We start from the raw sequence: 72,089 nt of genomic DNA, 5'->3' as shown, positions 1-72,089 counted from the left end.
GACAGAGAAATAGTATTGTTATTATGTTGTTATATTTCATTCTGTGGCAATATAGGTCCCGGTCTCCATGGGAACGTGGGAACCTGTGTTTCAATGAGTCAGAGGGAGTACTTCGGGTGTCCATGGCAACCTGTGGTGATTGAATTTAAAGGAGGTGGGTGGGTTGGACATGGAAGCAAACTTTTGATGCAAGGTCAGGCAGTAGAAAAAGGAAGTTTCGATGGTCCACTGTGGGAAACGTATTCCTCACGTTGAACACAAGACCATTAAAGAAGTAACTCCAACCTCCGTCATACTGCTGACTTCATTATTAATCTACTGCAAGATCATATAGAGAAGCTGGCTAGTTATTGGATAGAGCCCTCATCGCCTCCTCAGAGGCTAATGGTGAACATAGTACACAGTCCAGGATATTCAAAAGGGGCTTCTAGGGTCATCAGAACATTATGCACAGAATTCAAAGATCACACAATATTATATACAGTGGGGAGAACAAGTATTTGATATAAACCTGCAAAATCAGCAGTGTAAGTATTTGATACATCAGAAAAGCAGAACTTAATATTTGGTACAGAAACCTTTGATGCAATTACAGAGATCATATGTTTCCTGTAGTTCTTGACCAGGTTTGCACACACTGCAGCAGGGATTTTGGCCCACTCCTCCATACAGACCTTCTCCAGATCCTTCAGGTTTCGGGGCTGTCGCTGGGCAATACGGACTTTCAGCTCCCTCCAAAGATTTTCTATTGGGTTCAGGTCTGGAGACTGGCTAGGCCACTCCAGGACCTTGAGTAGCTTCTTACGGAGCCACTCCTTAGTTGCCCTGGCTGTGTGTTTCGTGTCGTTGTCATGCTGGAAGACCCAGCCACGACCCATCTTCAATGCTCTTACTGAGGGAAGGAGGTTGTTGGTCAAGATCTCACGATACATGGCCACATCCATCCTCCCCTCAATACGGTGCAGTCGTCCTGTCCCCTTTGCAGAAAACATCCCCAAAGAATGATGTTTCCACCTCCATGCTTCTCGGTTGGGATGGTGTTCTTGGGGTTGTACTCATCCTTCTTCTTCCTCCAAACACAGCGAGTGGAGTTTAGACCAAAAAGCTCTATTTTTGTCTCATCAGACCACATGACCTCCTCCCATTCCTCCTCTGGATCATCCAGATGGTCATTGGCAAACTTCAGATGGGCCTGGACATGTGCTGGCTTGAGCAGGAGGACCTTGCGTGCGCTGCAGGAATTTAATCCATGACTGCGTAGTGTGTTACTAATGGTTTTCTTTGAGACTGTGGTCCCAGCTCTCTTCAGGTTCTCTTCAATTTTATCCCTGATGTCCTTACACAGCTCTCTGGTCTTGGCCATTGTGGAGAGGTTGGAGTCTGTTTGATTGAGTGTGTGGACAGGTGTCTTTTATACAGGTAATGAGTTCAAACAGGTGCAGTTAATACTGGTAATGAGTGGAGAACAGGAGGGCTTCTTAAAGAAAAACTAACAGGTCTGTGAGAGCTGGAATTCTTACTGGTTGGTAGGTGATCAAATACTTATGTCATACAATAAAATGCAAATGAATTACTTAATTTACCTAATTTGTGATTTTCTGGATTTTTGTTTTAGATTCCGTCTCTCACAGTTGAAGTGTACCTATGATAAAAATTACAGACATGCTTTGTAAGTGGAAAACCTGCAAAATCGGCAGTGTATCAAATACTTGTTCTCCCCACTGTACATTCAGATATAGCTGGCACTAACCACGTTTCCATCCATTTTTTTGTGTGAGTAAAGTCATTCAGTATAAAGAAAAATCAAGACAGCTGTGATGGTAACAGGAAGTTCCAGTACAATTTTATAAATGCCGACAGATCATTTGTTTATTCAACATGGTGGGATCTTTTTGCATCTGTCAAATGAATTATGCGAGAAAAGGCGTTGGAAACCCCTTTATGTGTAAATATTGATATAATAACCATCATATCGAAGCAACTTGGGGTCAGGTAATATGGTGTGTGGTCCTCCCATTACGACTCGGAAAACCATGCAGTTTATTTGGTTAAAGGTTAAGTAAGTTATGCACAGTGATGAGCTTGATGCTCCTTTCCAATAAATATTGAGGGTCTTATTCTGGGGACATGATGGTCGATGCTTGACTGCCATTTGACCCCCCCAAAAACCCATAATAATCTCATCATGTCGACTAGCCTACCCACATGGTATCTGCCAGATTTTGACTGGAGAGCACGTGACAAGACCAGAGTAAGCACATTTGTTACTTAACGCAAAAGTTTTTGTCACGAAACTATCAGTAGAGTTGAAAACGCAATGGAAACACAATGAACTTTAGATTTTTATTCGGTGCAAGAAAACTTAAGCACTACATTATCACTCACTGATTTTTATCCGCAACAGGTCGGGCACTGGAAGTTTAAATAGACCATTGATGAACCAAAATAAGCAACAGGTGAAAACAATCAAGACAAAACCAACAGAAAAGAAAAAGGGATCGGTGGCAGCTTGTAGACCGGTGACGACGACCGCCGCCCGAACAGGGAGAAGAGCGACCTTCGGTGGAAGTCGTGACAAGGTGGGAAAATGTGTATATTTTCATAATACAGATTTTTTTATATTTGCATGAAATCTGTCGCCAAATGAATGAAAACCTAGCTAATGATAACTCATTATATGATACTGTGATTTCACTGCAAAGACTGCTAGGCTACATCCAATCTAGTTGAAAAGGGGATTATGTCACAATCTCTAAATGTAAAGACATGAGATACCTCGTCATTTTTGTAGACATATGAGAGTGTAGGAGCAATTGCTTACTACCTGTAGCCTAAACGGTTTTAGCTAGCTATCCATCTTGGCTGACTGTGGAGCGAAATGTAACAGGTGTGACTCATTTGCATGCTAACTAAACAAAGCATTTCTATTGGTATATTGACAGATCATGTGATCCAAACTCTGTATTTATAGTCCCCGGCACCCCAGAAGAAGTGAATGCATTCCGGAGGCATCCCGGATCCTTTTGGGCAAAGCATTTAAAAGCTGCATTTGTTGAAAGCACATGGTTAATGGAGTTTGTGAGAACTGTGGAAGTAGTATGGGCATCTGCCTGCTGGACTGCACTGTATTCCTGTGCCCCTTTTTGTTTGGTTCATGTTGGTTTGTTCATTGTGATTTTATATAGAATAGTTTTTTAAATTAAAATAAATAGAATGGAAAGAAACTCATACTAAGAACTGGAATGATGTTGTGCATTGATTTTAGTTCAAATATTGAGAACCGCTCGTGGACAATGCCATGTCTTACAAAATGCATTTTTTTTACTTTCCCTTTGTTGTCTGCCTCTGCTTCACTCATCTTACTCAACCCAGACCTAGATCCTGTCAATTTTCCACCTTGTGACAGAAATGTATTTACAGTTGACTATAGTTACAGTAAAGCTCTTTGCTTGCAAGCGTAAAGTGGTCTCCAAAACTGAAAATGTGTCTTTTCTGTTTTTTTGGGGGGAGGGATTTTGTGACGTCTCCACTTCGAAACGTATTCAAGTTACTCTCATATTGTTTCACACCGTTGAACCTTTAAGGGGGGATTAAAAAACAAACATTATGTAATCCCCCCTTGGCCTGTTGCAGGTCAACAAGATTGAAAAATACAAGCTATTATGGCTAGATCATTGTCTTCCATCATTTCATAACAGTCAGACAATTTCAGGTCAAGTATTTCAAAGACTACAAAACGACAATGGCGATGTCCCAAATGGCACCCTATTCCCTACATAGTGCACTACTTTTGACCAGAGCCCCATGGGGTGCCATTTGGGATGCAGGCCCTGATATTCCCTATGGAAAACTTGGCTAACTGGTGTATAAACAGGGACGATGTTTGTTTCACTGTCAGTTCTCAAGTCATTGGTTCTCCAGCTGATTCGGGTGACTCAGAGACGTATCATGAATTATCATCTGTGTTATCGCTGCATGTGTTTTCGTCATTAGCTTCTGTTTAGCCAGACTGGATTAGTTTTTTTGTCCTCACAGGACAGTGACAGTGTTTAACGTCACACATTAAGGAACCACTAAATGTATCTGTTTTTATGGATAGTGTTGATATGGAAAGAACATCTGCATCATAGAATTGACAAATCATGGTTTATAAATGGAATGTACCGCTATGGTTCCGGAAACAGGGAATTTTACGTCTAATCCTTTTTATATCCCTGACCGTTTGCAAACTCACAAAATAAGGCCCTAACGTTGAGCAAATAACTTATCTACAATCTTATGTCACAAGACATCCCTCACTTAAACCACTACTGAGGGTCTATTCCAACGAACGACTGTGTGTAAGGCCTGACACACATTTCTAGTGTAGTAGACTAAACGAAACAAGGACCGACTGTATTCAGTCAAACAAAATAAGGGTCATTGATTTTCCAGCGAAACATCAAATAAAATGTTATTTGTCACATACACATGGTTAGCAGATGTTAGTGCGAGCGTAGCGAAATGCTTGTGCTTCTAGTTCCGACAATGCAGTAATAACCAACAAGTAATCTAGCTAACAATTCCAAAACTACTACCTTATAGACACAAGTGTAAGGGGATAAAGAATATGTACATAAAGATATATGAATGAGTGATGGTACAGAGCGGCATAGGCAAGATACAGTAGATGGTATTGAGTGCAGTATATACAGTATATCCCAAAAGGAATGGTGAACCCAGTGCGGAGAAATAAACAACTCCATTATGACTGAATGTGTGGGCCTCGCACCAAGCCGAAAGTCACGAAGTAGTGAGGGTGTGGGCACCCAGGCGTCAGATCATTACAGGTTTTTGATACTAACACCACGACCTACCTATCACGACAATCTACAGGTAATCTTAGCACAAAGACTCAGTGTTCACCAAGGGCTTAATTTGTCGCTCTCATTCACATTTGGAATATATGAAATTACCAGAGCGCTTCGTGCAAAGGGGACTGGTAAAACTGCAGGGAGAGATGTACTGAACTGGACACTTGGTTCAGGTTACTTTGACCATATACGTTTTAATTAAAGTGGTCAGTTTTCAGATATTAATTTTTTTTATCACAAACCAAACACCCACCAAAATGCCTGGATAAAATCATTGTGAGCATGTATTTATGTTGACATTTGAACCCTAATTGTTTTTTATTTTGGGAATTAATTCTCTTGTGCCTGACAGTTTGCTGTGTCAACATCAAAATGTGAATTTGCATTGGGGAGAAAGTGTTGGAGGAGAGAACAAAGCAGCCAGCTGAGAACCAGGAGGAACGAGGTTATGCTGCTAAGCTGTCTCCAACTGTTCAACTTTCTCTCAGTCAAAACAATCACTCTCATTGGTATGTGTGTGAGAGAGAGACTGAGAGGGCCTGGTCAACTCTGCACAATTAAACCATTTCCAATTATCCGCTCGAGGCACCCCATCCTCTGCTCGAGGTCCCCTCATAATATTGAACTTTTCTACCTTGACAGAGTTCCCATGCATTGTTTCATGCGATATGATTGCAAACATGACTTTCATTTAAAGTCGGTTCAGTCAAAGTGGAGGGAAGGAGGACTTCCAGAGGCACTCACTCGAATTGCCATGATGACCCAGGACCATTTCACCTGGTGAAATTGGGCATCAACTGAGACCTGGGTTGCACAGTAAGTCCACAGGTCATACATTTTTTTTTTTTTTTGTTTATAAACATACAGTGGGGCAAAAAAGTATTTAGTCAGCCACCGATTGTGCAAGTTCTCCCACTTAAAAAGATTAGAGAGGCCTGTAATTTTCATCATAGGTACACTTCAGCTATGACAGACAAAATGAGAAAAAAAATCCAGAAAATCACATTTTTAATGAATTTATTTGCAAATTATGGTGGAAAATAAGTTCAGTTCAGTTCAAAACTAAGATTAAAAAAATATTGTGACAACATGCCACCCATGAATCCATTACCCTTTAGCCTGTGCAGGTGGCCCTCACACTACCTGCATAGAATTCAGCTACTCCACTGACCTGCTGCCTCTGCCCACTGACTGGGTTGAGTACTCATTCATCCCACCTCCTCCTGTCTTTGAGTTACTGTCTCGTTAGTCATAAAGATGCAGGTGCAAGGTGCAGCGTGGTATGCGTACATTATTATTTATTGAAAGAATGAACCGGAATGTGACGCTATACAAACAAGTGCTGACAGGCAACTACACATAGACAAGATCCCACAAACACCAAAGGGAAAATGGCTACCTAAATATGATCCCCAATCAGAGACAACGGTAAACAGCTGTCTCTGATTGAGAACCATCTCAGGCCAACATAGAAATACTACAAAAAACTAGTCCTACAACAACCCTAGACATACAAAAACTAGCGTACCCACCCTAGTCACACCCTAACCTAACCATAATATAAAGAAAACAGAGATATCTAAGGTCAGGGAGTGACAGTCTCCCTCCTCCACTACCCCTCTCTTCTCAACCCTTAGGACCAATTCAACTCAACATTTAGAATAAAGTAACTATTATAAAACAAAATGACGAGGGAAAATTGTAATGAATTAATGCATTCAAGCCATTTATTATAGTTTTTTTCTTGACTCGTGACTCGACTTGACTTGATCTTAGAATGCACAACTTGGACTTGACTCAAGTCTCAACCTGAGACTTGGACCTTGTGACTTGAGACTCGCTTGTGACTCGATTAATAGTGACTTGGTCCCACCTCTGTCAGGAATACAAAACACAATCATAGACAACAAACACATTATTCTGTAAATAGGTCCTCAATCAGCAGTCTGAATTACCCTAGAGCAGGGATATTCAACTAGATTGGGCCGCAGGAGATTTTTTTCAGGGGGTCAGGGGGACCGGAACATAGTTACAAATAATTTGTAGACTGCAAATTGTCAACAAGAAGCTCAAACAGATATAATATTTGACTAAAACATCATCATTTTAAACATTGCTTGCATTCGTATACAATCACATACATTAGGAACACCTGCTCTTTCCATGACATAGACTTACCAGCTGAATCTAGGTAAAAACTATGATGCCTTATTGATGTCACCTGTTAAATCCACTTCAATCAGTGTTGATGAAAGGGAGGAGATAGGTTAAAGAAGGACTCTTAAACCATGAGATAATTGAGACATTGATTGTGTATATGTGCCATTCAGAGAGTGAATGGGCAAGACAAAAGATGCCTTTGAATGGGGTATGGTAGTAGATGCCAGACGCACCAGTTTGAGTGTGTCAAGAACTGCAATGCTGCTGGGGTTTTTCATGCTCAACAGCTTCCCGTGTGTATCAAGAATGGTCCACCACCCAAAGAACATCCAGCCAACTTAACACAACTGTGGGAAACAGAATCAAATGGTCCAGCATCCCTGTGGAATGGTTTCGACACCTTCTAGTCCATGCCTTGACGAATTGAGGCTGATCTGATGGCAAAAGGGGGTGCAACTCAATTTTAGGAAAGTGTTCGTACAGTCCATATTATGCGTGGGAAAGCTTTGGAACATGTTTCCAAAAATGTAAATCACCTGGAGCTGATTTGCTGGTGTTTTTACAGTCTTTAATGTCCAACAATTCAAAAAAGAAATACAAACTTGGGGGGCCAAATACTAGCCAGTTGAGGAACCCTGCCTTAGAGGTACCAAAACATCAAATGTTTGAGAATCTGGGAGATTATTGCTCAACATTGGTTTACCTTACGCGAGACCAAAGGAGTTTCCAGTGTTAGCTATCCCTGTGACCATGTACGGTAACTCGTATGTCTAAAGGTTATACATGATGTTAGGTACAGCGGGAAATGTTGTAAAAGAGATGTATATACTGAACAAAAATATAAATGCAACATGAAAGAATTTCAAAGTTTTTGCTGAGTTTACAGTTCATGTAAGGAAATCAGTCAACTCACATAAATTCATTAGGCCCTATAATCTATAGATTTCACATGACTGGGTAGCGGTGCAGCCATGGGTGGGCAAGCCCACCCACTTGGGAGCCAGGCTGAGCCAATCAGAATGAGTTTTTGTCCCACAAAAGGGCTTTGTTAAAGACAGAAATACTCCTCAGTTTCATCAGCTGTCCAGGTGGCTGATCTCAGATGTGAGATCAGTGCCTTATTGCAAATAGGATGCATATTTTGGAAAATTTTCTCCTATCACAGCCATTAAACTCTGTAACTATTTTAAATTCACCATTGGCTTCATGTTGAAATCCCTGAGCGGTTTCCTTCCTCTCCGGCAACTGAGTTAGGACGGATGCCTGTGTCTTTGTAGTGACTGGGTTTAATGATACAAAGTGTAATCAATAACTTCACAAGGGACATTCAATGTCTGCTTCTGTGCCCTTCTTTGTGAGGCATTGGAAGACCTCCCTGGACTTTTGAGTAAATCTGTGTTTGAAATTCACTGCTTGACTGAGGGACATTACAAATAATTGTATGTGTGGGCCACAGAGATGAAGTAGTCATTCAAAAATCATGTTAAACACTTTTATTGCAGTACAATTCCACTTTGACATTATGGGGTATTGTGTGTAGGCCAGTGAAACAAAATCTCAATTTAATCCATTTTAAATTCAGGCTGTAACACATTTTGAAAAAGTCAAGGGGTGTGATGAATACTTTCTGAAGGCATTGTTCTGGATGAGACTGACTTTATTACAAAAATGATCCTATTTACACTTTGCAGTCAATTTTGACACTAGAATAAATACTTCTGACTAATATCGATGCCACATAGGCTGTTTTCTATCAGAGAAGTTGTTTGTTGCCTTCAGTTGCCCTTTAAAAGAGTTTATCGTCTATCCAGATGCCCCAGATATTTATAAGCAGGGAAACGATCAATGTGGAAATCATCCAAGGTACAGTACATATGCTTAAATCGTTAGTCATTTTTGTACAATCTAAAAAACAAAATATAATTTACCCAGATTTAAGGTCGATAAGGTTTTTCTGTAAAACAATGAAAGCAGACTATAGTTTAGATAAAGCCTGGTCAACCGTGGGGCAAATAGCATACACAACCGTGTCATCGGCATACAGCTACAGATATTTTTTTTACAGTCAGACAAATATCGTTAATGTATACACTAAAAAGAGCTGGACACAGAATCGATCCCTGTATGACAATGAGGGATGAGTGATCAACAGTATCGAAGGCCTTTGATAGATCTACAAAGAGTGCAGCACAATGTTGCTTTGTATTCATACAGTTAACCACATCATCAGTCATCAGGGATGGAGCAGAGATTCTTTTATTTATTTTTATTTTTTTCACCAGGCAAGTCAGTTAAGAACAAATTCTTATTTACGATGACAGCCTACCCCAGCCAAACACTAACCCGGACGACGCAGGGCTAAATTGTGCACTGCCCTATGGGACTCCCAATCACGGCCGGTTGTGATACAGCCTGGAATCAACCCAGGGTCTGTAGTGATGCCTCTGGCACTGAGAAGCAGTGACTTAGACCGCTTGTGCCACTCGGGAGCCTATGACCTGGTGTATAACCAGACTGATGAACATACAGAATACATTTCAACCGAGAATGTTGTTTCACTCCAGAATCTTGTGCAGAACAGGGCCTTAGGTTTCAACGTATTCAATGAACGCCCTCTCAAAGTGTCATCCACAGACATGTAATTTCCTGATGCCTTCGTATATACATTTACATTTTAGTCATTTAGTAGACGCTCTTATCCACAGCGACTTGCAGTTAGTGCATTCATCTTAAGATAACTAGGTGGGACAACCACATATCACAAGGCATTGAAAGTAATTTTTACTCAAAGTTGAGTCAGAGCTGGTTCAGGTTTATTTTAATTATTTTTTTGTGTGTGGGGGGGGGGTTGAGGTGAGGTGGAGGATTATTTAAGATAATGTTTTAAGAGGTAGGATTTTAGATGTATCCCTGTTCCACACCTCCATGTATGATGATGGTCTTCCAATAATAGAATCACAAGCCTCATACAGTAGTAGGTGGCTCCTTGTGACGTTGTGTCCATGATGACTCCTCATTGTGCTGTGCATTTAGAATCATTAAACATGAGGCTTAGAGGAGTGGGGGATCTGTCTGTTACAGGCCAACTGAAAGGCGCTCCCATGATTCTTTGCCAATGGCATTGAAGGACGAAGCCTTGTGGTGCCCGGTGTCTGACAGTGTCTTGCCTGGTTCCCTGGCTGCTTGGACAGTCTCTATGCAGCCTGCCAGTCGGATGCCACAGAGAGAAGTGTAAAGTGATGGGTGTGATGCGTCACAGCAGTGGGCTGAGATGATCAGGGGCCTTCGTGGTAAGGGGCCTGGGCCCAGTGGCGTGGGTGTGAGAGAGCGAGGGAGCGCTAAATTAATCAGTGACTCCCCGTTGTGTCATTTCATCATCACCGATGGTTTCGCAGTGTTCTCTCCTTCGTCACAGAACGTCTGGGCACCGGGACAACTCACCGCCAGAGACTTTCACACACAGTCTCACAGCAGGGATGTTGTTATTTTCAACTCAATTTAGGACATTTCCATTTAGCAGACAGCAAAAAAAATAAAAAAATTAATCCACGCTAAGACATGAATGGTGGAGTTGGAGGGAGAAAATTAGGAATGTGTTTTCCTGTTTATTTATTTGATTTATCTAAGGAAAGGGCTGCTAATATTGGGGGGGCCACACTGCATGGGGTGTGAACAACAATTTTTCATAATTTCGTAAATTACACTTAAAGCTTATAACAGTCAAAACCTTGATTGACCTGTATTTTATATACTGTAAATTTCCAAACTATGAGGTTAATAATTGTGAATTTGTGAAAATTGTGATAATGCCTTTTTAGTTGAAGAGCTGTTTGAAAAGACTGTCTGAAATTGCAACATGTTTTGGTGGGATGGAGTTTTAAACTGTCTGGTGACATCACCAGGCGGTGAATTGGTTATCAGGGCAGCTTGTTTTCAGTTTTCCACTCAGACCACTCACAGACAGTCCTAGCTAAATTCTTGCAAAATTATTGCTTGAGAAATTCCTGGAAGCTGAAAATGTCCCAGTACTTCCATGGCTTGCATGCTCACCAGACATGTCGCCCTGGATTGACGCGTACGACAGAGTCTTCCAGTTCCCAGCAATATCCATCAACTTCGTACAGCCATTGAAGAGGAGTGGGACAACATTCCACAGGCCACAATCAACAGCCTGATAAACTCCATGTGAAGGAGATGTGTCATGCTGCATGAGTCAAACGGTGGTCACACCAGATACGGACTGGTTTTCTGATCCATGCCCCTACCTTTTTTAAGGTATCTGTGACCAACAGATGTGTATCTGTATTCCCAGTCATGTGAAATCCATAGATTAGGACCTAATGAATTTATTTCAATTGACTAATTACCTTATATACACTGTACTCAGTTCGTTTAAATTTTTGCTGAGTATATTTAATTTGGTATCTGACTTATTTTCAACTTTTTATTGGGGAATATTTAAAATTAATAAAGTTGTTATTAATTTTAGAGTAATTAACACTATATGCTTTCCATTCTGTAATGCACTTGATTTCCAGTGTTCTGGTTCTGTGGGTTTATGGTCACTAGACTCGATGCTGTAGGTTAAACTCATATCTGTTGATAGGGATCGACGCCAGAGTTGTTTGTTTTCTTCTGTGAAACACTGTGTGATTCTGTAGCAGCTGACAAAGTTGTTTTGACTTCCTGGTGCTGTATAATATAAGGGTCTTCTCAGCAAAGTGGTGGAGGTGTCTCCCTGATGCAACTTGTAATTAAACTAGATTGATTTATGATTGACTATATCCACGACTGCTCTCCTCTTTTTTTTACCTGAAGATTCCCATTATAGTTTGGCGACGAGGATGGGGTGCTAAGGTGTTCAGCTGTGCTTGTTGAGCGGAGCTTCAGAAACAGCTCCCTGGAGGGGAAACAAATGTGTGTACTCCTCTTTTGTGGAGGATTCTGTGGTTTGCCTCACTGAGAGGTTGTCTTCCCTTAGTATCTAAACTGGGTTTCGGTGACAGAGCCTTGTGTATTGTCAAGTAATTCTCTCTGTGTCATTGCGGTTGACTTGTTTGAAAAGTGATTCCGGCATCAGACACTTCTGCAGTCGTATGACAGCGTTCTGAAGCCATATGACAGCGTAGTGTGTTGCTACGGTGTCTATAGAGTGGAAGCACTTGTTCGAGTGGGGAACTTGCGTGGTCTGTGTGTTGGAGGCTTAAACTATACATTTGAGCGAATGGTGCCTGGTGTGACCCAAGTTGGGGGTTGAGCAAGTGAGTGCTCTGCAATTAACACCATATTAAATTAAAACTCAAGTTGCATCTGCTTTGGCGGTGTCGGCCTGGTGGAAAAGTAACCTATCGGTATTAGTTACCACACGATTGTGATAGCTCTTATTGCTTCTTTAATCAGAACAACAGTTTTCAGCTGTGCTAACATAATTGCAAAAGTGTTATCTAATGATCAATTAGCCTTTTAAAATTATAAACTTGGATTAGCACAAAGTCATTGGAACACAGGAGTGATGGTCACTGATAATGGGCCTCTGTACGCCTATGTAGATATTCCATTTTTTTTTTAAATGAGCTGTTTCCAGCTACAATAGTCATTTATAACATTAACAATGCCTACACTGTATTTCTGATCAATTTGATGTTATTTTAATGGACAAAATATTTGCTTTTCTTTCAAAAACAAGAACATTTCTAAGGGACCCCAAACTTTTGAACGTTAGTGTGTATATATATATATACATATATATATATATATATATATATATATATATATATATATATATACTGTATAAACAGTGGGGAGAACAAGTATTTGATACACTGCCGATTTTGCAGGTTTTCCCACTTACAAGGCATGTAGAGGTCTGTAAATTTTTATCATAGGTACACTTCAACTGTGATAGACGGAATCTAAAACAAAAATCCAGAAAATCACATTGTATGATTTTTAAGTAATTAATTTGCATTTTATTGCATGGCAACTTTGGAGGCGGCTTATGAATGATCATGAAGAATTATCCGTAGAGGTACTAGACAGGATTGTGCCAAGGCCCAGATCTGGGGAAGGGTACCAAAACATTTCTGCAGCGTTGAAGGTCCCCAAAAACACAGTGGGCTTCATCATTCTTAAATGGTAGCCGATCAAACATCTCAAGGCAACGCATGAATGACTTCGGAGACATCTAGACCCCAGACTTGAACCCGATCAAACATCTCTGGAGAGATCTGAAAATAGCTGTGCATCAATTCTCCCCATCCAACCTGACAGAGCTTGAGAGGGTCTGCAGAGAAGAATGGGAGAAACTACAGGTGTGCCAAGCTTGTAACGTCATTCCCAAGAAGACTCAAGGCAGTATTCGCTGCCAAAGGTGCTTCAACAAAGTTCTGAGTAAAGGTGTCTGAATATTAATGTAAATGTGATATTTCATTTTTTGGGGGGCAAACATTTCTAAAACACTATACATTTCTAAAACACTATATACAGTAAAACTGAAGACTAAAATGCATCAACTATGCCATCCAATAAGGTGGAAGTAAAGGGGGAGGGTGGCCTCCCTTAAAAGTCCAATTGAGTTTTTATCGCAATATCAAATAATTTCTGGATAACAATTCAAAAAGGAACAAAAATAGCTTCTTAGAAAAATGGTATATCTCAAGCAAGAATTTTGCTAGGATTGTCTAGGAGTGCTCTGAGGAGATGGGCCTATTTGGGGGAGCCTAATGGGAGGAGCCTCTGTACGTAAGCCTGTGATACTCCGTTTAGTATGATTTGTTACGTTATGTTAGGTTGCATTATGAATGGAATAGTGGTCATACAATATCATACGAACTAGATTATGAATGGAATAGTGGTCGTGCAATATCATAAGAACTAGATTATGAATGGGATAGTGGTCGTGCAATATCATAAGAACTAGATTATGAATGGAATAGCGGTAATACAATATCATACGAACTAGATTATGAATGGGATAGCGGTAATACAATATCATACGAACTAGATTATGAATGGAATAGTGGTCGTGCAATATCATAAGAACTAGATTATGAATGGAATAGTGGTCGTGCAATATCATAAGAACTAGATTATGAATGGAATAGTGGTCGTACAATATCATAAGAACTAGATTATGAATGGAATAGTGGTCGTACAATATCATAAGAACTAGATTATGAATGGAATAGTGGTCGTACAATATCATAAGAACTAGATTATGAATGGAATAGTGGTCATACAATATCATACGAACTAGATTATGAATGGAATAGTGGTCGTGCAATATCATAAGAACTAGATTATGAATGGAATAGTGGTCGTGCAATATCATAAGAACTAGATTATGAATGGAATAGTGGTCGTGTAATATCATACGAACTAGATCATGAATGGAATAGTGGTCGTGCAATATCATAAGAACTAGATTATGAATGGAATAGTGGTCGTGCAATATCATAAGAACTAGATTATGAATGGAATAGTGGTCGTGCAATATCATAAGAACTAGATTATGAATGGAATAGTGGTCGTGCAATATCATAAGAACTAGATTATGAATGGAATAGTGCTCGTACAATATCATGCAAATTAGAGAACATACACTGGGTATACAAAACATTAGGAACACCTGCTCTTTCCATGACACAGCTATCCTGGTCAGTCTATGATCCCTTATTGATGTCACCTTTTAAATCCACTTCAATCAGTGTAAATGAAGAGGAGGAGAAAAGTTAAAGAAGTATTTTTCAAGCCTTGAGACAGTTGAGTCATGGATTGTGTATGTGTGCCATTCAGAGGGTGAATGGGAAAGAGAAAATATTTAAGTGCCTTTGAAAGGGGTACGGTAGGAGGTGCAGGCGCACCGGTTTTAGTGTGTCAAGAACTGCAATGCTTCTGGGTTTTCCCGTGTGTATCAAGAATCACCCAAAGGACATCCAGCCAATTTGACACAACTGTGGGAAGCATTGGAATCAACATGGGCAAGCATCCCTGTGGAATGCTTTTGACACCTTCTAGTCCATGCCCCGACTAATTGAGGCTGTTTTGAGGGCTAAAGGTGTTCCTAATGTTTTGTACACTTACTGTATAGTATCATAAGTTTTACCTGGTCATACAATAGCATACAAATTGGATGAAGTTAGTTATTATTCATCTTGAAGGATGTATAGTATTATATTTTATATCTTTCTCTGAGACCAGGTTGCTTGTTGAGTTGTAACAACAAAGGAGAATTAAGGGAAGAATTTATGTTGGTAGTTAGATGAACTAATGACAAAGGTTAAAACTTCTTAAGGCAAAGGTGGGACGCTAGCGTCCCATCTCGACAACATCCGGTGGAATTGCAGAGCGTAAAATTCAACATACAAAAATCGTAATATTAAACATTCATGAAAATACAAGTGTCGTACATCATTTAAAAGCTTAACTTCTTGTTAATCCAGCCGCTTTTTCAGATTTCAAAAAGGCTTTACTGCGAAAGCATACCATGCGACTATCTGAAGACAGCGCCCCGCATACAACAGCATTAAAACATTTTCCAAACCAGCAGAGGCGTCACAAAAGTCAGAAATAGTGATAAAATAAATTACCTTTGAAGATCTACCTCTGTTTCCAATCCCAAGGGTCCCAGCTGCACAACAAATGGTAATTTTGTTCGATAAAGTCCTTCTTTATATCCCCAAAAAGTAATTTTAGTTGGTGCGTTTGATTCAGTAATCCACACGTACCACTAGTTCAACATGCATTCAAAGGAATCCCAAAAGTTAACAATAAAACTTCATCCAAACAAGTCAAACAACGTTTCTAATCAATCCTCACGTACCCTAATATGTAAATAAATTATACAATTTAAGACGGAATGTTGTATGTTCAATACCGGAGATAAATAACGAGGTGCGCGCTCTCATCCACGAGCGCCACAAAACTACAGTCAAAATGAGAGCCACCTTGAAAAACTACAACTACTAATTCATTTTTCAAAAACAAGCCTGAAACCCTTTCTAAAGACTGTTGACATCTAGTGGAATCCATAGGAACTGCAATCTGGGAGGATTTCCTTTGAATTTCCCATAGACAAGCATTTCAATGGGTGGTGACCTCAAAAAAACAGGTGTGTCTGACAATAGCTGATAATCAGCTGAGGGGACGAGCTGTACCAAAATGAACAAATGGTGGGAATCAACGCAATTGTGGGTTGGATGAAGCATTCTCAGTAGGATGAGCCTAGTGTGCTGATATTTGTTGCTTACTGCATTCGTTTTTACTAAACAGTACGTTCTAAATAGTATTTAGTACGATTAGAACACAGTACGCAATTTAAGTAGTAAACAAGACTTTTCGGACACGGCCAATGACTTCTCAGCTATTGAGTCTATTGAGCTGTTGAAGTATCAGTCCATGTTACTGCTTATTGTTATCCTCTTCCTTGTTATACAACCTAACGATTTTGAGCATGGACTAGTAATAGCTTAATCATACAGGGGGCAATTATTTACAGTGCTTTGTGTAACAACAACGTCCCTGAGCTACAGAACACTCTGGACATGCTCTAAAAATGGTACAAACTTGTCGGTTTGCTTGTTAATGTGAAGGTTATCAACAGCATCTCTTGACTAATTTGTCAATGTACAGTATTAAACTCTTGTGCCAGAGGTACGTACACACGGCAAGGGGCCATTTCAGTGTTCCCAAAAATGGCATCCATTCATCATGCAGTTCAATTGAATTGATGACACCCTGTTGGTGCCTGTCGTAGTCACTGTTATCAAGGTGTACTGCCATGTAGATGTCCTCACCGATGTCCTCACTGTTGGTGTTTTTCTAGACATGCTGTTCCTCCTATCTTTCATTTGAAAACACAATCTCTAACGTCAGAAAATATTTGTTTACAAAAATATATTTGTATTTATTATGGATCCCATTAGCAAAATGAAGGCAGTTTATTCCATTTTTAAACATTACAATGCATTCACAGATTTCACAACACACTGTGTGCCCTCAGGCCCCTACTCCCCCACTACCACATATCTACATTACTAAATCCTTGTATATGTATTGTGTGTGCGTGTGCGTGTGTGCCAATGTTTGTGTTGCTTCACAATACCCACTGTTCTAAAAGTTGTTGTTTTTTAAATCTAATTGTACTGCTTGCGTCAGTTACTTGATGTGGAATAGAGTTCCATGTAGTCATGGCTCTATTTAGTACTGTGTGCCTCCCATAGTCTGTTCTGGACTTGGGGACTTTGAAGAGACCTCTTGTGGCATGTCTTGTGGGGTATTCATGGGTGTCCGAGGTGTGTGCCAGTAGTTTAGACAGACAGGTCGGTGCATTAAGAAGGCAGAGCATTGCTTTATTATAGACAGACTTCTCCCCATCTTAGCTACTACTGCATCAATATGTTTTGACCATGACAGTTTACAATCTAGTGTTACTCCAAGCAGTTTAGTCATCTCAACTTGCTCAATTTCCACATGATTTATTACAAGATTTAGTTGAGGTTTAGGGTTTAGTAAGTGTTTTGTTCCAAATACAATGCTTTTAGTTTTAGAAATATTCAGGGCTAACATTCCTTGTCACCCACTATGAAACTAACTGCAGCTCTTTGTTGAGTTGCTCCCAGCCATTCAGAAAATAAGTGTACAGTTTTGATTAACTTGTCACCACTTTGTGCCATTGGAGATGGAGTTTGTTTTGTTTCTCAGAGTAGCCTGCCTAAGCAAAATAGGGAATATTAAGGGTAGTAGCCTCCAGTACGTGACATCGGGCAAGATTGTAATTGTCTCTGTATTAGATTGTCTGCCATTGTCATTGTTCACTGTCATTGTTTCTGTCATAGATTCAAAAGCAAATACAACAAATGCATTACATTCCCAAAGCATCTCAACTGATAGAGTTGGATTTAATGTGTCTATAGTCTGTACTCACTACAGATGTATAGTTGTTGGGAAACATTACAAACTGTACAGATACAGGGAGGGATAGGGCCTAAACAAAGATCATCTGCGATTTAATCAGTGCTTGTAAGAATTGTTGTACTGACAGTGCTTGTAAGAATTGTTGTACTGACAGTGCTTGTAAGAATTGTTGTACTGACAGTGCTTGTAAGAATTGTTGTACTGACAGTGCTTGTAAGAATTGTTGTACTGACAGTGCTTGTAAGAATTGTTGTACTGACAGTGCTTGCTTCCCTGGCCGTTCCTTGATATTTCTTGACCCATTCTGTTCAATTTGCCACTGTAAAGGATGGATTCAGGAGGAAAAAAGACCACACACTTGCATAGCATGTTTTCAAACATTTGTATTTCTCCAGCATCATCCTTTCTTCACCTTTGTTGACACAGTAAAACCATGTATTTCTCTGCCATCCGTTCTTCATCCTGTTTGTCATAGAGGAGCTTTTTAAGCCACGGTCACCACTCAGCGCACACCGTTACATTCTTCTGATGCCTCCTCGGACTCTGCACTGCTCTGGTGGAGGTCCTTCTACTCAGTGGACTCTTCTCCTCCTTGCACCACTTCACATGATGCACACATCAAACAGAGCGTGGCCTCACATCGCCCCGTCTTCACAACAGAAGGCCTGCGTTGATGACACACGCAATTTGAGCATATATATATTACCATCATCAGCACAGTGGTGGAAGAGGATGGACATACGTCACCAAGGGACTATGTGTTAGTGTCTACCCTGCTCACAGTAGACGTTAAACACACTTGATAGACCAAATGCACAACCGGATGACATGTATTGTAGTGTACGTTAGATTTCCTCTTGGTGTGTGATGTCAGCACTTGACCTAATTTCCATTCACCTTGGTTTGGTTAGTCCTCCAGTTCATTTTGATGAGCCCCTTAAGGGAATTATTGATGTGAGGGTTTTATTTTAAAGGCCCAGTGCAGTAAAGAAAAAACAGATGTTCATTTGTTTATATATATTTCCATACTATGAGGTTGGAATAATACTGTGAAATGGTGAAAATTATGATAATGCCCTTTTAGTGTGGGAGCTGTTTTTTTTTTAAACACTTAAAACTTCAGCCTGTTGTGAAGGGATGGAGTTTTGACCTGCCTGAGGACATCACCAGGTGGTAAATTAGTTAATAGTCCAATAAGAAAGAGAGTTCCAAACCTCTCTGCCAATAACAGAGAGTTTTCAGTTTTAGCCTCCACACTCAGTCCAGACGGTCCTAGCAAAATTCTTGCTTGAAAAGAAACTATTTGTTTCTTTTTGACCGTTTTAATTGAAAACATTTACAGTAAGGTACTTCATTTTTACCCAGAAATGATTTGATATTGAGATTTTAAAAAATGGCTGCATTGGACCTATTGGAAGTATATTTGCTGAATATTGCCATCAATATTGCCATCATATGAACACTTACTGTACATATTACGTAAACTAACATAATTATCAACAGGTCACTATGACAGCAACTATCAACATAGCCAAAAAATGCTAACTTAATCGATCCCGTCGAGGGAGGAGCAGATAAAAGCATTCTTATGATTACTAGAAAATGTGTTGGCACCTTCAATTCTTGCACATTTTTTCATAAAATGTATATTTCTACACTGTCTGCTCAGGCAAATTTGCCAAACTGCTCAACTTGGAAACAATCAGAACTCCCGTCCCTCCCCCTCGTGATGAAGGCAGACAACGGCTTGCTTCTAGCTGCTGTCTGATGAAGAGGACCAGATATAGCTACTTCCCAAAGACTGAAATTAGATAAATATCTGTTTTTGAGTGCACTTGAAATATGCAGCATGCAATACGAATTGACTTAAGCGTATGAAGAAGTAACTCTGTTGACCATTTAGCCACTTTCTTGAACGCTAGCCAATGTTACAGTTTGACTAGCCTAGCCAGCTCCCTGTAAATGTACATTTGTATTTCATTAGCAACAGTATATTTCTGAGTGAATTACATTTTTCAATCATATTTTGGCAAGATTATATGTCTCATTTCAAGTAGCTAGCTGCAGGCTAAATAAACATTCAATCACATACCTTTCATAGAAAGCCACATGATTTTTAAACCAGACGAGTTCTCAAATAGCAGCTGCCCAATACCATGGTGGGCATAGATAATGATGCGTTGGAATATGAGGTATGAAGAATGATAAAAGACTGTGGGATTATAGAAAAAGTCGTTGGGAAATGAATGTTTGAGTTTCAGATACTAAATGTTCAGTGAATGTGAGTATATTTAGATGGTTTACATGATTAACTTTCCTACTTACCTTCTAAAAGCTGACGGTACCAACATTTTGCCACATTCATTATTCTACTAACTGTGACTGAGTGTGAGACATGTTTTCCATAATGTAAGTTTCATGCATATACATTCGAACAAAGAACACCATGACAAATAGTGATTCACCATTTATTTATTTAGTACAGAAACAAATAGTAAAGGTGTCTCAGGCAGTATTTAAAGTATCTAAATATAGTGTAACCTACCAGTCAACGTATATCTAATGCCATGGAGGGCACAATCTTACAATGTTGCTGTCCGGAAATGAGAGCTTTACCATCTATGCCAAAAGCCTGGGCCTCTGATGGATACTGTAGAACTGTCATCAACACATGCTTCAGTGTTCCCCCTTCTCTCTAGGAGCATTTGTGTGCCCAGGCCCCTTTGGCGTATCGAAAGGATTCCACACAATGTAGCTGACCGATGTAGAGAGGGACAAGTGCCTTAGCAGAATGCAATCTAAAGCTTGTGTGGTCCAGCGATGAGAGCTCTACTATCTATGGCAAAGCATGGGCTCCTGACGGGGACAATAGAAGTCTCCCCACTGCATGTTACAATAGTAAAATAATCTGTTTGTCACCTGTTAAACCGATTAATCACCGAATTTAGTCTTCAAGATGCTCAAATAAGCACGTGTATCTGTAGTTGGTGTTCTTCAACTCTAAAATGGGGAGGCAGGGTAGCCAAGTGATTAGAGTGTTGGACTAGGAACCGAAAGGTTGCAAGTTCAAATCCCCGAGCTGACAAGGTACAAATCTGTTGTTCTGCCCCTGAACAAGGCCCACTGTTCCTAGGCCGTCATTGAAAATAAGAATTTGTTCTTAACTGACTTGCCTAGTTAAATAAAGGGGTAAAAAAATGCACTAGACAGTGTAAGACAGTACCCACAAAGAAAAGACAACAGGCAAATGCATATGTGGTCTACAGGGCCTTCAAAAAGTATTCATACTGCTTGACTTATTCCACATGTTGTTATGTTACAGCCTGAATTCAAAATTGATTAAATAGATTTTTTTTCTCCCACATAATGACAAAGTGAAAACGTGTTTTTAGAATTTTTTGCTAATTTATTGAAAGTTAAATGCAAAAATATCTCATTTAGATAAGTATTCACATCCCTGAGTCAATACCTTGTACAAACACCATTGGCAGCCATTACAGCTGTGAGTCTTTCTAGGTAAGTGTCTAAGAACTTTCCACTCTTGGATTGTGCAACATTTGCCCATTTTTCTTTTCAAAGTTCAAGTTCTGTCAAATTTCTAGACAACAACCAATTTTCAGGTCATGCCATAGGTTTTCAAGTAGATTTAAGTCAAAACTGTAACTTGGCCCCTCAGGAACATTCACTGTCTTCTTGGTAAGCAACTCAGTGTAGATTTTGCCTTGTGGTTTAGGTTATTGTCCGGCTGTAATATTAATTAATCTCCCAGTGTCTGGTGGAAAGCAGATTGAACCAGGTTTTCATCTAGGATTTTGCCTGCTTAGCTCATTCCATTTATTTTTTATCCTGGAAAACTCCCCAGCCCTTAACGATAACAAGCATTCACCTAACATGATGCAGCCATCACTATGCTTAAAAATGGGGAGAGTAGTACTCAGTAATGTATTGGATTTGCCCCAAACATAACTTTTTATTCAGGACAAAGAGTCAAGGGGTGTGATGAATGCTTTCTGAAGGCACTGTACATAGTGATGGCAGGGCTAGTTCAAACTGCAGGGCTTGGTGAATATATCATGGGAGACAAAAGTAATGGACAATAATGAATAAAGATGCTCAAACAAGCACATGTATCTGTAGTGGGTGTTCTTCAACTCTGAAATGCACTAGACTGTAACACAAAACCCACAAAAAAAAGACAACAGGCAAATGCATATGTGGTCCCAATGTCTGAATAGTGACGGCAGAGTGAGTTCAAACTGCAGAAGGATGGTTCTCCTCACAGGTGAGTGAAACAGACAATACTTGGTGAATAGACCTTTGTGATCTCTGGGAGCAGGACACAGGGGAGCTGAAAATATTGTGTGAGACAGAAGTGAGAGACAAGAATGAATCAAATAAATCATCACAGCAAAGGAATGTAGTTTGTCAGCTCAAAAAATAACATCCTGACAGTCTGAGACTGGGTGATCACCAATCATTCTACTCCAACTATTGACAGGGATAATGTGGCATTCCTTATTTGTCAGTATGAATGAAGTTAGTGGGCCGGTCCTTGACCAAGAATGACATGCAAGCTAGTGATAAAGCTATCTGCTTCTGCTAGCTAGCAACAGATCTGCTTGTTGCAACTACCTAGCTCACTCTTCTAAATTGGGAGTCATTTTACAGCTTACACCACTGATTGTATGACGTTTCTATAACAAAATAGTTAGATTACAAATAAATGAACAAGACTTTACCTGATCTCTCGAGATGTCACCAACTGTCTACTACCTGGACAGTGGTGCAAAGTACTTAAGTAAAAATACTTAAGTCGTTTTTTGGGGTATCTGTACTTTACTTTATTATTTCTATTTTTGACAACTTTTACTTTACTACATTCCTAAAAAATATATATACTTTTTAATTCATGCAGGAATTTTTTGTTATTTATACTTTAACTTTTGATTCTTAAGTATATTTTTGCAATTACATTTACATTTGATACTCAAGTAAATTTAAAACCAAATACTTTTACACTTTTACTTCAGTAGTATTTTACTGGGTGACTTTCACTTTTACTCCAGTAGTATTTTACTGGGTGACTTTCACTTTTACTTGGCCTTCCGGGTGGCGCAGTGGTCTAAGGCACTGCATCACAGTGCTAGCTGTGCCACCAGAGATTCTGGGTTTGAGCCCAATTGGCCCAGCGTCGTCCGGGTTAGGGAGGGTTTGGCCAGCAGGGATATCCTTGTCTCATCGCGCACTAGCGACCCGTGTTGGGCTGGGCACAGTGCACGCTGACCAGGTCGCCAGGTGTACGGTGTTTCCTCCGACACATTGGTGCAGCTGGCTTCCGGGTTGGATGTGCATTGTGTCAAGAAGCAGTGCGCCTTGATTGGATTGTGTTTCGGAGGACGCATGGCTCTCGACCTTCGCCTCTCGAGTCCGTACGGGAGTTGCAGCGACAAGACTAACTACTACCAATTGGGGAGAAAAAGGGGTAAAATAAAAAAATACTTTTACTTGAGTCATTTTCTATTAAGGCATCTTTACTTTTACTCAAGTATGACATTTGGGTACTTATTCCACCACTGTGCCTTAGACACAGATAACGTGATTGGCAGACGTGATCAGCAGAGATAGTAGAATGGATAGTACACAAGTTTTGATTGATTTACAGTTTAGTACTCAGCGAGGTTTGCCTGTCCAGCTAGCAAACATTAAAGTAAGTATTTTGACAATCTAAAACTGACATTTCCAACAAACGGAAATGTGCTCAGAATAAATAAATATACACAATATGTAAAAACCAGCTCGTCCATCGACAGTGATTGATCATCTCCAAAACTAAAGCAGATAGTCCAACACCTAACACTATCATTTGAATTCATTGGTCAAGAGTTTGTTTACTATTTTCCCTCTACATTATGGTGTCAATCATTAGGGTCCAACTGTGTCAGAATGCTATGCCAATTATGATTATTAAGAGGTAGGCAGCACAAGGTCATTGCACTACTACCGTAATAATAATAATATCATTTTCTAATTATTAAGAATGAATAATTAATTAATTAAAAACGGTTTAATAATAATATTCTTAACTTAATAAGAAGTCCTCTTATCTTAATAACAACTTATTAACTTTTTATACATTTGGTAGTTTGGGAGGCAATGTTGTTTTGCTCCTATTTCTGTTTTCCAATTGTATTACCTGACCTTTCCAGACCCATAGAAATACATATTCTGGAGTTATTTTCATTCACAGATTGAGTCACTTCAATACATGAGGGAAATGTGTTGCTTTTATAGAATCCTACAGTTTTTTGCCATCTTCCTCAATGTGCCGTTTCTCACAGATCCACAATTTTGGCAAACACGTTGAAACTTTTCTTTCACAGTGTTACTTTCCTCACTTATTTTGGTGTACACCTGTTACATAATTTATTTTGCCACAGTTCCTGCTTTCACTTCAATGACCAATGGAGAAATTGCCATGTGGTTGGATTACCTACCTATAACTTTAACGCCTGTGTTACTGTTTTCCTCCTCTTCTGACGAGGAGTATGAAGGATCGGACCAATGCGCAGCGTGGTAAGTGTTCATGTTATATTTACTAAACTGAACACAAACATAACAAAGGCGAAAACACGACAAAACAAAAACAGTCCTATTAGGTCACAAAACAGGAAACAACTACCCACAACCCATAGTGGGAAAACAGGCTGCCTAAGTATGGTTCTCAATCAGAGACAACGATAAACAGCTGCCTCTGATTGAGAACCATACCAGGCCAAACACAGAAATACAAAAACATAGAACAACACATAGAATGCCCATCCCAACTCACACCCTGACCAAACTAAAATAGAGACATAAAAAAGGAACTAAGGTCAGGACGTGACAGCCTGTCATGCCATCACCATAGAGAGCCTTTGTTTTTCTATGGTATAGTAGGTCAGGGCGTGACTGGGGGGTTTCTAGTTATTATTTTCTATGTGGGGCTCTAGTTTAGTTTTTCTATGTTGGTGTTTAGTATGATTCCCAATTAGAGGCAGCTGGCTATCGTTGTCTCTAATTGGGGATCATATTTAAGTAGCATTTTTTCCTGCCTGTGTTTTATGGGATATTGTTTTGAGATAGTGCATGTAAGCACTTCTTTAGTCACGGGTCATTGTTCTATTGTTTATCGTTTGTTTTCCTAAGTTTTCACTTTATAATAAATTATGTGGAAACCATATCGCGCTGCGCCTTGGTCCGTCTCTACAAACAAACATGACAACGCCTCTGTAGCATAATTAATCAAGTCACATTCTTGAAAGATATGATGACATGGTGTATTTGGAATACATTATCAGTTGATGGAACACATTAGTACTTCAGGCTGCCTTGAAAGATGTATCTATATCAAATTGGGATATCACTCAGATGACTGAAAAAAAATGCGAGTGTCACTTGTCAATGTTGTTTATGAATGGAAAAGTAGTGCTTGCTTGCCAAGTCTAATGTATTCAACTACCATTACTGTCAATCCACTGTTCTTCTTCTAATTCATTACTTCCTACATTTAAAAAGTAAATGTCGGCATCGGAAATGGCTCCCATTTCACTATATAGAGCCCCATGGGCCCTGGTCAAAAGTAGTGCACTATATTGGAAATAGGGTACCATTTGGGAGGCAACCTATGTCAGATTGGTTCATGTTGCTGTAGCCACCCTGACAGAGTGTATAATAGTGTTATATCCTTTCAGAGCCAGTCACAGCCAGTCAAAAAGCAGTTTGAATTCGACTCTGACTCCTTCATTTAACATAACATTTAACATTTAAGTCATTTAGCAGACGCTCTTATCCAGAGCGACTTACAAATTGGTGCGTTCACCTTAAGACATCCAGTGGAACAGCCACTTTACAAAAGTGCATCTAAATCTTTCAAGGGGGGTGAGAAGGATTACTTTATCCTATCCTAGGTATTCCTGAAAGAGGTGGGGTTTCAGGTGTCTCCGGAAGGTGGTGATTGACTCCGCTGTCCTGGCGTCGTGAGGGAGTTTGTTCCACCATTGGGGGGCCAGAGCAGCGAACAGTTTTGACTGGGCTGCGCGGGAACTGTACTTCCTCAGTGGTAGGGAGGCGAGCAGGCCAGAGGTGGATGAACGCAGTGCCCTTGTTTGGGTGTAGGGCCTGATCAGAGCCTGGAGGTACTGAGGTGCCGTTCCCCTCACAGCTCCGTAGGCAAGCACCATGGTCTTGTAGCGGATGCGAGCTTCAACTGGAAGCCAGTGGAGAGAGCGGAGGAGCGGGGTGACGTGAGAGAACTTGGGAAGGTTGAACACCAGACGGGCTGCGGCGTTCTGGATGAGTTGTAGGGGTTTAATGGCACAGGCAGGGAGCCCAGCCAACAGCGAGTTGCAGTAATCCAGACGGGAGATGACAAGTGCCTGGATTAGGACCTGCGCCGCTTCCTGTGTGAGGCAGGGTCGTACTCTGCGGATGTTGTAGAGCATGAACCTACAAGAACGGGCCACCGCCTTGATGTTAGTTGAGAACGACAGGGTGTTGTCCAGGATCACGCCAAGGTTCTTAGCGCTCTGGGAGGAGGACACAATGGAGTTGTCAACCGTGATGGCGAGATCATGGAACGGGCAGTCCTTCCCCGGGAGGAAGAGCAGCTCCGTCTTGCCGAGGTTCAGCTTGAGGTGGTGATCCGTCATCCACACTGATATGTCTGCCAGACATGCAGAGATGCGATTCGCCACCTGGTCATCAGAAGGGGGAAAGGAGAAGATTAATTGTGTGTCGTCTGCATAGCAATGATAGGAGAGACCATGTGAGGTTATGACAGAGCCAAGTGACTTGGTGTATAGCGAGAATAGGAGAGGGCCTAGAACAGAGCCCTGGGGGACGCCAGTGGTGAGAGCGCGTGGTGAGGAGACAGATTCTCGCCACGCCACCTGGTAGGAGCGACCTGTCAGGTAGGACGCAACCAAGCGTGGGCCGCGCCGGAGATGCCCAACTCGGAGAGGGTGGAGAGGAGGATCTGATGGTTCACAGTATCAAAGGCAGCCGATAGGTCTAGAAGGATGAGAGCAGAGGAGAGAGAGTTAGCTTTAGCAGTGCGGAGGGCCTCCGTGATACAGAGAAGAGCAGTCTCAGTTGAATGACTAGTCTTGAAACCTGACTGATTTGGATCAAGAAGGTCATTCTGAGAGAGATAGCGGGAGAGCTGGACAAGGACGGCACGTTCAAGAGTTTTGGAGAGAAAAGAAAGAAGGGATACTGGTCTGTAGTTGTTGACATCGGAGGGATCGAGTGTAGGTTTTTTCAGAAGGGGTGCAACTCTCGCTCTCTTGAAGACAGAAGGGACGTAGCCAGCGGTCAGGGATGAGTTGATGAGCGAGGTGAGGTAAGGGAGAAGGTCTCCGGAAATGGTCTGGAGAAGAGAGGAGGGAATAGGGTCAAGCGGGCAGGTTGTTGGGCGGCCGGCCGTCACAAAACGCGAGATTTCATCTGGAGAGAGAGGGGAGAAAGAGGTCAGAGCACAGGGTAGGGCAGTGTGAGCAGAACCAGCGGTTCACAGTGGTTCCTTCACAGTGAGATGTGATGTATTCTGACGACTGGGACGTCTAATGAATCACACAAAAATGATACAGGAGAGTCTGTATAATATGCATTTGTCTGCGTCCCAAACAGCACCTTATTAATTGTATAGGGCTCTGGTCAAATTGATTGCACTTAATAGGGAATAAGGTGCCATTTGAGACAAAACCCATTGTGTCAAGTGCCTCTGATAAAAATCTGGAAAGTTCTCTGTGACAGCAGAGTGATCCAATTAAGATAGGTCTGTGCATGTCTAGTCTATACATGAGCGTTCACACACGCACACGCATGCTGAAATACACTCAGCATCTTTATGTGAGTAGTACCACATCTAATAGTACCATCATGTCCTCTGAGTGAATTCAGCGCACATTGACTCATAACGTTACATGTCTTAATTAGATCTCTTGGCACATTGGATAGTGATTAATCTAATATTATTAAAGAGGAACATTAATGACATATTACATTGTCCTCGGGATGTTCTCCCTGCTGAGATAATAGAGTGAACCTATCATTAGATTGGTTACGTATATGCCAGATTATGAAGGCTCTCCTCATTTCGTTTGGTTGTTGCACGTCATACAGTATAGCTTGATATTGATATATTTATATACAAATAAACATGAGTTGTTTTTAGCCTGCTTCTTATCCGTCAGCTATACACCATCCATATAACTGTTTCTCTCTGGCCTCCTTATGATTTAAGCATACAAAGACCAAGATGCATCTATAGTTGAGCGCAACAGATTTTTCATTTGAATGTATTTATTGCCCACTGAGTTTGTGATCCAAAAGGAGAGCAAAAAAATCCTCTCCTCACAGGTCTGCTGACCCAGAGAAGTGTCTGACCCAGAGAAGTGTCTGACCCAGAGAAGTGTCTGATCCAGAGAAGTGTCTGACCCAGAGAAGTGTCTGACCCAGAGAAGTGTCTGACCCAGAGAAGTGTCTGACCCAGAGAAGTGTCTGATCCAGAGAAGCGTCTGATCCAGAGAAGCGTCTGACCCAGAGAAGCGTCTGACCCAGAGAAGCGTCTTATCCAGAGAAGCGTCTGACCCAGAGAAGCGTCTGACCCAGAGAAGCGTCTGACCCAGAGAAGCGTCTGACCCAGAGAAGTGTCTGATCCAGAGAAGTGTCTGACCCAGAGAAGTGTCTGCTTGTGCGTGTGAAATACTTTCTACAAGATCAAATCGCACTGTTTTCACGAAGCCCCTCTCTTCATGTTTGTAAATGGGAGAGAGATTTTTTTGGGCTATCCAGTTGTGAAAAGGTACTTTTTGAGTAAAGGTTGTTGAGTCAAAGAAACAATCTCCTAACTTCCGTAACCACAGCATTCTTTATCAACCTCAAACACTGTCTACTTGGTCAACTTTAGAAATGCTTTTGTAATAAAGTGTACACAAGTACAATACAAGTACTGTATCCGAGCATATCCTCCCATCAATGTTTCTCTCATGACATCACAGTGAGCCCCTTGCAGAACTGATCAAAGAAGGTCCTTGAGACGCCTGGAAATAAGAAGTACGTGTACTAATAAACAAGAGTCACCCTTGAAAAAGAGCTGTGATTTCAAATGAAAAATTGTGAGGAAGAGAAGAGAAAGAGCCCCAGTATTCGTCTGCGCATTTGCCAGTCTCCACAGCAAAACTCTGGCAAAAATGGACTTCCTGCCAGCCCAAATATGGGCAGCCATCGATGAGGTGTGCAACCAATGACTCATCAGCTAGCCACCTACGTACACTAGCCTAACATGAGATATAGATGGAAAGAGATAGAAAGATAGAGACATAAAAAATGAGAAAAGATATGAACCACTGCACCGGTTGAAAAAGCAACCTTGTGCACAGATATTGACCTGCAAACCAACCCGCATGTTAGGTTACATTCATAGATCTGACAGGAGAGACAAAGCTTCAGAGGGAAATGCACAGTTTCTGCAGACTGTGATAAGTAATTTGTTCCATTGTAGGCAGTGAGTTGAAGTACACTATATATGCAAAAGTGTGTGGACACCTATTCAAATTAGTGGATTCAGATATTTCAGCCACACCCGTTGCTGACAGGTGTATAAAATTGAGCTCACGGGTGGCGCAGTGGTTAAGGGTGCTGTACTGCAGCACCAGCTGTGCCATCAGAGTCCCTGGGTTCGCGCCCAGGCTCTGTCGTAACCGGCCGCGACCGGGAGGTCTGTGGGGCGATTACCCCACAGATGCACAATTGGCCTAGCGTCGTCCGGGTTAGGGAGGGCATGGTCGGTAGGGGTGTCCTTGTCTCATCGCGCACCAGCGACTCCTGTGGCAGGCCGGGCGCAGTGTGCGCTAACCAAGGTGCACGGTGTTTCCTCTGACACATTGGTGCGGCTGGCTTCCGGGTTGGATGCGCGCTGTGTTAAGAAGCAGTGCGGCTTGGTTGGGTTGTGTATCGGGGGACGCATGACTTTCAACCTTCGTCTCTCCCGAGCCCGTACGGGAGTTGTAGCGATGAGACAAGATAGTAGCTACTACAACAATTGGATACCGTGAAAAAGGGGTAAAATAAAAAAAATTGAGCTCACAACCATGCAATCTCCATAGAGAAACATTTTCAGTAGAATGGCCTTACTGATAAAATCAAATCAAATGTATTTATATTGCCCTTCGTACATCAGCTGATATCTCAAAGTGCTGTACCCAGCCTAAAACCCCAAACAGCAAGCAATGCAGGTGTAGAAGCACGGTGGCTAGGAAAAACTCCCTAGAAAGGCCAAAACCTAGGAAGAAACCTAGAGAGGAACCAGGCTATGTGGGGTGGCCAGTCCTCTTCTGGCTGTGCCGGGTGGAGATTATAACAGAACATGGCCAAGATGTTCAAATGTTCATAAATGACCAGCATGGTCCAATAATAATAATGGCAGAACAGTTGAAACTGGAGCAGCAGCATGGCCAGGTGGACTGGGGACAGCAAGGAGTCATCATGTCAGGTAGTCCTGAGGCATGGTCCTAGGGCTCAGGTCCTCCGAGAGAGAGAAAGAAAGAGAGAAAGAGAGAATTAGAGAGAGCACACTTAAATTCACACAGGACACCGAATAGGACAGGAGAAGTACTCCAGAAATATAACAAACTGACACTAGCCCCCCGACACATAAACTACTGCAGCATAAATACTGGAGGCTGAGACAGGAGGGGTCAGGAGACACTGTGGCCCCATCCGAGGACACCCCCGGACAGGGCCAAACAGGATGAGCTGATGAGCTCAGTGACTTTCAACGTGGTACCATCATAGAATGCCACCTTTCCAACAAGTCAGTTTGTCAAATTTCTGCCCTGCTAGAGCTGCCCCAGTCAACTGTAAGTGCTGTTAATGTGAAGTGGAAACGTCAACTCAGCCGCGGAGTGGTAGGCCACTCAAGCACACAGAATGGGACGCCTTGGTTGCAAAACTCACTACCGAGTTCCAAACTGCCTTTGGAAGCAACGTCAGTACAAGAACTGTTCGTCGGGAGCTTCATGAAATGGGTTTCCGAGAAGCTCACTATGTAAGATCATTATGTGCAATGCCAAGCGTCGGCCGGAGTGGTGTAAACCTGGCCGCCATTGGTCTCTGGAGCAGTGGAAACACATTCTCTTCACTTCTCCATCTGGCAGTCCGACAGACAAATCTCGTTTGGCGAATGCTAGGAGAACGCTACCTACCCCAATGCGTAGTGGCAACTATAACGTTTGGTGGAGGAGAAATGGTGGTCTGGGGCTGTTTTTCATTGTTCGGGCTAGGCCTCTTAGTTCCAGTGAAGAAAAATCTTAATGCTATGTACAATGACATTCTGGACGATTCTGTGCTTCCAACATTGTGGCAACATTTTGGGGAAGGCCCTTTCCTGTTTCAGCATGACCATGCCCTCGTGCACAAAGCGAGGTCCATACAGAAATGTTTTGTAGAGATCGGTGTGGAAGAACTTGACCAGCCTGCAGAGAGCCCTGACCTCAACCCCATCGAAACACCTTTGGTATGAGATGAATTGAAACGCAGACTGCCCAACCTCACTAATGCTCTTGTGTCTGAATGGAAGCAAATCCCTGCAGCAATGTTCCAAAATCTAGTGGAAAGCCTTCCCAAAATAGCAGCATATTAACACCCATGATTTTGGAATGTTCGACGAGCAGGTGTCCACATACTTTTGGTCATGTAGTGTACATGTTGTGAGCACTTGTGTTTGTACACTGATTGTTCTACAATTGGTCCCTGATACATCAATATTATGCAGAGAACTTGAAAAAATGAATGACTGCATTTGTTTGTTCACAGGAGAAGTATTGTGAGAGGACAAATCCGAGACGCCGCCTATGATTGAGAGTAAAGGGAGTCATAGCTAGACAATACAAATGCTGATCAATGAGCACAAAACCACCCAGCTCATACAGTAGTTTACCATTGTTAACCACGTTAGATGGTGACATCAATAAATACCACGGCCATGGATGTTTTGACATCTCTGTGTTCGATGCCGAGACATGTAGCGTATGACTCAATGCCGAGTCATACGCAACTCAATTTGAGATACATACAGGGCACTGTTGTCTCATTGACTCATCTATTTCAGAGTTATTTCAATTTGAATTCATATGGCATGGGAAAGTAAATATATGAAAGATGTGTCAGGTAAATGTAAACACAACTGGAGACACCTTTGTCACCTTCGGTACCTTTTATTGGCACGGCAGCGCTACTGTAGCTAAACGAGTGTAGGAGCGGTTGTTAACTAACTGTAAACCATTTTAGCTGGCTAGCTAAAAAAATTAATGTATACAAAATGTTATTGCAAACCCATTGCTTCAGTGTGGGCACCGATGAATTGCTATTAGAGAGTGCAGCATCTTTACGTAGTCAGCACTACTAATCCCTGACAGAACTGGTTACCTCACTATCTGGCCCCTGTTATGAATTGGCCTTCCTTTCCAACTCATCACTGCATAATCATGAAGGCCTAGTGACTCAAATCATATTAGGTCTATGTCTCTCTAAAGGTGTTATGACATTATCAGTTTACCTCCCTACCTACAAAACGAGGGTTACTCAGTATACCGTCCATCCAAATGATAATGCCTCTCTGGTACTGTTGTTGTTATAGTTGATCCAGAGACGAACAGCAGACTGGTGTCTTGCCGATTTAAACAGGGTTTGCTTTGTTGGCAGGGTCCGTGGCAGCAACGTCCTGTTGATCATCACTGATACCAACACAAACACAAGCACCCTGTTGTGTCCACATCGACCCTATAAGTTATCCATTGGAAAGTGATATTGACAGACTGCATTGCCACACTAGGTATCTTACCACCTGTAAAAGTCATTAATTGAGCTGGCCCATGTGGATATTATATGGTTATGAAGTAAACCATGCTGCTACGGCCTATTATGCTGTAGACATGGTATGGAGTTTCTAGACCCTGCTGGATATTGCATTAGCCAAAGTCAATTTCCTACAATCGATCACCTGTTGTCTTTTCAAACGGAAAAGTCTTTCAGCCCAAATGCCCAATGCTACATGTTATATTGATCCCAATTCACAGGCATTATCTAACCAACGTTGACATTCAGTGGAACCAATCGTTGCTTGAGCCCTTGGACAATGGCCCAGAGTTTACCATGACTTCTAGATGAACACCAATGGGGTCATTGATCCAAGCCATTGGCTGTGTCCCAAATTGTCCCATTATAGTGCACACATTCTAATCAGGGCCCATAGGGCTCTGGTCAAAAGAAGTGCACTATGTAGGGAATAGGTAGCCAATTGAAACACACACCATGAGACTCCAGCATTGCCCAGCCCCTGGCTGTCACTCACTTGGCCATCTTCACAAGAGGGAGAACAACACAGATGAGGAGTGAAGGGAAGGTATATGGAGAGAAAGTATCAGAGATGTCTGGGGATGAGAGGAGGTGAGAGCTGGCGTCTGGGGGAGGAAAAAGCAGTGAGACTGTTCCTGTTTGAACTCCAGGAAGAGTAGCGGCTGCCTTGGCAACAGCTAATGGGGATCCTAATAAATACTAAATACTGTGTCTGCTTGTGCAAACCACCAAAACACTGGTGGTTTGTAGTAGGTGTATTATGTAATTGAGAATGACTGGCACATGTATTGTATTCTCTCTTGAACTGTATTCTATTACACTCTGTACAAAACTATAATAAGTATTTTACAAACTTCCATTTTTTACAGTCTGCAATCAATCAATATAGTGGCTTAGTTTCGGTATTTAAGGTTTTGTTCTTGTCTTACAACAAAGAGGGTAAACGTTCTTCTGAATGACAGTGCTCCTTGCCGTGACCTTACCTTCTTTCCTTCACTTCCTGTCCCTCTGCGAAGGCCTTATCTTTAAGTAGGTAAACCAGGCCACTCTGTCCCCACTAAGGATATCCAGGAATAAACCCACCCCTGTTACAAAGACAGAGACAGAGATGTGTTACATAGACAGGTCATGGGGCACCCCATCATCATCGTGTGGGAGAAAGATGGACACTGGTCCCCATAATGGTTAAAGAGGATTGTTCTGTGTGTACAGGAAAGTAAGGGTATGGATCTACAGTACAGGGGGTATTTTAGCTATAAAGGCCTTCAGAGGAAACCAGACATGGAATGAGAGGTCATTAAAGTCTGTAGGAAATTGAGACCTTGGGCTAGATTCAATCAGACTAAACTTTAACCGGTGATAGCAGATACCTGCATAGCGGATGTTTCGCTGGTGTCGGAGATGGAACTGCGTTGGAGACATCAAATCGGTGAGCAGATGCTCTTGTGATCATTGTCACGAAGACACACCCGCCCCACTCGCGTTAGAAGTTCAGAACAAGAGAGTGTAGGCTATATAGGAATAATGACACACAAATAGAAAAATCATTCAACCAAATAATGAAGACTTCTATCATCCTAACACAGGTGTATATTACATCTCACATTCCAGTGTTCAAAAGTGTATACAAGGCTGCATGGGATTTCTCTTAAAGCGACACCGTGCAGCCAATGGCAATGTCCACTTTAGGTATAATGCCTCCGATACCTACAAAATTACCGCTATAAGGATGTTGGCTAAAGCAGATCTGATTTGAATCGAGCCTCAGAGTCAGAAACACCTTCCTTTTCTGTTTGTTTTATAACTGGTCTCTAATATTTTGTCATCTAAAACCACCGGTTATCCTCTTCTTCCTGTGTGGGTCTGGGTAGTTTTTTGGGTGGGCAAACTGATCCATTTACTCAGACAGCAAACAACACTGCGGGCCAGTAATATAGCCAAGAAATGCTTCGAATGTGAGATATGAGCACTAATGAAAGTATTGAGACCCTTCCCTTTTTCCACATTTTGTTATGTTAAAACTTTATTATAAATTGGATTAAATCAAAAAATGTCCTCATCAATCGACAAGAACAGATACCTTATTTACGTGTTCAGACCCTTTGCTATGAGCTCAGGTGCATCCTGTTTCCATTGAGCATCCTTGAGATGTTTCTACAACTTGATTGGAGTCCACCTGAGAAACTAGTTTCTCTGGTCTGATGGAACCAAGACTTAACTCTTGTCCTGAATGCCAAGCGTCATGTCTTGAAGAAACCTGGCCCTGTCACACCCTGATCTGTTTCACCCCTTGTTCTTGTCTTTTTCTTGTTCCTGTTTTCTAGTTTTCCCAGTTTTGACCATTCTGCCTGCCCTGACACTGAACCTGCCTGCCATTCTTTACCTTGTCACACCACTCAAGATTATTGACCTCTACCTGCCCTGACACTGAGCCTGCCTGCCATTCTTTACCTTGTCACACCACCCTGGATTATTGACCTCTGCCTGCCCTGACACTGAACCTGCCTGCCATTCTTTACCTTGTCACACCACCCTGGATTATTGACCTCTGCCTGCCCTGACACTGAGCCTGCCTGCCATTCTTTACCTTGTCACACCACCCTGGATTATTGACCTCTGCCTGCCCTAACACTGAGCCTGCCTGCCATTCTTTACCTTGTCACACCACCCTGGATTATTGACCTCTGCCTGCCCTGACACTGAGCCTGCCTGCCATTCTTTACCTTGTCACACCACCCTGGATTATTGACCTCTGCCTGCCCTGACACTGAGCCTGCCTGCCATTCTGTACCTTTTGGACTCTGATCTGGATTACTGACCTCTGCCTGCTCTTGACCTGTCGTTTTTCCTGCCCCCTGTTCTAGTAATAAACTTTTGTTACTTCGACATGTCTGCATCTGGGTCTTCTCCTGAAATGTGAAAGGCACCATCACTACGATGCAGCATCATGCTGTGGGGATGTTTTTCAGCGGCAAGGACTGGGAGACCAGTCAGGATTGAGGGGAAGATGATCCTTGATGAAAACCTGCTTCAGAGCGCTCAGGACCTCCGATTGAGGCGAAAGGTTCACCTTCCAAACAGGACAACGACACTTGGCACACAGCCAAGACAACACGGGAGTGGCTTTGGGACAAGTCTCCGAATGTCCTTGAGTGGCCCAGCCAGAGCCCAGACTTGAACCAGATCAAACATCACAGGAGAGACCTGAAAATCGCTGTGCAGCGACGTTCCCATCCAACCTGACAGCTTGAGAGGATCTGCAGAGAAGAAAGGTCGAAACTCCCCAAATACAGGTGTGCCAAGCTTGTACTGTCAGACCCAAGAAGATGTGATGCTGTAATCGCTGTAAATCGCCAAATGGTATGTGTAACCTTGTATAAGTGGTGTGGATACAGGCCATAATCATTTTGCTGTCTGGGTTTGCAAATAACGCCATGGCTATTGCGAATATTTGACAATGGCACAGACACACAGACAGGTAGGCAGTTCTACCCCTACCCTATTGTTTTCTGCACTTGATATTGATATGTAATTCATACAACAACTAATTAGGCCAAGCTTAATCCCTATGATTATTGGGATATCAAGACTGTTGTATGGCCTCCTGCCACAATGTAAGCAAATCACATTTCTCATGGGAAATCGCATTATATCCCACTTGAATCCATTCTGAAAATCCTCCGTTTTTTTCCCTCTGCTGCTCCCCCTTTATTCTTTCACAAGCAATTATATATTCATACATTTCAGCGCTGCTAGGAATGGTTTAACAATCGGAACTGTTGTGTAGCATTTAGGCACATCTCAGTCCACTCTAGGGGATGTTGCGGGGTCACCAGCAGGTCATGCTAATTTGTTGTCTGTTGTCCTGGCAGTGTATTGACCTGTTTCTGGGATATCTCCTCTTGTGGTTTTTACTTGGGAAATAGGTGCCATACATATTGGGCAGAGAAGTAGAGGTGCCCATTAATACAACACTGAAACCAGCCTTTACTCTGACCTCGTGCATGCATTCGTGTGTGTTTCTCACACACTTTCTCATACCAAACAACAGGGAGTTTACACTTGCATATGATACACTTGTTGTAGCCTCCATTGCATATGATACACTGGTTGTAGCCTTGCTGTAATGAATACTCAGGGAGAAAAAGGTGTAGATTCACGTGCAGAGCGCGGCAGGTGTTTATTTCATCTTCGGCGGAAGGCAGAAATCATGGTCACAGGCAGGCAATGGTTATACACAGGTTGGCAAAAAGGCAGGTGACTCAAAACTAGGACTGAAGGCTATAACTGGTTCTCACAAACGAGCTGGGAAAAGGCTTAGTAGAGTCAAAACGAACAATAGCTCACAAAGGAACAAACAGAATGAACTGATCTAAATAAGGAGCTGATGAGATCAGGTGAGTAACTAACACAGGTGAAATCAATTAACAAAAATTAAAGACAGGGCTACGGTCAAGAACACAAAGAAACAGAACACAAGGTTGACTAAGAAAAAGAAATACAGAACCTTACAGTTGCACTTGTTGTAGCCTCCATTGCAGGAGGCAAGGCAGAGATTAAGCCTGCTGCTGAGAGATACCGTATAAAAGCAAGCGTTGCACACCTAGAAGGTTGTGACAAGTACTGTGACTGACAGAGTTCATTTAGACATACATTGCAAACAACACTAAGTTTAAAAAATGTACCCATGGAGACGAATGTTTATTTATTTATTTATTGGCCCCTATTTTACCAGGTAAGACGACTGAGAACATGTTCTATTTTACAGCAACGACCTGCATGGGGAATAGTTACGGGGGGAGAGGTGATGAATGAGCCAATTGGAAACTCGGGATGATTAGGTGGCCATGATGGTATGGATACCAGGGTTAACAACCCTACTATTACAGTAAGTGCCATGGGATCTTCAGTGACCACAGAGAGATAGTAGCAGCAGTAGTCATAGCAGTAGCAGTAGTCGTAGCAGTAGTAGAAGTAACAGTAGTAGCAGTAGCAGTAGCGGTAGTAGTAGTAGTAGCAGTAGCAGTAGCAGTAACAATAGCAGTAGCAGTAGTAGTAGCAGAAGCAGTAGTAGTCATAGCAGTAGCAGTAGTCATAGCAGTAGTCGTAGCAGTAGCGGTAGTCGTAGCAGTAGCGGAAGTAGTAACAGTAGTAGTAGCAGCAGTAACAGTAGTAGATGAAGCACTATTTAGTAGTAGTACTTGTACTGTACTGTACTAGTATATTGTAGTAACCGTAGTTACCCACAGACCCAGATTCTTGTAAATATTAACATGTATACAAGCAGTATGCTCTTTCTATATAGTATTAGCACATTGTTTTTCTTTATTTTTATTTTTATTTCACCTTTATTTAACCAGGTAGGCAATTTGAGAACAAGTTCTCATTTACAATTGCAACCTGGCCAAGATAAAGCAAAGCAGTTCGACACATACAACGACACAGAGTTACACATGGAGTAAAACAAACATACAGTCAATAATACAGTATAAACAAGTCTATATGATGTGAGAAAATGAGGTGAGATAAGGGAGATAAAGGCAAAAAAAGGCCATGGTGGCAAAGTAAATACAATATAGCAAGTAAAACACTGGAATGGTAGATTTGCAGTGGAAGAATGTGCAAAGTAGAAATAAAAATAATGGGGTGCAAAGGAGCAAAAATAAATAAATAAAATAAATACAGTAGGGAAAGAGGTAGTTGTTTGGGCTAAATTATAGATGGGCTTATGTACAGGTGCAGTAATCTGTGAGCTGCTCTGACAGTTGGTGCTTAAAGCTAGTGAGGGAGATAAGTAGTGCATGGTATGTGTGGCTTTCTATTGTCAATGATGCAGGGGTTGCCTCTGTTTGGGCATGACGCTGACTCTGCTACTGGGTGCAAATGCTTCAAGCAGCCTCTGAAATAGCAAAGTGAAGGGCTGGCCTGGGCCATGTAAGATGGCTTGTGCGGAGGAAGCAGTGGATGCAATGGTGGTGATTCCTCACAACTTTTCCTCCCACCCTTATGGGCATTTGTGTACATACCGGTATCAGTAGGCTACATTAATCTTAAATGATGTTAGGGCATACAGCGTATGGGGTAGTTCAAATAGAGAGATCAGAGTTATAGATTAGGTTAGTCCAATGTGTCCCCCTTTCACCCTTAAAAATGTATAGGAATGTTACTACTAAAAACTCATACAAGCACTTATGAGTTGTAAATGCCCATGCAAATACACAGGTCACAAAAGGTTTTTCTAGATCATGCCAGTATGCAAGTTGGATGGTTTGTTTTTTTGCTGCTGTCTGGCGTGTACTCCTCTGCCTTCTCAGATCCTAATTAGCAGTGTTAGAGCTCTCCAAAGTTTTCCTCTGGTTGTCCTGTTGGCCTATCATCAGCGTTTTTTTGTCCCAAATGGAACCCTATTCAATAGATAGTGTACTACTTTTGATCAGAGCCTTGTCAAAAGTAGTGCACTGTATAAGGAATAGGGTGCCATTTGGCCTGCCATCACTGTCTCACATTGGGGTTTTTCCTGAACAGCAGGTGAACCCCACTCTCCACTGCTGAGTGTCTAATAACTGATCTGATTACACAATTAGTAGAGTTCACTTGGTATCTTCAGGAGTTCTGTACATTTATGTAACTCAATGTCTTTATCCCAAATGGCACACTATTCCCTATATAATGCTGTACTTTTGACCAGAGCCCACTGGGACACATGGAGATATCAAGTCAAGTCTGGGCCCTGGTCAAAAGTAGTGCACTATAATATAGGGAATAGTGTGCCATTTGGGATGCACTCTTGGTATCCCCACATGATCTGTAAATGAATGTACCTCAGTGGCAGATAAGTAACAAGATAGCTCCTCCATACTGCTTAAACGTTCACACTTGTTGTTAGTGCATAGTAAAATAGTAATACATGTGTTCTTATACAAGTATCAGAGTTTAATCTAATGACCAGGCTACATGCATGCACAAGCATGATTCTCCCTGTAACAGCATACCTCTATGTCGTTGCCTGCAGGCCACTTAAATTACCTTAAGTGGCATTTCAGGCCACGTGAAGGATGTCAGCGCAGCAGCGTTCAGATGCCTTGACTCAACTCCCCTTTGTCACAGTCGGTTGTAGTGAGTGTGGTCGCCACCGCCACTAGTGAGTAAAGTCTACGCGTCATTACTGTATGTTTGTCTCTTTCGCCAGTTATGTGGGATGCCACCCATGTCACATACTCTATCACATTATGAATTACATAGTGCACGTGGGCTTGAAGCCCCCAATCTTCTATGACCATTTACTTCTCCCATATGAGCATTCAGCCATGTGTCTGTCCTTTTATGGACCTCATGATGTTGTCATTAAGAAACGGGGAGGATCAGTTACGAGCTACAACTCGTGTTGCTTGTTGTTTATATAATGTTGAGTCATGTAGTCCGAGTTTCTTTCATCCAAATCATGCGCAACCGCCTCCCTAAACAGTTGTATATGGACCTGCCTGTAGCGCAGTTAGAGCCAAGAAATCCACGAACTTGACGCCCCTATCGGTGCTCTCCCTCCCTGCAGCACTGGGAGGAACGCGCGCGTTCGGAAAGCCCATGCAGAGCGACCTACTCCGCAGAGGCGGTGGAGTGTGTTGGCTGCTGCAGCAACAGGTTTTCATTCCTTCCGAAAGTGCTTCAGTCTAGCCCCTACAACAACGTTTGATTGGCGTGTCACGTGTTTCAGATTCTGTTGGGTCAATTCAGAATCGTTGGAAAGTCATGCACTTGCTATTTGAGTACACATAATGTTGAACTGGGGTTGGGCAAGCCAAGGGTCATGCATGCAAAGGTTTTATTTTCACTGCAGCCGTTATCCCCTAACTAAAGCTTTTATTCAACTCAGCCCACTAAACATCGATTGCCAAACACCTAGCAGCTGCTCTGTCAATATAAGATTTATTCGCTTGCACCTGTAGCCCATAACCATATACTTTACCCAAATGATAATGATTTTTTAATCATCAAGGTAATGATTTTAGTGCCCCTTATGCCCTATAGGCTTCTTCATAATTTTGCAGATATGGTGCGTGACATAATATGATGTTCACTTGAGGCGCTCATAGCATTAGTTCCCATGGCAGTCTATATATCTACTGTAAACTATGTAGACAACAGCTCCCCTTTTCGGTGTCCATGCTCATGCGTCCATCTCTGCGTAGTTTACTGCTCACATCGTCTTTCTCTCTCCCTCCACTTCTCTATCGCCCTCCCTTTCCTGTCCCTTCCGCCCTCCCTCTACACACTCATACGCACACATACATACGTCTCCCCCGCGCTCCCCCCACCTTCACGCTGGCTCATTCACTTCCATGTGTTATCCACGCAGAGATTCCGACTCAGAGCAGGGGGGGCGGGGCGGGGTAGGATAAATACTACTGAGAAGAGGCCACAAGGCACACTGAGACTGAAACCCACTTGCAGTGCAAGAACCACAAGCAGGACTACGAAGCCGGGAGTAAAAGTACCAACAATATATTGGAGCTCGTAAAGGAAAGACAAGAACACATATTCTGCTTTCAGGACTTTTTGGAGCTCCAATATACAATCAATTCGAAATGTGGCTATAGTCAGTTTATCTGGATATAGCAACAGAGAAAAGTTGGTAGTACACTCTTTGGAGTTTGGTCAGAGTCGTTTAATTTGACATTTGCTTGTGGAAGTGGACACTGCTCTAGAACTTGGGATCGATCCGAAACAGTCGGGTCTGGACTTGCCATTTACAGTTTCTGCTGTCGCCCTTTGCTGAACGTTTTGGCCCGAACATTCTTCGATGACAACATGAAGACTTCGAAAGTTGCTTCCTGAATCCAGCTCGAGTAATTGTGGACCTTTGAATGGAGAGTGTGCACTAATAGAACGTTCTTAAGGTACGGTAGTAGCCTATTCTATTGGTTGATTCGTTTTATCGTGTTTTGTTGCTTTGACCGTTTAATATTGTGCTTGGTCAATAGTGCTTGGTGAAATAGTTGGTATTCCAAGTACATTTTTATTTTTGTCTTGATGTGTTTGCATGAAAGCTTATGTGAGGAAGTTGTCTCTGCATATGTGAAAACCTGCTAGACTTCGGGAGAGTTGAGGTACTGGAATGCATCAGTTTCGTCAGTGCAGGTGCTGAACAATAACCTTCTGACTCGGTCGCTGTCCATGGTGCTGAACACGGAATGTCGGGTTCAGTCTAAAGCTCTGTCAAAGTCTTTCCGTTTGTCTGCGATCGTCTTATTGGTGCAATATTGTGACTTCAGAACACATTATTGCAGCAACCTGCACATTGGATTCATAATTAGCCTACAACAACACGACACAACATGAGGAGCTGTATGCAAATGCAAATGCAAATCATTTCAACCGGTCTTACACGTATTGTTCCATGTCCTATAATCTATATATATATATATATATATATATATATATATATATATATATAAGCTATTTTTCCAGGAGCCAAGGAACTATCATTCCACCTTGTGAATAGCCGTCCTGATCCATTTAGGCAGCACGGACCTGAACGGTATATGTTGCATTACATGATCCCAAAAGATCTTCCACATATCAATGATGTCATGCAATGACTTTACCCTTGGAGATACTGTATCAACATGATGACTCCATTGTAAGTTTTCACACAGCCGGGCAATACTTCTCAATGTCCCTGCGCACTACATTTCATTTCATATAGAGTTACTTTACAGACACGGACACAGACAGAAGTCAGAAGAAACCGTGTGCAATGAGCTTGTCAATTGGAAGTGATTTTAATGACAGCATGAAGTTGTATCATGTTTATCATGAATGTCAGACATAAACATTTCTGCCGTGGGAGTGGTGATATATTGACACATGGGAAAGCAGCCGAAGGGTACATGCACTGCATTCATCAACAGGTTGCTCTACCAAAGTTTCTCAGTGTTCAGCGATATGGTTCCTTTTAACGGTTCAATATTTTCAACTGTCATGGTCATACCCTGCTGAACTCTGATGAATCTCTGAATTTGATTTGAGTTAATAATGTCTGATAAGAACCTATCATTTGATAATGCAGCATTTGCTATTGCTTGAATGTAGAATAGCACATACTGTATAGCAATGATTTCATGGTTACCATTTCAGTTTTTGTTTATTCAACGACTATGGAACTAGAAAAACACTTGATAATCATCCAACAGTGTCTACTGGCTTTGGTGACCTTCTTAATGCATGATATCAATGCATGTTGTTTTGGCATGACGAAGGCGTTCATGTAACGCTTTGGAACTTAAGACACATGGGTGACTTGTTTTCAAATCAAGATTTTCATTTGCTAACTGGCTGTCTGCTGGCATTGTACAGCATTCACCTCCAAAAGTGCATTTGGAAAACACACACACACACACAAACACACACACACACGTTTGCCACAGAAACTGATTTGACTCTCACCGTAGGTCTCCAAAACAAAGGGGGACTTTTAGAAGCAGTAATGCTTTATAATGTGAATAATTAGGATACATGTGTTAAAGTGCTGACAAACAAGTCCGCTCTCATAGAAAGACACACTTGGATGGAAACAGGCATATTTAAAGGATGCCAAAAGCTGAGTGCCATTTAGTGTGGGAGAGAGCCTTTCTCTCACACCCATCACAAGTGGGTCTTAAGATGCCAAAAGCTGAGTGACATTTAGTGTGGGAGAGAGCCTTTCTCTCACACCCATCACAAGTGGGTCTTAAGAGCTCATGTAGTCTTGGGCTGTGTTGATTTTCCTCGTCAGCGCCCTTTTTCTTGTGGTGTCACATGAATTTGTCAAACGAGAGCCAAACGGCCACAGAGTTTAAGGATGGTGCCCTGCACGTGCCTGCCTTGGTTTGCACATGGCACGCAGTTGAAAAGATACAGCGTGAGCCATTTCATTAACTTGATGGCGCAGAGAGCAAAAGGGTTTTTGCTTCCTTCAAGTTTTCACTTTTGTCATGAAAGTCAGCAGAAAGAGAGCAATCTTACAGAGGAAGGAAAAACGGGGATGGAAAGTAAAAATGACCGTCCCTCCCACGTTCCTGCTCACCATTCCCCCACTCCTCCACTCCTCCCCTAGGGCTTCTACCACAGATGGTTCAGTTTCAGATTGCTTTCTCTTATCTTTCCCTTCTTCAACCTCTGCACAAAAAGATACAAAGTGACAGAGGATTTGGGGACTTGTTGGCCACCTGCGGCAGCTGTGTCCTTCACTTGCTGCATGTTATCGTTTCAGAAGAACCACGGAGATGTCCCTGTATTAAAACTGTTCATATACAGATGACACGCAGTGCAGAGTAGAGCAAACAACAATGTATTGTCTCTGTGGCAATATGCTGTGACTGGAACTTGTTTAGAGTAGTCAAATACACCGTCAACTGATCTATGATTGCCTTCAAAACAACCACATACAAAGGGTAATGGTTTCTATGGCAGCACTAGAACTCCTAACCCCCCCCACACACACACACACACCTGCACACACACCCTTACTTTCTCACAGCGCTCCATTTTCATTAGTCATGCAAACAAAGGGCCCTTCTGCCTTAAAGCACTTCTTCTATCTCTGTAGATCCCCTGTGAAGTCTTGAATCATTGTACAACTTCCATATGTTGTACACAGTCCTAAGTGCACATCCACAGAGAGAAACAGGAGTGTTTTTCACTGGGCTGTTAGTGCTGTTGGATACATGGTGTTATGCAAAGCACATCATCATCTCTTTGATGAAAAGTGGCACTTGAAAACTGTGCATCACAGCACAAACACAGAGCACCTGATGGTAATTTAGCCTTTTCCTCTCTTCTCAATTTTACAACAATATGCACCAAAAATGTATAACAGCTGTTTCCATAACTACCGGTAAGAGAGAGAGTAAGAGAGAGACTATAAAGAGAGAGAGAGAGAGAGGCTGTAAATGTGACAGCCGGACATTTTTCCTTTCTCTCCTCAGTTTTCGCCTCACTAGAAGCCCATTCATGGAGCTTCCGGCTGGTATCTGGGAGGCCGAGGGAGGAGAGAGAGCGAGAGACATACTCCCACACAAAGCATAGGTCTACCTCAGAGGAGGGTATAGGAAGGAGCCTTTTGCAGAGCGAGATGGAGGGGGAAAGGAATGATAGGGTCTAGCTTTAAAAGATGCAGGTGCACCGCTAGTGAGAAAACAAGAGAAGGAGGAGGCCTTGCGGAAGTTTTGCGAGCATTTCATGTTTTCTGGTATATCATTCTGCACCTGGTTATACCTTTTGTTCCTCAACACACCCAATAACGTAGCCAAGACTTTGAGCCCCCTTAGAGACTTACTTATAAAATGTGAATATTCATGAATTACTTAGCATCATTTGGTGGATTAATCAGGTTTCAGGGCTTCTTTGGGCGTTAATCACTAGCACAAGAAGACTGGGCTGCCACAGTGACACTTGGCAGGATGAATATCCTTGCCCTGCATGCATGAGAAAGTTGTTGCTGAGCAACAGTCTTCTTCTCTCCTTATTCCCTCCTTAGCCCCCAAAACGCCCCAAACCCAAGTAGCCATAACACCTAGACATTGGGCAAACTCATCAAGTATAAGGTGCCACATGAAGAGTCCAGCACAGGGACATTGATCTTGTGTGCTCTTTGCTGCAGGGCCAGATAGGGTATTCATATACATGACTTGACAGATACAGATGTAGGATCTTAATTGGAGCCAGTTTGCTACAGAAGGAAAATAACATTGCAGCAACAGGAAGTGTGAATTATTATGTGGAGAGTATAAGTGACTCCAAGCGTTGTCTGCGGTTCCCAATGGCAACGCGCTGGCACAGACGTCAGCCTGACGCACACTGGTTAGCGTTTAGTGGCACATTCCCGTGTGTGGGAGGAAACAGTGAGTGTGAGAGAGAGAGAGAGAGAGAGAGAGAGAGCAGAGGCTAGCCCGCTGTGAAGGAGTGTAATTGCAGGTCCACACACTGTTATTATACTCTGGACCCTCAGTTCATTTGTTCATTGGAGAGATCTGATGCTGCACAGAAATGCTAATCACAGGCTCAGTACTCAAGTGGGGATAAAAAAAAATACATTTCACCTTATTTATACAGGTATGTCAATTAAGTAAATGAAGACCAAATATGTATTAACAATGACAGCATGTGCAGGTTGCAATGTGTATAATCATCATATGAAAATCAAATATTAGTTAGTTCTGAAAAATTCCTGAATTTACCATTGGACCGAGGTTCGTATTGGTAGGTGCTGATCAGAGAATTGTTACACTTAGTGACCTGTCATGTTTCATTTTTTTGTCTCCCCTTTATCCAACAGACACAGCTTTGACACATGACTGTCTGTCTGTCCCACTGAAGCCTTTGAGCCCCATCTAATTCCTCAGAGACTTAACCAACAAGGACCAAGCAACCAAAGTCACATCGCAACAAATTGCATAAATAGAGGAGAGAGAAAAAAGTGAAATCGATTTGTGTCTCCTCGAAACATCCTCTCAAAGCGACCACACAATGACGTGGTCACCTCCCCAGTCCGGGCCCTTTGTGGCCCTTTTGGCCCTTCTTTTCCTCGGTTTGACTTCCAGCGTCCCTTCCGGCCCGGCCTCTGATACCTGTGCCTCCCTGGAGCAGAGCCGCTTCTTCGGGCTGTTCTCTTCGACCGCCAACCTGCCCTCCACGCCGTGCTCCTGGACCCTGCAGAACCCAGACCCTCGCCGCTACACCGTCTACATGAAGATCACCAAGCCCACCGACTCCTGCCTGCCCCGCCAGGTCAAGACCTTCCAGTTCGACTCCTTCATCGAGACCTCTCGCACCTACCTGGGTATGGAGAGCTTTGATGAAGTCGTCAGATTGTGCGACGCTTCAACTTCTGTAACCTACCTGGAGTCCAGCAAGCAGTTCCTGCAGCTCCGCAAGGTGGCGCCAAGACACGGCCTGGAGATTGTGGAGGGAGAGAGCAGCAGTGAGTTCAAGGCCGAGTTCCTGGTGGTGGGCAAGAGGAACCCCAGTATGCCAGCCTGTCAGAAGCTGTGCCAGTGGCTGGAGAATTGTTTGTCCACCAGCACCCATCTCAACCCCTGCGGCATCATGAACACCCCCTGCCAGTGCTGGGAGACCCCCGTCAGGAAGCCCGGTGGCTGCTACCGTGGAGGCGTCTACCTGGAGAAGTGCATCCCAACCCCCCGAGACACTGGACGTGAAATTGTACGCGACGCCGAGATCATAAGTGAGTAGAGTTACCACCATTTAATCTGCTTATTGTGTTATGCTCAATGTCCATGACTCCACATGTTTGTTTTTGTTAAGAGTGTAGAGTCTAGACTAGATCTCTGTCTGGCTGATTGGAGACATGGTCCTATGGAAGCACAATCTCCTCAAGCTGATTCCAACTCATCAACCCTACCTCACTCTCCATGTGGTTGAGATGCCCCCCCCCCTTGCTGATATAGAGAATGTGGGGTTCTGATGAAGATGTGCTTTTTGCTGCCCCAGTATCATAAGGCGTAAATGAAGGGTGTTTAGTAAGAGACTGTGGGGCTCCTTAAGGGCTAAATGGTCGGATCGCTCCCAATGCACATGTGTTAGCTCGCCTTTTTGTTTTCTTGGATGGCGGACATGTTTACTGGCTCTTTGCTGAGGGATTGAGGGATGCGAGAGATACACACACAGTGTGCACAAAGCCCCCTCGGTTAGCTTGCACAGGAAATCAGTAACCAAGCACTTGCAGTAACCGTAGCAACGCTCCAGCCTTGCACACCATGCTTTCCACAGTGCTGGAAAGCAAACAATCATTTCAAATTTAAAAAATTAATCTGGTATGGCTTCTCACAAAGAGCTGTCCTTGTGCTTTTCTCAGCTCCCTGACATGCACACTAATTACCCGTTTCCGTTTTTTACATCGAAATCCTTATGAAAACTTTACCTGAAAAATCCATTTACATTCTTACTGAACTGTAGCAATTTCGATATGTCAGTTTCTGCGCAATAGAATGAGTTCAGGTCCTTCAGGCTATTTTCTCCACATCTACGTACCAGTGTCATCCTCAGTAATTATGTCTCTGGACTTGTGTGTCATGTATCATGTGTGCAATGTGCCTCTTCTCTTCTCTCCCGCAGAGGGCTGGAGTGGGTGGGGCCGCTGGTCTGAGTGCAGTATGGAGTGCGGGGGTGGAGTCCAGGTGCGCAGCCGAGCCTGTCAGCCAGAGGATAGTGTGTGTGAAGGCGTGGTCGAAGAGGGGCGGGCCTGCAACCCTCAGCCCTGCATTGGTGAGTCTACCTGTCAACCTAGCTGTCCGTCTGTTTTCTTGTCAGCCTGTATTGCCCAACCTACTGTCTGTCTTTGTGTTGATCTGTTTGTTCAGCTCACTAACCATCCTTTACCTCCACAGGTCAAGTGCACAGCCGTAGCCAAGCCCTGGCTTCCATCGTCGGCCTGAAAAGAGACAACACTGATGTTCCTATCACTGGAGTTGTGGCCCCTCAAACAGGTGAGACATAAATTCTAGGGGGGAAAAAATCCAGCTTTAGGAGTAGTTGGAGAGGTGTTTACAATAGCATAATAACCAGTATAATATTGTCAAATTTAAGATACCGGTAGACCATTTGCAGTGTTCGATGTATAGCTTCGATGTCTGCCATATTACAAGTGTTACTGCCACCGGACCTTCAGCGCTGACTCTTTGACACCTGACCTTTGTAGTGGACGCTGCTGCGGTTGCAGATGAGTGGTCCCCCTGGAGTGTGTGTTCAGTGAGCTGTGGAGAGGGCTGGCAGGCCCGCTCCCGTTTCTGTGTTACCTCCTCCTACAGCACCCAATGCACCGGCCCCCTCCGCGAGAACCGGCCCTGCAACAACACCATGGTCTGCCCCGGTAAGTGGTGGCTCATTTCCTGGGCCGTGTTTAGGGTGTGTGTGTGTGTTCCTCTAGATAAGTTGGCAACTATGGTAAAGATCACAACTCCACCTAGTGGATAGCTCATGAAATTGTCCCCTCCCTGAACAGTCAACACCCAAAGACACTACAACTCAGTTACTTACAATGAATTCATATTTATTTTGCGGGCAAATGAACCAAAAATGTAAAAATGTATATTTGGTGACATGGGCTGAATTTTTCCTCTTGTTTTTCAGTTGATGGAGCTTGGGACGAGTGGTCCCCATGGAGCCTGTGCTCTTCCACCTGCGGCCGTGGTTACCGTGACCGCACCCGCACCTGCAAGCAGCCCCAGAACGGAGGAGAACCCTGCAAGGGACCCATCAAACAGACCAAGTTCTGCAACATCGCAGTCTGCCCAGGTTAGCCTTATTGCTTACTTAATTTTGATGTGTGCCATTTAGCAGACTCTTTTATCCAAAGCAACTTACAAAAGTGAGTGCATACATTTAAGTATACGTGACCCTAGCGGGAATTGATCTCACAACCCTAGCGCCATGCTCTTACCAACTCAGCCACACAGGACCACTTACTTACTCATCTTAATGAGAATATCTATGTCAATGGGGTAGCCTTCAACACCCTCACTGACCCATGTGGGAAGAACTCTGACTGACTAAGATACTTTCACTTTCAAGGCTTCTCTCTTCCCTCCTTCCTTTCTACCCATACTACCTATTCTGACTATTAGTGGTTATCTGGGGAGTCAAATATTAGTTTGTCATCACAACTGACATACTGTATCTGCAGAACAAATGCCTGCAGGGCTTAGTCATGGGCGGTACAGGCAGTGAGTAATACACTCCTCACTCACACACACACACCAACATGTCGGAGCTTCAGTTCTCTCTCTGTTGATACATACACACCGCCCACTGACAGTGAGGTGGGTTAGTCCTCTTCTCTCTCTCACCTACGTACATAAATATTTAGTCCGTCTGGTACTTAGATGTTTTTGAAGATATTATAACAATGGCTTTTCATTTGCAATTCCATTTTTCCCTTAGCAAATAACTGATTTTCTGCCGCTCCTCAAAACAGTTGAGTTGGTTAATTGAATGTGCCTGGCCATGTAGTTTTACACTGTGGACAGCAGATGGCAATATGCTCCACCAAAAGATGGCCGCTGTAAATGACTGTCATAACTTTGGGAAAATCTCATTTCTAAAGCGAATATATATTTCACCTGAAATTGAAGTGGATTTGAGGACAAATCATCTTTAATAGTCTATTCGACCCAATAAGAAAACACATACTTTGGCTTCCAAAAGAAATATTTGGGAATAGCCAGGAAATCTAAAATGTCATTAACCTTTTTTGTCTCTTTATCCATTAATAATGATTTATTCCATTTCTGACAAATTGTCTTGCCCTTTGGAAAATATTAAATATTTAAATATTTATTTCATTTATTTTTTCAAACTGCCTGTCATGTATTTTCATCAGGCCAATTTTCCTCCTTGCATACCCAAGATTAGACAAGGAAGACAGTGCTTAGAGCAGAATTAAAAGTAAAGTGTTGCACTGAATCAAGTCCCCCATCCATTCCCATTAGAACAAAAGAAAGAAAGGTTCCTGCTCACCCGTGTAGGCTGAAGGGCTAACTTAACGAGGTGGAACTCTGTGAGCGATGGAATCCGATGTCCTCCAGAGACTCCTGAATTAGGCCTGCCATCCTGTGTTGGGAAACATTGACTGCGTCCTAAATGGCACACTGTTCCCTATATAGTGCATTACTTTTGATCAGGGCCCATAGGATACCTATAGGGCTTTGGTCAAACGTAGTGCACTATTTAGGGAATAGGGTGCCATTTGGGACACATCCATTAGAAAAATAGGCCCATCATCTTTCCTCCCATATGATACATTGTATTAGGCCTATGTTGACCTGCATTGAGCAAGCAGTCATTTTTCTCCCTTAAAATACACTACACTTGATCAGGCTCGAACAACTGGTGGTTTTGTGCGTCGTTTGAGGAAGGAAATTGGCATGGGAGCCTTTTAGAGTTAGAGACATCTGCAGTGGTGCATGAAGGACAAAACAGAACAGAGTTTGGGCCTTCACTGCTACTCAGTCTCAAAGTAGGACATGTTAATAGCATCTTTGTGCCATGATGATTACTATAATGGCCCGAGGTTTGATGGTGTCCTAATTCTCCACCTCCCTCTCTGGTTCCCTCTAGTGGACGGTGCCTGGAACGAATGGTCTGGTTGGACCACCTGCTCCACCTCTTGCTCCAATGGCACCAAGCAGAGGACACGTGAATGCAACGGGCCGTCCTACGGAGGTTCGGAGTGCCGTGGTGACTGGCGTGAGACCAATAACTGCTTCCTGAAAGATTGCCCAGGTAGATAGCTTGCAACACCAAGTTTGAAACGGAAACCTCTTTTGTCATAATAACTCTTCAAGTAGCCAGTTCCAGGGGTAGTCTGTGTGTGAAAGGCCACTGCCTACTGGTCAGTCTGTTCAGGGTCAAGGGGTAACATTGTGTTTTGTCTCTCTCTAGTTGATGGACGCTGGTTATCATGGAGCTCATGGGGAAGCTGCAGTAAGACCTGTGGGGGAGGAAGCCAGCAGAGACAGAGGATGTGCGAAGGACCTTACTTCAGTGGAGAGACCTGCCCTGGAGAGAGAGGAGAGCTGAGACGCTGCAACGAGAAAAGATGCCCAGGTCAGTGAGTCAAAACAAACATGGCTGACATACAATTCAGTGGTTCAACACAAAACAATAGTATTCAAATAGAACTTGACCAGAGAAAGCCAATAAATACTTTGATTCAATGCACCAAAATGTGTAACCAAGTCTCCCTCTCTTCTTTTCAGAACCCCATGAGATCTGTCAGGAGGAGACCGGTGGTGATGTTGTGTGGAAGAGAACCCCAGCAGGAGATATGGCGGCCGTGACCTGCCCTACAGACTCCACCGGTACAGTACATTAACACATGGAGCACATTATTTTTTATAATACATACATTTACTTCACTTCAATATACATGTACTTCACATGTTTAAGTAGTGTAATCCTCCCTGTGTAAGATCATGCTGACCTCCAGTACTCCGTTGTACACACAGGCATGATCTTGCGCCGATGCACCCTTGGCGCTGTAGGCCTTGCTTATTGGGAGAACCCGACCCACATCAAGTGCATCTCAAAGAACTACCAGGACATTTCCTTGTTGGTAAGTTGACTACGCCAGAAAGGAGTGTCTTGAGATGTATCCTACAACAAACCTGCTAGTTATGATCATCTGTTGCTGGATCACACAATTAGTAGTCAAACCTCGTAACTCTGAAGACGTTGCCCTTAACTACAAACCCTTAGAGATGGGGCTCATTACAATACCTAATATGATGATAGTTCAAAAACACATCTCCACAGCCTATGATTTCCCAGCGGTGTACTCAAGCTACAGTGTATCAGTACACCAACTAGAGTTTCAATGACCTAGTGTGACCTCTCTACTTACCCTCCCTTCCTATAGGCCCAGCATGGTGTTGATAAGGCTCAGAAGGGCCTGATGGCTGATGGGATTTCTGAGGTGATCTCCCGACTGAGGGCCACCTCTGATGAGGGGACCAAGTACAGCGGAGACCTGTTGTCCATCATGGATGTACTCAGGAACACCACTGAGATCTACAAGGGAGTCGGATACAGCCTGAGCAATGCTGATGTGGAGGTCAGCCTGAAATACTGTTGCTTTTGAATTAAGCATTGAAAACAAAATTGTAATGTGTATTGTCACTCACACAGAGTAAGCTATTCCTTTTGCCATTGTGTTATGTTCTGACACTCCTCCAGCAAAGTATGATTTGGGCTTCATCAAGTCTAACACCTATCGCTCATATCTCCTTCTCTACAGAACTATGCCCAGACAATCAGCAACTTACTGAAGGAGGAACATCATGACAAATGGGAGGAGGCACAGCTGGTGAGTGACAAGTTCTGACAGCAGTGTATTTATGCAATGCAACATATGAATAGGTGTGAGTGGATGCTTGTATGACTGTGTAACTGAGAAAAAGAGTGGAGGAGAACGTTTTTCTTCCTTTGTCAGGTTTTTGCAACTGTGTGAGGGATGGAGTGGAAGGAGAAAGTTTGGTCTGTGTTGTTGTCACTGTTGTTGTAAGTGTGAGAGCGAATGGGGGGGGGTTGGTCTGTGTTGTTGTCACTGTTGTTGTAAGTGTGAGAGCGAATGGGGGGTTGGTCTGTGTTGTTGTCACTGTTGTTGTAGGTGTGAGAGCGAATGGGGGGGGTTGGTCTGTGTTGTTGTCACTGTTGTTGTAAGTGTGAGAGCGAATGGGGGGGGTTTGGTCTGTGTTGTTGTCACTGTTGTTGTAAGTGTGAGAGCGAATGGGGGGGAAGTTTGGTGTGTGTTGTTGTTGTAAGTGTGAGAGCGAATGGGGGGGAGTGGTAACTGGTGGTACCTTATTATCACCCCCAAATAAAGCATTCAGTTCCCTACTAAAGAGTAGACACCAGAGAAAGAACAGGACACAGAGACATTTCTGAATATTGATTAAAAAGGAATAGAACATGAGTCATATCAATCCACAACCCCTTGACTTCCCTCACACCATCCTATACTGAAGACAGTGTTAGGGGCATGTTTCCCATAAACAAGGATAGCACACTACCATACTATTTAACTCATGTGTGTCTCACATGAACCATTACGAATAAGGGATAAGTAGAAATCCATCTAACTTGTTTTTGGCATCTTATGCTCTGGATCAGACGTGCCTCTCATGAATTTGAATGAATCCTCTTGACGTTTTTATCTCATATATGTCGTAACATTTTGCAATATGTTGATTTTGATACTTGAAAGATGAAAACCCTGTTCAAGTTAACTGCGGCCCCCAGCCTCGTGGATAGGATTACTCAGGTTGTTATCTACATGGCTAGAGAAAGGTTATACATATATTAGTGTGGATAACTCAAGTCACTAATCAAAAGGCCCACATTTCAGGGAACAAAAATGTGCGTGTCAAATTGAAGATGAACTGATTATGAACTAGCAGTGTTTCAGTTAGGAGAGAGTTGACGCTCGGGGCAGAGAGAAAGAACGAGGCAGGCAGGGAGAATCTCAACGCCCACTCTCCAATCTGTGCGTCTCCATACCAACCCACAGACCATGGTCGATGTCAAGAAGGGACACGTGCACAGACACTGTACATTGTGCAATATGTATCACACAGACGTACACACACCTTTCGCCCACATCGCAATTGTTCTGCGTCAGAGAGACGTAAGAGCCCTCCCTCCCTTCCACAGCAGCCTGCTGCCTGATGCCCATGTATGGCCCTCCGGAAGTTAGGAGGCTCCACTGTGGATGATAGTGCTTTTCACTGCTCAGGGACATTATTATTGTAAAAGAATGAAACCAAGTATGAAAGGCATTACATATACAGTGTGGTATAAGGCCTATACATTATTTTTTTCTCTATATGCACAGCTTAGATAAGCAATGCTAATACCCTCTATGAACAACGAATAGTCTCCCAGCCGGCAAAACTGGCATTGTAATAATGACCCAATTTCAACCAGATATCAACCAGTTCTGGTTGTAATGATGTTAATTCAACCGACTTCAAACAATCCCTGGATGTTTAGGATTTCTTTTATATTAATGTACGGTCTCCCCTCCTCCCTTATTCCTTCTCTCTCCCTCCCTCCTCCGGTCTCTCCTCTAGATGGGCACTAACATCAAGGAGTTCTTGCAGCTTGTCGAGGACTTTGTGGACATGATCGGTATGCAGATGAAGGACTTCCAAGACATTTATGAAGTCACTGAGAATTTAGGTGAGCCACAAATTTTCCCTGCCAGCTGTTCTCTGCTCTTACCCCCAAGAGAATGATGATTTGTCTTTACCTTTATCCGGCCACAGAGTGCATCAATCTTAATCATGTCACAAGAGACGTTCTAGATTAGTGGGGAAAATGCATCTATGACATTTTGGCAGGCCCATTAGTAGCTATCCATCTTCAAGATAGCACAGAACCAGATCATCGAAATATGTCAAAAATACAAATAAATCAACAAAAACAATTCACATGCTTCGAAGATTAGTAAAAAGTAGAGAACAAGTGTAGAGTAACAGTGAAATGATTCATTACGGGTCCTTTTCCAACAATGCAGATTTAAAGATTTTAAAAAAAGTATATATAGAAATAGTGACACAAAGAATAAATACACAGTGAATAACGAATAAAAATACAGATAGAAATAACATGGCTATATATACAGGGAGCACCGAGTCGATGTGCAGGGGTACAAGTAATGTTAAGCTGGATGCAAAGATGCTTAACCCCATCCTGCAAGTTACCAATTACGTGGGAAGAAGCTAGAAGCAGATTGGGTTTTACATAAACTCTCAGAAAAGACACACTGTCCAAACTGTAGAACTCACGCATATTTTTCTCATTGCGTCAGCAATTTCTTGCCATGTCGTCTTGGCTATGGCAAAGGTGACATTCACAATCGCAGTTCACACAGGATTCAGCAACAACTCCTCCAGACAGATAAAGACATGACGCATGAAGCCATAGCTGTCCTCCGCTTGTTCAGGCGTCAATGAATTGATTCTTCACTTACCAGACCCTAACGGAGTCAATGTATCGTATACACAACATGTATTCCAGGAACACTCTTTAACACAACATCTTATGTCTCTTTTTCTCCTCTCCAGTGTTGAGCATCCATAAGCGCCCCACAACCATGACCACCGACTTCACCTTCCCAGTGAGAGGATGGAGAGGCATGATGGACTGGGTCAGGACTTCAGAGGAGAAGATCACTGTTTCCCGTGATGCTCTGTCCATCGACCAGTCTGGTGAGAATGCCATATGTACTGTAGTTAAAGAGTGTACATTCACAACCACTGATGCATACACAGCTAGTCTGCATATATAAATGACATGCATGTCTTATTTGTTTAAGGAAACAGATAGAAGACAGTAAAACAAACAGTTCTACCAACTCAAAAAGTCTCACAAGCTCTTGTCTGTTCCTGTTGACGTCTACCATTTTCTTCTCTCCTAGTGAAACAGTGGAATAATGATAATAATTGTGGGTTTTGTCTGTTACAGAGGGCACCACTGCATTTGTGACCGGGATCATTCTCTACAGAAACCTCAGCTCTATCTTGTCCTTCCAAAGGTAGCCTTCCTTACTGAATGACTGATACTGCTCACTTTTACAGTGCCTTCTAGATATACAGTACCTTGATGAAGGTAGACTGTCCTCAGTTGAAACCTAAATGGGGCTAGGACTCAGTGACTTACAGACATGTGGTTACTCACGGTGAAAAACAACAATATGCAAATCATTTTAGAATTCCTCTGAAGTAGCCAGCCATTGATTGCCATTGAATCAACTACCGGAATTAAACCTACAGTACTTTTACAAAACTGTGCTTTATTTGACCAAATGTCCTGTCTCTTATCCCTTCAGTAACAGCACCGTCCTCGACTCCAAGGTAGTCACAGTTATGGTCAAGCCCACCCCAGGCCTGCTGTCCCCCCCAGTGGAAATCGAGTTCCCCCACCAACATAATGTAAGTTTCCTCTGGATAATGGCTCTTCAGAACTACACGTTTTTAACAAGCATCGGGACATTTGACATTTCCTGTACACTTGCAGTGCCACAATTACTTTTGAAATCGTGTTGATCTTTAAACCACAAACTTCAGAGTTATACATTAAGTTGCATAAATAAACCTGCGCCATTATGGTCATGAGGAGTGGCGTGAAAGTTATGGTGAGAAAAACACGTTTGATGGTGCTGTTGCATCTCACACATATGGTGATGGATGGAGGACTCCAACTGTGCTTCAATTGTGCACCATACGCATTTCCTTTTTCTTAGATCCTTACCCCGCCTTTTCTCTTTTCCCAGGACACCATAAATGAAACATGCATCTCCTGGGATGAGAGTGAAACGTAAGTGGTGACTAATGTTGTTCGCATCCTGTTTGTGTATTTCCATTCATAAATGTCCATATTTTCATCATTTTGTCAAGCCATTTGGGGATAGTTGATTATTCCCGCCAGCTCAAAGATCCATTCACTCCTGCTTCTGTCATTTTATATGACCATTCACCCTTTAGCTATATAAGTCACTGTGATGCAGTAGTGTTGCATCTCTTGGAATGTCAATCATCTCTACTAGCAGAGACAGAGCATCAATAGACCATGTTGACATGACCCATCTCTCTGAGCTTTATTGGTAGCAGCCTCGCTCATCCCCAGAGCCCCCTGTGACACCTTTCACGGATCAACAGGTCATCAGGATCCATTCACACCGCACTAACTAGAGAGGGACACAACACAGAGGCAACATTGACATAGTAAAGTTTCATTCCAATCATCCAAAGACAATGGCAACTCTTCTTCTCCCATCTCTACCGTTGTCATGTTGTCCTGTTAAAGGTTAACAGAGGTTAAAAGCAAGTGAAACATGGACGTTTAAAACAAAATGTTTAGATGCATTTTAATGCATTACGAACACCCCCTGGCATTCTGTTTACCCCCAGCTCTGGATCTCTCACCGTGGGGCTTAGGGTGCACGCATCCTAAATAGCACTCTATTCCCTATAGAGCACACTAATTTTGACCATAGCTCCATAGGGACTATTTTGGAGGCAGCCAGCCGTACATTTTCATTTAGATTTGTACACTTGTGGATCACAGATAAACACTGCAATGCATTCAACTGAGGCCCGATCCACATCCGAATCCCTTCCCACCTGAGAAAAGCAGCCTAAGTCAAAAGAGAGAAGAAGAAAAAGAGGAAGAGGAGAAAATGTAATTAGCTCATACACTTTCAGAAGGGAGGGGGGGTACGTGCCTCCAGCTAAATTAGATTAATTTTGGACAGCGGATGTGATTAATGCCTAGATGGAGGAGAGGGGGGAATGGTAGAGAGGGAGAGAGGGAGAAGCCCTGGATCAGAGTTTGGATCAATGTTTACTCTGTGGAGCAGCACTTGTTTGGTTTTGAGGCAGGCTCAAGGGGGAGATGCCATGTCAATCCACGCCCCACTGTCTATGCTATGCTATAGACACACAGATTGAGGCCTAGCGCTAAGCTAGGCTAGTCTAGAGTCAGTGTCCACCTCTCAGTGAGATGCTGTTAGCGTTCGATATTAGACATAAGACTCATTCCAAGCTAACCTACTCTGTCTGATCCCCAATCGAAGCTACACAGTCAGATATTTACAGTTAAACAAACCTTTCCGAGGAACAATGCCTCCTAGTCTACCCTCTACTTCTCCTTACAACTTCTAACCCATCTGAGCGACCTGAGAAATCTCACAGGCAAGCAGGTAATTCACTGAATTGGATACAGAGCAAAGCCTCCTCTCCCAGATGACTTTCCTGTTGACTACCTACTAGGGACTACTGCTGTTTCCACCTCCCTGCTATACCTGACAGTGTGATGGCTTATGTCTGGCTAGGAGGGCTGGCTAGGAGGGCTGGCTGGTAGTGGGGTTCTATTTCCACCACAGCTTTTCGCTCCCTTTTCTCCCCCTGACACTCACAACATGTGAAACACTGTGAGGTGGCAAGATCTTCTGCTGCACAGTGCGGCCTGATAACTTTACCCCCGTGTGACATAAGGATTTTGTCACAGAATATGCGACGCGCTTGTGTATCGTCCCTCGTTCTTCCATGATGAGGAGAAGGGGTTGTTGCTGTCTGGAGATTGCTGATTACAATGTCTTTTAGTGGTCATTGATGACAAGACTTTGCCCTTTGTCTCAATACCTAAAACTGGATATTCTTGGATGAAAATCCATAGTGGCCATCTTACCTGAGAGTTAACATCATACACTGTAGATATTCAAAAGGTTTAGAGAAGACCCCATGGCAGTCATATAGAGGTCATATAGAGGTCATGTGGTGAAGTGATTCCCATGCCCAAACCATAAGGCCGTGCATGGTTTTAGCAGAAGGGCACAAATGAAATCCATTCTCATCCACAGAAATACACTCATATTTCTTATTTTACTCATACATTTGAGAAAGTCTGCTGGAAGAAATTCTCTTTTGCAATTTCCTCTTTCAGTATATTGACTTTAGGCTTGTTGGGGTCCTCCAGTGTCCACCATTTCATATATACTACTGCTTGTGAAAGATAGTCAAAGGATATAAATTAGACAGATCATTTTTTATGTTTTTGGTATAGCATTAGCGACAATAGTGTTCATCCCACAGCAGAGCCACCATTTCAGGTGTTAGAACTACTCTGAAAACAACAGGTTTATTCTTATATCATTACTTAGATTTGGATCAAACTCACACACATATCACATATCATATCAATCACGTATTAAAAATATACATTCTCATGGTAGAGCATAGCACTTGCAACGTCGGGGTTGCGGGTTCGATTCCCACGGGGGACCAGTATGAAAAATGTATGCACTCACTACTTCTGCTGAATGACTAAAATGTCAAATGTACATTTCAAATTACCATGCAAAACTGTTCTAGGCATATTTTATGTGGTCTTATAATATTCTACAGTGACAACTGTTTGGGATGTAGAGGATAATTTGAATCATTTCTCCGAAAAATGTTTCCTCACTCATACATAACCCGCTGTTCTCTTTCACTCTTGCCCTGTGCAGTTCTTCGCTGCTTGGATCTTGGTCTGCGCGTAGCTGCAGAGCGGTCGCTGTTGATTCATTCAGAACCAAATGCGTGTGTGACAGGCTCTCCACCTTCGCCATTTTAGCGCGTCTAAACCCTGATATGGTAAGTGATGCGCCTATTTACCGTGTGTTTCTTTAATGTTAATGTTCGTTTTGTGTGTGTGGTGATAGAATGAAATGTAAACATAGGCGTTGTTTTTCGAATGACTGGGTTTCGCGCTGCCAGCTTCCTCGTCTTTGTCTCCGTGCAGGTAGGTGCCATTGACCATAGTTTTGATAGCCTGGTGATTTTAATGATCAGGTAACTGTGCAACATGCTGATATCCGATAGAAATTACATTCAGTATGTATCAACATAACTGTCGAATAATTGTGATAATAGGCCTAGTCGTTACATTTTAAAGATGGTTTTCAATATAATTTCTTAATCAAATATGTGGAAATTACATATGGCCGTGTCTGCATTAATAATCGGAGGCAATTCTGTGTAATTATTAACAATTGAATAAAATAGACCAATTCAAGTTGAAAAACATAATGCTAAATGTTTTCATTGTTGCCTACAAATAGAGTGAATAGTTGACGTTACAGGAATCACCTGAACAATGTGTATGGTATTCAGGCACTTAGGCTTATTCATCATATTTGAATGTGTTCTACATATATCAGAAATGTGTTTCCATTTGATCAAGTTTCTTAATTCATTCATTTTGGGTATTCAAATTCATAGGGAGTTGCATTCCATAGTTTTCACAGCATGCATTGACTTGGTGAAACATATACTTTGATTCGTGTATTCGTTTTATCAATATGTATAGAGCTCCATTGCGCAAAGGCAATGTATAATTTACCCCGTTTAGATTGTGCCTCCATAGCGTTCACTCTCTAGTTGCCCTGGTAACGACTTCTGCGGTGCAAGCTCATCTGTGTGATTTTTTTTTTGGTAACTGGGATATTGAGGAAGAACAAACCCCATCCCCTCCCCCTATACAAACCCCCAGGTCAGAGATAATGGTTTACCCATTTGTGCAGTGCTGGTGCTGAGTTTGCTGCAATGAACAAAACCACAGTGACAATCAACAGATGGAACTTTGCTATTAAAATTCAGAGAAACGCATGTGTCTCTCAGATGGCTTTAATTGCGCATACGATTATCTTCCATTCCACTGCAAATATCACATACTAAACTGTGGTGGGCCCAGCAGAAGCATGTCCAAGCCTATACAAAAGCACAGCCAGTAAGTATGCTTGGACTGCATGATTCTGCTGTATCCAGCGAAAGATGCTGCCAATCTGAACATAAGAGATGCAATCTGGGCTTTGTTTGTCTCTAGACCTGTTGTCATCATTTGATTTGTCTCTGTTGTCAGTCTGGAAAAGAGAAAGGCAGCTACAGCGCCCCCTGTGTTTGTGAGACAACGTCAAAAACCAGCCACCCCTACCCACACCCATAGTCAACGGCCAGCTACGCCAATCATTTTGTCCCCCACGGGCTGCATCAAGTCTCTCTGAATAATGGCAAAGATGCTGGCCAATGAGAGGCACACCTCTGGTTGTGCATTGATGGTTCCACCCGCCCCACCATCCTTTGATGTGTACTATAGACATTTTCAATACTGTCCCTCCGCCTGCCAGCTGTATGGGAGAGAACAGCCAGACACTGCAGTGTTTCAGCTCTCATTTGATAAGGTCTGCTTCCTGGACCCTGCACCAAATGAGAACGAGTCTTGGACACATGGTCAAAAGAGGCAGGAGTGGCCCACCTAGTTAGTCAGTGAAGATAACCTTGACCAATGGACCCCGATTAGAGCTGTGCGCACTGGGTAATCAAGCCTTATCACAAATGAAAATGCGCACTTACTAGGCACCATAAAGACTTTTTTTGTTGTCCTGATTCTAGGTTTAGGAGAACATGGGAACATTGGGATTCCGTCAAGGGCAAACTCAAGACAGGTTGAATTACAGTTTCATTCAGTAGCCCATGTCGAAAGGCTGCATCAACCCATATAGACAGATAGATAGGGAGGGATATAGTGAAGCTAGCATACTGCTGCCACTGTTATTTTTCTCCCTGGCATTAGCAAGAGGTAGAAGCAAAAGGCAGTTCAGCGCACCCCTTCGTTGTCTGCCATCTGGTTTGGAAGCCTCTGATGTAGTTGGATAGATTTCGAAACAAATTTGCTGTGCTAATTTAGTATTTGGCTGCCTTAGGCGGTGTTTGCCAGCTGTGCAGGGATATGAGGTAGGTCCACACAGAGAGCAGATAGCGACAGAGACAGCCTTCCCAGGCACCGCATTCATCCCCATTTTAGCCTCTCAGACATTATGTGCAAGGCCAAAGCCGTAACCATTTTACCTTTCAACTACAAAGTGACGTCCCAAGGATCCCAGATAGCCAATTTATTGTCTTCCTTAGCATTTAGCTCGCTTTATAAGGGCCACAATTCCTAACCCCTATCAAAATGCCTAGTTAGACTCTTCGCTTATGAAGAAGGCTTCCACCTTGGGTGCCTGGACATGATTGGTCCGCGTCTCATTTGCACCCCGGTGATGCAGATTAATCTAAGGTGTTCAATTAACTCAACCCCCACAAAAGATATCAAAGCAGGGGTAGGCGAGGCAATAAGCCCCAGCCAGTTAGCTGGTGGGTGCGGGTGGGGGCCACTGGCTCCCTCTCAACAGTATTGGTGCCCTCGTGGGCCCCACAGGTGAGTCAGCAACAGGGCTAACAGGGGCGCGACATCCTCCCGTGTGCCCGCCGCCGGGAGTTCAGTGTGCCAGGGCTGTCTGACAAAGGTGGGCACCTCCGATGGCTCTAGCAGTGCTCTAAGCTCCTGTCAGAGACGTGGGAGGGCAGGGGGTGTCAGATGAATGCACGGGATAACAGCCCACCTGTCCACTGCAGGGAGGGGTGAGAAGATACTAGGCACACACACAGACACTGTAAAAATCCCCTCATAGAAAGACACAACAGCATATAAATCTATGCAGATATCAGCTTGTAAGGATGGGTGGAGATGCGTAGAAGGTTACTACTGCAGCTATAGCACCGCTGTCGCACCACAATGGCAGGAGAAAATAACAGCAAGCCACCATGCTGAAATACCCAGGATATTTCTCTCTCTCACCCTCTGCTTAGTAGCGGGAGATATATGTTCTGTATCCTTCTCGCCTCATTTGCTGGTTCAAAAGCTCAATAGGGAAACGCAGTGACCTCGGCCGAGTTTCTGGCTCGCCGCTTCATCTTTCTGACACGTTCACCTTGGGGTCACCTTGCCTTAGCAGTGGCCTAATTGTGCCATTCAGTTGTCTGCCTACAGGGAGCCGTCTGCTGTTCCAGATAGCGCAGCAGAGAGCCTGCCCACAAGGCTCACTGTGTGTGTGTGTGTGTGTGTGTGTGTGTGTGTGTGTGTGTGTGTGTGTGTGTGTGTGTGTGTGTGTGTGTGTGTTGTTGTTCATTTTCTGGTGTTAGCCTTTTTCAAGTGGGTGTGTTTGTTGCTGTGCACCGTACTAAGGGAATGCGTTGTGTTGTCTTGTCTCCTCTCTACAGAACATGGATAAGAATCTTCTTCCCTCTGTGACACTCATCGTGGGCTGTGGGGTCTCCTCTCTCACCCTTCTGCTCCTCATCATTATCTATGTCTCCGTCTGGAAGTAAGTGCCCCCTGGAAGCAAAACCACTATTTCACATTTCAGTAATATCATATGTTTTTGTGTGAGCAACACTCTTTGTCTTCCCCCCGTCCTCACTCTCTCCATTTCGTCCTCCAGGTATATCCGCTCGGAGCGCTCAGTGATCCTCATCAACTTCTGCCTCTCCATTATCTGCTCCAATGCCCTCATTCTGGTTGGACAAACCCAGGCTCGCAACAAGGTAGGGCACCATTCTAACCAATCCCCTCTCTTCTTTTTCTTCTTTTCTATTGCTTAGACTGACTTCCTGCTTTGAGGCCTTGGGGATTAGCCGCACCACTGACACCGTTCTTCTCTCACTCTCTTTCTCTCTTTCCCTCCTTCCTTCAGGTGGTGTGTGGTGTGGTGGCTGCCCTCCTTCACTTCTTCTTCCTCTCATCTTTCTGCTGGGTGCTGACGGAAGCGTGGCAGTCCTACATGGCTGTCACGGGCCGTCTGCGCAACCGCATCATCCGCAAGCGTTTCCTCTGCTTGGGCTGGGGTACGTGCCCTAATAAATGGCTTTCTGTCTGTCTGTCACTGTGTCTGTATTTCTGTCCAGAGAAATATAATTGCTATAAAGGGCATCCCCATTCAAAGAGTAGAAAAAGTAACTATATTTGAGTCTGAGTCTGTCAATGTGTCTGTCGTTCCTTTTCCAGACTTCACCTAATTCTATTCTAACTGCATGTTTTCCTCCCTTTCTGACATGTTGTCTTCTCGTTCAACCCTAACTCTGTTCCTTCTCTCCCCCTCTCTCTTATAGGACTCCCTGCTCTGGTGGTGGCTGTGTCTGTTGGATTTACCAAGGCTAAGGGATATGGCACCGTCAACTAGTACGTTGAACCTCAATCTGTCTCTTCCTCCTCACCTCTCTCTCTTTCTTCTACCTCTCTCTCTCTAACTCCCTTACCCTAACTCGTGTAATAATGGCTCTTGTTCTGTCTGTTCCCTGTAGCTGCTGGCTCTCTCTGGAGGGTGGACTCCTCTACTCGTTCGTTGGGCCCGCTGCTGCCGTTGTTCTGGTATATATCCCTGTATATCTAATATATATATATATATATATATATTTATTTTTTTAAACCTTCAAATACTTATGAATGAATGCTTTTACCATGCATTCTCTTATATAGTAGTTAAACCAATGGCTACCCATTGTTAAACATACTGTTAACCACAGTTAAACCCATTGCTCACTACAATTGTCTCACTCATTGTGTCTTTAACTTCTTTTGAACAGGTGAACATGGTAATTGGCATCCTGGTCTTCAACAAACTGGTGTCCAAGGACGGCATCACCGATGTCAAACTGAAGGAGCGAGCGGGAGCGTCCCTGTGGAGCTCCTGTGTGATTCTGCCCCTGCTGGCCCTCACCTGGATGTCCGCTGTCCTGGCCATGACCGACCGCCGCTCCGCTCTCTTCCAGATCCTCTTCGCTGTCTTTGACTCCCTGGAAGGGTTCATAATCGTCATGGTGCACTGCATCCTGCGTAGAGAGGCAAGCACAACGTTTTCAAGTGTTATTTTTCCTATGTTTTGGTTTGTATTGAGGGGTGTTCTGAAAGAGTACATCAGAATGTAGCTGACTGTTTGGTCATTTTGCCACCGTTCTAATAGGTCCAAGAGGCAGTGAAATGCAGAGTTGTTGACCGTAAGGACGATGGCAACGGAGATTCTGGCAGTTCCATCCAAAATAGCCACCACACCCAGCTCATGGTGAGTGTCTTTGGTTATGCTTATGTCTTGAATGAAATCATTATGAACGATTGAATCGTGTGTTTTCAATGTAAAAGTGTTTAATAAATACTAAGAAAACCTTCTCTTTGTATTTTTTTGCAGTCTGATTTCGAGAAGGATGCTGAATCCAACAGACCCGGTGAGTGTCTTTCCTTTCATTACCCCCCCTAACCATTTTTCCATTCACTTACTAAAATGCCCGTTCATTCCTGAAGGGCATAGGGCCTTTATTTGTCCATTTAGAATGAAGATATTTTAGAGGCGTGTTGCTACTTAAAGAAAACATTTCAGCACAACCTTTGATTATTTCTGAATCTATTATTTACCTTTGACCATCCTTTCAATCAATGGGAATCAACAGAAATGCCCAGCATGGTTGTACTGTAAGTGCACTATCTTACCTATTTTCCCCCACCCCTTCCCTCCTCTCTAATCTAGGTGGTATGAACTCCTCCTGTGAGGAGAAGATGCCCCTCCCACCTCAGCTGCCCCTCCCCATGAGCTCCAACTTCCACACCCTGCCCTCCCACACCACCAAGGCCCACATGCAGGCCGTGCCCGAGTACTCCAGCCACACCCTCACTCTGAAGAGGGAGAAGAGTTGGCTGCATGGCGGCATGGACCCGTCCTCCTGCGGGAAACCCATTTATGTGTGCGACGGTGAGCTCTTCCAGCAGCTGGATGCCGACCTGGTGTGCGGCCAGGCGGAGGGGAGCTGCCCCGACGGTAGCGGCTACTTGCTCCTGCCCAACACCACCTCCACCCTTCGCAAGGCCAAAGAGGACCCGTCCAAGTACAACATCAGCGTGGAGCAGCTTCCACAGACCAGGCTGGTTCATCTCAGTGGGCCCTTCGCTGAGCCCCAGGCTGCCTTCGGACTCAAGACGCTACCGTCCGACCGGGTCAGCGTGTCCTACTCGGAGAGGGACTCTCCCATCCAGAACATCCACAACATGTCCAGCGAGTCTCACATCACCCACAGCAGCCTGGGAGACACCTTCGACTCTATGAACTCCATGATGTCCAAGAGCGAGACCATCTCCACACTGTCCATGAGCTCCCTGGAGAGACAGAAGTCCCGTTATGCTGAATTAGATTTCGAGGTATGTATCTTTTGTAACCAACAAAAAGTTATTATATAACAAATACTGTATTATCATGTTAACAGCACATCTATAAACTTGTAATAAACATGTAATAATGTCAAAGAGCTACATTTAAGCAAACTCAAGTGCATGGTTGTATATTAACCAATAATCTAGATAGAATTCATCAGTAGCTAAATTCAATTGGTCTAAAATTGAGTCATTTTGTGCCATTTGCTGACCTACTATTCCTTTTCCCATGTGTCCCATAGAAGATCATGCACACAAGGAAACGTCACCAGAACATGTTCCAGGACCTCAACAGGAAATTACATCATGCTGAGAAACAAGACCGAGAGTCCCCTGCTTCAGACAGCAAGGTAAATAATCATATAGACATCTATTTTACAGTGTACGTAAAGATTCACATACAGTTATTTTATTGAAGATAAATACAGTAGAAAATAAATGGGTAGTCGCTAGGCTAGACAATGTTAACCAAAAGAGAGAGAGACCATTCCAAGCCGAGGAACATCTTGAATCAGATTCGTCATGCAGGAATGCTGAGTCTTTATTTACATAAGAGTATTGTTCTTGAAGACAACTTGACCTCAGCAAACCACATTGACCTCAGCAAACCCCTTTGACCTCAGCTGTTAATTGCATTAACAGTCTTTTAAGATAATTACTTAAACTATGCATTTTTGTCTTCTTCCTTACAGTCTGTGAGATGGAGTGTGTCCTCTGGAGGAAGTGACAAAACAAACCACAGCGTGAGTCCTATTACCCATACTGGTCGAACTTTCTGAATACACCTTTTTAGGCATTTTAAATAGGGCATACTCTGCATTGCAATGCACCACTAGCCCCCAGTATAAGAGGAACAGTTAATGCACATTACACAATTATATTGGGATTTTTAAGTTACCTTAAAGGTAGTTAGTTAATGGCTAGTCGATTGACAGTTGGTGGATTAAACAAGGAATACTACAATGAATGACCATCATCCAGATTCACAATTTAAAAAAATATATATAGGTCCAACTTTATTGCATTGAACATACCGAATCTAATGTGGTGATACAAATACTCATGGCCTTCCACTTTTCACCTCATCAGGACAAGCAGCAGCAACAGGTGGAGAGACCCTGGGATGGGGTCCAGAGGACGCAACATTCACCGCCTGCCTGGGTGCGGAAAGACCTAGAGCCCCTGGCCGTGTCGCCCCTGCATATGCAGCAGGTGGAGTGGGAGAAGGCTGGAGCCACCATCTCAATGGTCAGCCAGGACATCATTGACCTGCAGACGGAGGTCTGAGAGGATGAGCCTGAGATTGTTCCTTATAGTTCAAACTCTGTCACCTATTCTATTGGTTTGGGGAGAAGAAGAGCCATGGATCCACATGGAGAGAGGAGAGGAAGCCAAGAACGAACAAGCGAAGACAGGTGGGGGAAGAGAGAGCTGAGAGAGTGCTGAACCCAGAATACATGTCTACAAACCCTCGACAGAAGATGGAGAGAGATGAAAGGAGGGAAGCTATTGTGTTGTCAAGATTTGTTTTCCAGCAAGGACATGATAATGAGCAACACTAGAGAAGCATTTTGATATTGACTGGTGGTTAGTGTCAGATAGTGACGGATGGTTCCAAGGACTGGTTCTGGTTCTGTTTGTGGTCTGACCACAGAGGTTTCCTTTAATCTTCCGACTGGGTTCAAGAGAGGTGTGGTCGACATGGTTAACATGCGGTCAACAGGCCACTTCGACTCGTTTTAAAACAGTGGGTTTCACTCTACCCCTGAGCTCTAACCAAACCGAACATTTGTACTTTTGTGTTTGCGGCCAAGGCATCTTCCAAGTTAGCTAGGACAAGGCAAGAAGAGACAACTGGACTCCCATCAGACTTGGTGTCTGAACTCAACGCTGTGGTTTATGGACACACCCTTTAATTGCTGTGTTGTAGCTATTATTTTCTCGCTTCGCCAGGAAGTGCATCTAAAGAGCTGCAAAGACTCTTCCATGAGAACTCTCTTCTTGAGACTATGATGCCTATACTGGAGACAAGGCTTGATCATGCTTACAGAGCAGAACATTATTATTATCATGTTATTATATTATTATTATTATTACCTGTATTTTGTTTTATTGTTTTAGCATCGATCTCAGTTTTCAAAAGGACTGCATAGCATTCAGACAGTCAGCGTGTTGGTGGGAACCCTGGTTATGCCTGTGTTCTGCCTCCGCAGCACATGACGGGCACCTGGAACGAACATCAAGCTCTGTCACAGGAAGAGCAGTGTATTCTAGGAACTGCTGAGCAGCATCATTAGGAAGTGTTGGACAAAGACCATTCGATTCCCACCTCCAGTTCCCAATAAACAAGAGCCCCCGCTATTGGACCTCTTTTCCTTCCTGCGACACACACAGCCTTGCAGAAAGAGCTCTAGATCCCAGGACTATAAGCTGTGAGGCACTTGCCAACGACATGACTTCACTTCCGCAGTGCCAGCTACAAAGGACTCCGACACAACATCCTTGTTGTTTTAAAACCATCAGTGTGAAACTAGTGCAATATGATGGGCGCTTGATGCTCAAGCTGGACTGATATCAGAATTATAAGGCTGGTTTTTCTTAAGATGTTTCAATACTCTTTTATAACATGTTCCTCATATTTACAGAGCATACAGATATTTTGTTGTGTAACAAATGTGTATTAGTAATGAAACACATTCATTCAATAGAGGTTTGCTTGTGTTCCGAGTGAAAGCACAAGACTACACATTATTTGGAGGTCTGTGATTAGTAGATTATTCTAATTCTAAAAAGCAAATGTTATATAGAATGAATAATAGCCTATAAGAATATATCTAAAAACAGTGCTTCGGGGATAACTGTTTTGACTCCATACCTCACTGTGTGGAGTAACTGAAACTCATGTCTTCTGTAATAGTGCGTTTTTGATAATCTTGTCAATATTGCACTACAGTATGTGCCAAAAATCTTTCCTGTCCCCTATTTCCTTCCTAGCCATAGTGCCCCCCTCTTGTTGTACATGTATAGTTTTGAGAGCACAAGATGAATGTGATTTTTTGGAATAAAATAAAAACATATATATATTACTACATGTGAGCTGTCGTTGTTGATACCTGAAATGATGTTGGCACTGGCATGGTCTTATTTACCTGAATAAATTCAATTATTTAGCTGGATCTGGAACCCCACAACCCTTAGCCTGTATATTCACTCATCTCTACTAGAGCATGTCAAATATGGACAAGAATCCATATTATAATTCTGTATATTGACTGAATTATCATGATCTAACGATCAAAAGAATGATAAACGGCCCAGCTCTAAACCCTACTGCCAAATAGTTCAACTCTATAGCTCATTTGTACATGATATTTGGAAGGTTAAGGAAGTTTTCTTTTAGTTAACCACAACACACCATGTTCTGTGATGGTGTTTCAAGCTGAATTAGAGCTTCATTGTAACTATTCCAAGCACCAGATCAAGTAATATCATAGAAATAGGACAATAGTGCAATAAGCACGAGAGGGAACTAAATTAAATGGATGCTGGTTTAGTTTGTCGCATAGCTTTTATAATCCTGTCAAACTACAGCCACGGGCATCAATTGGGTCTCTAAATATAGAACTAAGTCCCATGTAAAAAAGGCAATCTGCAAGATGATAAAAGTGCGCCGCTCCACAGCTCTATTTTCATAAGAGACGTAGAAGCTTTGTGCCAAGTTGATGTGACCCATTCCAGAAATATGAACATCAACACAGATAGAAATCTACAGTATTATGTGGGAGAAGACAAAATAGGATATTGACCTTTTTCCTAAATACAACCCAAATGTACTTTCCAGCTTTATCTATCTACAGTACAGCTACTTTCTGTTGCCTCCTCTTTGATATCTAAATTCATGAATTCTGAGTTCATGAATTTGAATTGAACACATCTAATTCAGCTCTAAGGCATGAGAACGAATAGATTTGCATTATCCGTCTGTTGAGCACCGCTCATTTTTACGAGGTCATCTGGAGAGCAAGCTGAGCTGGTTTGGTTGCTAGCTCTCTGCTTTAGAGCCCTGTTCCATTGGCCAAGTTAAAGACATGACAAATCATCCGTCTGGAGATAATGAGATTGTTGGTGATCAACTACTTGTCAAGGAATGTCCGGCTCCAACACATCAAATCAAATGTATTTATATAGCCCTTCGTACACCAGATGATATCTCAAAGTGCTGTACAGAAACCCAGCCTAAAACCCCAAATAGCAAGCAATGCAGGTGTTGAAGCACGTTGGCTAGGAAAAAACCTAGAAAGGCCAAAACCTAGGAAGAAACCTAGAGAGGAACCAGGCTATGAGGGGTGGCCAGTCCTGTTCTGGCTCTGCCGGGTGGAGATTATAACAGAACATGGCCAAGATGTTCAAATGTTCATAAATGACCAGCATGGTCAAATAATAGGTCTGGGACAGGTAGCACGTCCGGTGAACAGGTCAGGATTCCATAGCCGCAGGCAGAACAGTTGAAACTGGAGCAGCAGCACGGCCAGGTGGACTGGGGACAGCAAGGAGTCATCATGCCTACGGCTCAGGTCCTCCGAGAGAGAGAGAGAAAGAAAGAAAAGAAAGAGAGAATTAGAGAGAGCATACTTAAATTCACACAGGACACCGGATAGGACAGGAGAAGTACTCCAGATATAACAGACTGACCCTAGCCCCCGAAACATAAACTACTGCAGCATAAATATATAAATACGGAGCTGTGAGGGGAACGGCACCTCAGTACCTCCAGGCTCTGATCAGGCCCTACACCCAAACAAGGGCACTGCGTTCATCCACCTCTGGCCTGCTCGCCTCCCTACCACTGAGGAAGTACAGTTCCCGCTCAGCCCAGTCAAAACTGTTCGCTGCTCTGGCCCCCCAATGGTGGAACAAACTCCCTCACGACGCCAGGACAGCGGAGTCAATCACCACCTTCCGGAGACACCTGAAACCCCACCTCTTTAAGGAATACCTAGGATAGGATAAAGTAATCCTTCTCCCCCTCCCCCCCCCCCTTAAAAGACCTAGATGCACTATTGTAAAGTGGCTGTTCCACTGGATGTCATAAGGTGAAAGCACCAATTTGTAAGTCGCTCTGGATAAGAGCGTCTGCTAAATGACTTAAATGTAAATGTAAATGTACTGGAGGCTGAGACAGGAGGGGTCAGGAGACACTGTGGCCCCATCCGATGATAACCCCGGACAGGGCCAAACAGGAAGGATATAACCCCACCCACTTTGCCAAAGCACAGCCCCCACACCACTAGAGGGATATCTTCAACCACCAACTTACCATCCTGAGACAAGACCGAGTATAGCCCACAAAGATCTCTGCCACGGCACAACCCAAGGGGGCAACCCAGACAGGAAGATCACATCAGTGACTCACATCAGTGACATGATGCATCACTAGGTATTTTGCCATTTCAAACAGGTTCTTCTGATATTGCGACCCTCTTAAAGTAATAGGTATTCAGCCATGAATATGAGCAATTGGTTTTGGTATAAGGACAGCAATCAGGAACTGAACCAACGACTCAGGCATTCCTAGCACCATGCTCCTACTGTACCAATTGAGTCACACAGGACCAGGTGTTGTCTCCTGTCCCTGAGACCACAACAGCAACATCAACAATGAGATCCAGATGCAACATTGTGCTTGACATCACCATCAATGCCCCACTGCTAATAACATCCTAAAACCCTCAGATGCCACTCCGCTGTTCCTTCCTTCCCTCTATTCTTGTGCAATCCAGTATCAATTAGCACCTCACTGGCAATAACAACGGGATCCGGAGGGCTGTCACTTAATTGAAGGCTGTTACCATGGAAACTGCAGATGGTGTCCAAAATGGCACCCTGTTTCCTTTATAGTACACTACTTTTGACCAGAGCACTATGGGCCCAGGTCAAAAGTGGTGCACTATATAGGGAATAGGGTACCATTTGTGATGCAGCCAGAGACGGCTATGGTAATGGCTCCAGGGGGCTTTTAGCGGAGAGTGGAGGAGAGGAGACACCGCTGGTTCTTGCTGCAGGCAATCATGTTCCTGCCTAATGATTGTCAGCACTAATAATGTCATGAGAGTGTCAAGTGTAAAACAGCAATGTCATCTGAAGATGGCTCTAGTC

General features: G+C 43.1%; 1 protein-coding gene across 1 annotated transcript; it reads left to right on the top strand.

Annotated features, from left to right (window-relative positions):
• Positions 1–46,325: 46,325 nt before the first annotated feature.
• Positions 46,326–68,987, top strand: LOC115128761 (adhesion G protein-coupled receptor B1-like). Its single transcript, XM_029658899.2, has 29 exons — positions 46,326–47,043; positions 47,934–48,083; positions 48,206–48,304; positions 48,517–48,687; positions 48,948–49,112; positions 50,934–51,098; positions 51,258–51,422; positions 51,575–51,676; positions 51,824–51,930; positions 52,234–52,428; positions 52,612–52,680; positions 54,446–54,554; positions 55,442–55,585; positions 55,842–55,911; positions 56,206–56,308; positions 56,650–56,693; positions 59,386–59,512; positions 62,960–63,063; positions 63,181–63,283; positions 63,433–63,583; positions 63,848–63,917; positions 64,040–64,106; positions 64,322–64,579; positions 64,699–64,797; positions 64,921–64,957; positions 65,257–65,921; positions 66,176–66,283; positions 66,626–66,676; positions 67,023–68,987. Exons 1-29 carry the CDS (start codon positions 46,326–46,328, stop codon positions 67,218–67,220), a joined length of 4,614 nt encoding a protein of 1,537 aa, XP_029514759.1. The 3' UTR covers positions 67,221–68,987.
• Positions 68,988–72,089: the final 3,102 nt, after the last annotated feature.

The sequence above is a fragment of the Oncorhynchus nerka genome, linkage group LG4 (assembly GCF_034236695.1).
Source record: "Oncorhynchus nerka isolate Pitt River linkage group LG4, Oner_Uvic_2.0, whole genome shotgun sequence".
Classification (NCBI taxonomy): Eukaryota; Metazoa; Chordata; class Actinopteri; order Salmoniformes; family Salmonidae; genus Oncorhynchus; species Oncorhynchus nerka.
The sequence above is the reverse complement of the archived record's forward strand: the minus strand, read 5'-3'. Positions and strand labels throughout refer to the sequence as shown.

What these genes read in the sequence shown, in the direction of transcription:
- LOC115128761 (XM_029658899.2), top strand. Translation starts at nt 46,326, where the DNA reads ATGACGTGGTCACCTCCCCAGTCCGGGCCCTTTGTGGCCCTTTTGGCC. An exon ending in AAACCCAGGCTCGCAACAAG is followed by an intron (nt 63,284 to 63,432) that starts GTAGGGCACCAT and finishes TCCTTCCTTCAG; the next exon opens with GTGGTGTGTGGTGTGGTGGC. An exon ending in TTTCCTCTGCTTGGGCTGGG is followed by an intron (nt 63,584 to 63,847) that starts GTACGTGCCCTA and finishes TCTCTCTTATAG; the next exon opens with GACTCCCTGCTCTGGTGGTG.